General features: G+C 56.6%; 2 protein-coding genes and 1 non-coding gene across 7 annotated transcripts; all 3 read right to left on the reverse strand.

Moving 5' to 3' along the window:
* Positions 1–4,844: 4,844 nt before the first annotated feature.
* Positions 4,845–8,001, reverse strand: LOC122469580 (GTP-binding protein REM 1-like). Its single transcript, XM_043557070.1, has one exon. It carries the CDS (start codon positions 6,648–6,650, stop codon positions 5,460–5,462), a length of 1,191 nt encoding a protein of 396 aa, XP_043413005.1. The 5' UTR covers positions 6,651–8,001; the 3' UTR covers positions 4,845–5,459.
* Positions 8,002–29,387: 21,386 nt separating this feature from the next.
* On the reverse strand, positions 29,388–44,559 carry LOC122469581. Of its 5 annotated transcripts, none has more exons than XM_043557072.1 (12): positions 44,243–44,559; positions 41,544–42,105; positions 40,941–41,061; positions 38,669–38,761; positions 37,664–37,764; positions 35,887–35,979; positions 35,412–35,544; positions 33,769–33,882; positions 33,351–33,506; positions 32,793–32,917; positions 32,128–32,222; positions 29,388–30,055 (listed from the first exon to the last, which is right to left on the reverse strand). In XM_043557072.1, exons 1-11 carry the CDS (start codon positions 44,469–44,471, stop codon positions 32,147–32,149), a joined length of 1,803 nt encoding a protein of 600 aa, XP_043413007.1. In that variant the 5' UTR covers positions 44,472–44,559; the 3' UTR covers positions 29,388–30,055; positions 32,128–32,146. The 5 variants fall into 5 exon arrangements, 4 of the variants coding, with proteins under 4 accessions (XP_043413007.1, XP_043413006.1, XP_043413008.1 ...); XM_043557071.1 differs by having other exon boundaries at positions 40,941–41,064; XR_006293541.1 differs by lacking the exon at positions 32,793–32,917 and having other exon boundaries at positions 40,941–41,064.
* Positions 44,560–45,370: 811 nt separating this feature from the next.
* LOC122469711 lies at positions 45,371–45,475 on the reverse strand. Its single transcript, XR_006293605.1, has one exon. It is a non-coding gene; the product is annotated as a U6 spliceosomal RNA (small nuclear RNA).
* Positions 45,476–51,924: the final 6,449 nt, after the last annotated feature.

Raw genomic sequence — 51,924 nt, forward strand, 5'->3', positions numbered from 1 at the left:
GGCGTCTCTGTTATTAATATTTTCTGTAGATTCATTTGAAAAGACAGGATATAGGTCCCTAAAGAAATACAAACTGGGAAACTACATTAAGAAGAAAGTTTAAAACCTATAACCATTAAAGACATTGTATATTTTTTTTCAAAATAATACATTTTCAAGCAATATCTACCAAATGTCAAAAGAACAGATAATTCCAATCTTACACAGAACCTCCCAGAGAATATAAAAAGAAGGACTACTCCCCAACTAGATGTGTGTGTGTGTGTGTGTGCATGCGTGTGTGTGTATGTATGTGTTAGCCTATTGCTACCAAAGCAAACAAGGGAAGTATAAAAAAAAATGTATAGGCAAGTCTCATTCATGAACAAAGATGCAAAAATATGGAATAAAATCTTAGCAAAGTCAATTCATCAAATGTATAAACATTTATATCAAATAACAGCCAATTGGAGTTTATCTCAGGAATGCAAGGTTGGTTTAATATTATAAAATGGAGTAATATAATCTTCTATGTTTGATCACCTTAAATTTCACAGTCATGCCATCGAAATCAAGTCTAGGTGAGGACGAGGCTCCTCTAGGGCCATTCCTCAAACACAGTTTCTCTTGGTCTGTAGATCCAGGTTGGCTAGCTCACCCCTGCCACACACACCACAGCATACAGTGGTAGACTTGACATGGGGTAACTTCTCCCGACCCTCCTGCTCAGACAGGGGCCAGTGAGGAACACGAAGGAGTCACTGGTCATAGCAACTGTGAAACCCAGCCAAGAAATTCTTTGATTAGGTCTTTTTTTTTTTTAAGTTTATTCATTTATCTTGAAAAAGAGAGCGTACCGAGTGTGGGAGGGGCAGAGAAAGAGAATCCCAAGAAGTCTCCATGCCGTCAGCGCAGAGCCCGATGCAGGGCTCGATCCCGAGAACCACAGGATCATGACCTGAGCCGAAAACCAAGAGTCCAATGCTTAACCGACTGGCCCCCCCAGGTGCCCCAGATTAGGTCTTACGTCCTAGAAATAATCCTCCACTGCTTTGAGCTCTGTCCTCTGACCTCTTTATTCTGCCCTCTGAACATCCCCCCCCCCCCCCCCGCTTTTTTAAAGAAAGCACATGTTTGCAACCAGGTTTCTCAGCCTGCTTCCTTCCAGTAAAATTGTGCGGCCTGGGGGTGTGGGTGTCCAAAGTCTCTTTTCATTTTGAATGGCTCTGTCCTTTTTTAGTCCAAACAGGTCGTGTTTGGACTGATAAACTTTTTCCCAAAAACTTTGTGGATCTCCTGTGATTTGGGGTTAACTCTGTAATAGAAAAGATACGCGCACAAATCTGTTTGGGGCCTGGGCTCGCTCCTTTAGCGAGAAGGCGCACCCGCAAAGCTCTTTGAGATGAACCTGCTCTACGCTGGGCTCCTCCTGAGATGGCTGAGGGGCGCTGCTGAGGTTTCCCAGAGGCCCTGCCTTTGGGAGAGAGGATTTGTGGGGTACATCTTCATCTTTCTAACAGGCCCGTCATGTGACTGAACAGTACTCTGAGTTATCACCTTTGATCTTTCTGAGGTCTTGACAAAGGGCTTCACGTACTCACACTTTTGGCTTCATTTTTATTTAAAATATTTGTTTAATGTTTATTTTTGAGAGACAGAGACAGAGCGTGAGTGGGGGAGGGGCAGAGAGAGAGGGAGACACAGAATCTGAAGTGGGCTCCGGGCTCCGAGCTGTCAGCACAGAGCCCGACGTGGGGCTCGAACCCACGAACCGTGAGATCATGACCTGAACTGAAGTTGGACACCTAACCGACTGAGCCATCCAGGCGCCCCTGGCTTCATCTGAGACCAATTCTCCCGGATTTGATGTTCCCCGGGAAGTCGTTTCTTAATTTTAGCATCTTTTGTCCTTTGGAGAAACTGCGAATTTTGACAACTATCAGGTACCGGTTCCTTTTAGTTTCCCAAGTGCCTTCAGCCTGTCTCTCTGCTCAAATGAAACCATAAGGCACAGGAAGAGGCCAGGTGGCTTCTTCTGCACTCAGCCTGGAAATCTACCCATTGGCTCCTGGACTGCAGCGGGTACACTGCTCCCCACACAACTGCGGATGGCAAGGTGGCCACGCTTCTGCTGTTATGTCGCAAGACCCCTGTTCTCACTTCCTGTGCGCCCTCACTGGCAGCGTCCTCAAAGCCCAGCTTTCCATTAAAGGCCTGTCCAGGATGCCTCAGTGCTTACCTAACACTCCTCAGAATCCCACCTCGCTCTGTCCACGGCCTGGTTCAGATATTTGTACATCGGCACCCTAGTCCAGGCACCAAACAGCTGTAGTAGTTGTCCGTAGCTGCATGACAAATTACCTTAAAACTTACTGGCGTAAAACAATACACACTCACCATCTCACAGTGTCTGTGGGTCAGGAGCCTCTGCGGCTCAGCTGGGGCTCCACTCAGACTCCCTCACGGGCTGTGGGGAGGGCTTGGCGGGAGCTGCTCTCATCTCAGGGCTCATCTGGGAAAGGGTCCCCCCTCCCAAGCTCACTTAGGAGCTGTGGGTTGGTCTCAGGTCCTCAATAGCTGCCGGTTGGGACAGTAGTTCCTTGCCACATGGCTGTCTCCACCAGGCTAGTCCCAACACGGCAGCTTGCCTTTCCGGAACAAGGGCTCTGAAGGAGGCTGAGCAGGGCAGAGGTCAGTGGTTTGGAATTTAATCTCAGAAGTGACATTCCCATCACTGTTGTCCTGTTGTATTCCCAGAAGAGAGTCACTAGGTCCTGCCCCCCCTCAAGGGGAGGCAGTCACACAGGGCATGCGTACCAGGAGGTGGGGTCATTGGAGGCATCCCAGAGGCTGCCCACCCCAGAGACAGAGTAAAACCTCCAAGAACCAAGAAGAAATGGACAGATTACACAATTTTAAAAGCTGATGAAAAGAACAGGCATTTCACTGGAGAAGAAATCGAATGTCATTTGAAACCCTCCCAGAGAATTCTCAGCATCACCAGCAATCTGAACGAAACAGACGAACCCACAACACATGGGCCAGAAGGGAGGCTGCAGGTGCTCTGAGCTGCAGGGCATTTACGGGCATCAGACGACGGAGGGCATGGGAATGTCACAGCCACTTGGGAAACCAGTTTCACGTGCCCCAGTTATGCTACACGCACGTGGCCCCCAGCCCAGGGCCCAGCTGTGAATGACCTGAGATGGTAACACCATTTGCAGGCTGGTGAGTTAGGCTGCCCGTTTCAGGTACCTACCCCCCCCGCCCCGCCCCCACCAGGCAGTGCCTCCATGGACCATGGCACCCGGACCTGACAAGCAGTCATATCTGCTGCTTCAAGTTCACTCTAGTTAGGCTGCACTTGACTCCAGAGGGACTCCAGGCAACTGTGTGTGACATATGGAAGTTAGACACGTGAAATGGAGGAAGAGAAAGAAAATCGGGTGTGTAGGTCTTGAATTTTACATGTATTTGCGTGCGCGCTTGCGTGCGCAGAGAACGGCTTCAAACATATTCCTGAGGTCCTAGAAGCCGATCGTGTGGGCCTGAGTGTTTGTCATGTTCACCGGTCAGCAAGGAACACCCTGGGCTCTGAGCCAAAATGTAGATCTGAGTGGAAGGGTCTGAGGAGGTCCTAGGAATCTAAACGAAGAAATGGCTATTCGTGAATTTTTTCCTGGATTGAACGTATCTTCCAGAGGCACAGGGATCCAGGGACACAAGACCTCCCAGGAGGCCTCAGTGCAAGCAGGTGGTGAGTCAGAAAGACAGGGCTGGTGGGAAGCAGGGGCAGGCAGGCCCAGAGGGTCACTCAGCTTGCAGTCCTCGGGGGCCCTGCTTTCATGGCTGGGGACAGGACACTGTTCACGCCCTGCGTGCTTTCTCTGCACAGCCCAACATCCACTCCAGTAACAGTCTTGGGTTTTTGCCTCTGTTCGGGCAGAGGAAGGGGCAGCTTTGGACGAAGACACCTGAGACTAGGAAGGTATTCCCCCACCCTTCACCACTCTGCAGGACCCCTTCCCTTCCTCCCTGTGTTTGAAATGTCCTGGAGGGGGGTGTGGGTAACTCAGCCAGGAGGAATGACCCCAGAACACAGAGGGTCAGAGGAGAGAGTAAATAGGTTGGACTTCAAGGCTTCACAAGTAAGTGCCCAACACCTCCCTCCCCCGTGGCCCAGGGACAGAGGAAGAGATAGAAGACAGGTGTCACCCAGCCTAGCCCGTTCCCCTGGTGAACTGGCTCTCAGGCACTGACAGGCTCTAACATACTTACACTTTTTCTGTTAAAATAAAATCCATCCTTTTGTTCACCCAGCACATATAATATAAATAAAGCTCCCAGAGCCTGTATAACCATCACTGTATGGATAACTTCCCTGTAACAAAATGAACTTTTTCAGATCCCTGGCATAGTTTTGAGCATTCTTGTTTATTTAATTTTGTTTTTCTTGTTAACTTTCTTTTAGAAGGACGTTTAAGTGGTAAGGCTAGGTTCCTAAATTTGAAAAATGTGTTATCATGAAAATAAAGCACACGCAACTCACACCACAGGCAAATTCTTCAAACTACAAAACCATGATGTTTTTAAACGGGCGCAAGAAAACTTTTCTTGCCTCGTTATGTGAAAACTATACAAGAAGACTCAAACACGGCTTGCTTCTCCTGGAGTCCCCATGTCACTGTAAACCATGCAGAGACAAAAATACACCTACGCTGGCAACAAGAAACACATACCAGATGCGGCCATTTTCCCTCTGGTTCCTAACGTGCTTCCTGGGAAACAGCTTAGGAGCAGAGACCGTGCGTGCAAACTGTAGAAACTGTAGCTTTAAGTATTAGAGAGACAGATATTTACAACTATCACCTTTTAAAATCACTTTATTTTCACTCGGTGTACAGATTCAAAATCAACTAGATGTCAATTACAGAGCTGAAGGCAGGCTGAGCTGTGTGCGAGCAGTGCCGTGTTCCCCTCCCAGGGTATACAATATCCCTTTCAAACCAACGCTGTGTATGTCATAACTATATTTAGAAATACACAGAGAGGAAAATATTACTGCTGCAATGCAAGGCTGCGGATGAGAGGGAGACACGTGAAAACCTCACAGAATCCAAGGCTTAAAGTCTTTAGTTCATGTTTCCTCAATCAATTTCAAAGGTCTGGTGCATTGGAAGGCATTAATTATCAAAAGGGGGGGGGGGGAGAGAATCCTGTAACAAATCCCGTGTGAAGAAAGGCTGGGACTCTCCATCCAGGAAAACAATACGGATTTTGGGTTTCCTAGAGCCCTGTAAGAGCTAAACAAAGTGGCCACGTTTTCAGGCCAACAGTCCAAAGCGCTGGTTTGAGTTCCGACACAGAAGCCATCATCACTCGTCTTGGGCCGGAAAACTTTCTTTAAAAAGGCAGGGACGGAGAACTGAGCTTCAGAAATCAGAAACGCGCCGAACACACTAAAAAGTCACCTTTGCGCGTCAGCCAATGAATCTTTCCGAGGGCCACGTGTCCTGGGCATTGGTGGGGAGCGCCGGGGCCCGCTCCTCGGGCGGGGCCAGGGCCTCCACCTCGCGCACCACCTGCGTGAACACCTGGTCCACCATCAGTTTGCTCTTGGCCGTGACCTCCAGGAACGGGCACCGCCACTCGCGGGCCAGCGCGCGGCCCCGCGCCGTCAGCACCTGGCGCTCGGCGTCCAGGTCGGCCTTGGTGCCCACGAGCACGAGCGGCACGGCCTTGGGCCCCCGCAGCCGGCCCATGCGCTCCCGCAGCGGCCGCACCGCCTCGAACGAGGCCTCGCTGCACACGCTGTAGAGCACCACGAAGCCGTCGCTGTTCTTGATGTACAGGTCCTTGAGGGTGACCAGGTGCTCGGCGCCCACGGTGTCCACGATCTCCAGCAGGGCGGGCGCCGCGTTCACCTCGATCACCTTGCTGAAGAGCTCCTCCACCGACGGCTCGCACTGCTCCGGGAAGCTGCCGCAGGCGAACTGCGTGGCCAGCGCCGTCTTGCCCACGGCCACGCTCCCGAGCAGCACCACCCGGTAGCCCTTGGCGGGTCGCGGCCCCAGGCCTGCCATGGCCGAGACGCGGCTGGCGGGGCGCACGGCCGGAGGACGGCGAGGAATGGCGCGCGGAGGCGGGGGCGGGGAGAGGGGGCAGGGAAGGAGGGGAGAGGAGGGGCGGGAGGGGAGGAGGGGAGGGGCGGGGCGGGGGCCGGGGCGGGACGCGGAGGCGAGGAAGGGGCCCGGGGGGCGGGCGCGCGGAGGCCGGCTGCGGCCGGGCGGAGAAGAACTCCCCCAGCCCAGACGGGGGTCCCGGGAGTCCGGGCCCCGCGCGCCTCTCGCCCCGCTCCCTACCCCACTGTCTGGCCCGCCTCCGGCCCGGGCGATCCGGCGCCGCCCTACCCACCAGCTCCACGTCCCAAACCTCTCCTTCCCCTCCCCCCGCCCCCCCCCCCCCCTTCGACCTTGCTCACGGCGGGTCCCCAGGCTGCCAGGCCCTGCTCGGCCTCCCTCCCATTCCCCACCTGACGACGAGCTGGGGCCTCTCCGACAGTCCCTGCCCTCTGCTCCCCCTTTCCCAGAAGAGCCCCTTCTGTCCGCGGGACTAGAAGGTAACCTGATCCCTTCCATGTCTACCCGGGAAACGCAGGATTTCTCCACCATTTCAGAGCCAGCCCCGTGGCCGGAAGCCAGGCTGGCCTCGTTCTAGGTCAGGCCTGGCTGGGCTGCGCAGCTGGGGCCCCTCCCCAGACCAGGAGGACCCTAGGGAAGGGGAAACTTGCGAAGGAGCTTCAGACTGAAGGTCCCAAGTGACTCCTGCACCCCTCCTCCCTCCCCCGCCGACTTCTGTGCCCGGAGTACCGATTACCTCGCGCCCCTGCCTTTACTCTGGCCCCCTCCAGACCCCTTTGCCTTTGACCAAAGCCCAAATGAACTTTGTAAAATGTAACTCACATTTTACTCCCTCTCGCAAACCTTCCCTGGCTTTCCATCATGCCCTCCTGACCTAAGAGGGACCACATAACTCACCAGTCAAAACTGGCCACTTTTGAAAATGAAAGTGTGCACCCATCCACCCAGCCCCAAGCATCGACCGGCGGGGTCCTTGGCAACAGGGCTTTGCGGTCATCCTAGTTCTAGAGGGTCCTCCAGGTCGGACCCTGCTGCTGCCAGTCTCTCTCGGGCTTCTGCTCTACACCTGCACAGCGTTCTTGTCATTCCTTGATTCAGAGGGGACCCTGGGGGCTGGGTAGAAAGTCCTGGGGTCGTCCACCTGAGTAAACTCCACTCACCTTGTACTCGGGCACAAACAGATGCCTTAGGACTTGACGGGGACCCAGAGGCCTGGGCTGAAAGCGGAGATAGCTACGCTTTCCCTGTGTCGGGGTGCCACTGACCCCGGTCATTTTGATGTAGCCGTGGGGGGGGGGGACAGGGCCCCAGTTCTGACTGAGCTTGAATTTGCTCCCGGCAGCATAGGCTCAGAGATGACGTTTAAGTGACAACGGGATACATCTTTCACACTGGTGTTTGTGGTCACAGAACATGCTTTTCTATCAACGGTGCACAGAGCACCCTTGACCTGTGATATTAATTATATATGGAACACAACAGACAACTCGCTTTCTAAATAGAGAAGGCTTATGAGACATTCTCTGACTGCAAAGTAACAAAAGTAAAAATGCATCTTTAAAAAGGATAAGTGCAAATATTCACTGGAGGGAGGCAAGCTCAAGGCAGGCTTCAACAGCTTCCCACAGACAGCTTTTGAGGGAACGTAGGCAACTTGCTGCTGAAAAGTCACAAAACACACAGGGAAAAAAACACCGTGAATGAGAGCCGTTGGAAACACAGACAAGAAAACCACGTCTGGAAAACTGCAGACATTGGTGTTATCAGACAGATGAGATAATTATGTTTCATGTGTTTAAAGAAATAAAAAAAAAGAAGCTTAAAATTTTGAGCAAGGAACAAGAGGCTATGAAGTATGGTCAAGTAGGGGGTGTCTGGGTGGCTCAGTAGGTTAACGGTCTGATTTCGGCTCAGGTCATGATCTCACGGTTCGTGGGTTCGAGCCCCACGTCCGGCTCTGTGCTGACAGCTCGGAGCCTGGAGCCTGCTTGGGATTCTGTGTCTCCCGTGCCCTCTGCCCCTCCCCTGCTCGTGCTCTGTCTCTCTCAGAAATAAGTAAACATTTAAAAAAATTAAAGTATGGTCAAGTAATTTGAAAGAGACTCTCCAACAGACAATATGATAGAAATGGACAGTATGATAATTAGCTATTTTGATTAACATAAAACACCCTTGTTGGTCGGACTGGGGATTAAATACATGACTGAAGAGAGAAGTAACGACATCATGAGTTGCGGGGAATCCTGGACCTGGTTTTCATCCTAAAATGCCCTGTGCCTGCAGGCGATGAGGGGCCCTGATATTGCCAGGGGCGGCTGATTTTCGGAGAGTATCTTGAATCGATAGTGGGCTAATTTGAGCCTGTCCTTAGTGTTCGTTCAGGCTTTTAAGGCCATTAAGGAAAGCACGCTAACCCCACCCCTGCCACGCAGAACCACGCTCCACCTCCCCTGCACCACACCTTAATCCCCCTGAGTCACTGTCCCTGTGCCACAGGCCAAGGCTCATCACCAGCTCGCTCACCACCAGCAATACCGTCCTTCCAATGGGGTCTGAGGGTGTGATCTATCTTAGAATCTTACTCAGAAGGTCTGCTTCTTAGGGTCACTTCTCTTTAAAAAAAAAAAAATTAATGTTTTATTTATTTTTAAGACAGAGACAGAGCATGAGTGGGGAGGGACAGAGAGAGAGAATCCCAAGCAGGCTCCAGGCTCTGAGCTGTCAGCACAGAGCCCGACGCGGGGCTCGAACTCACGAACCGCGAGATCATGACCTGAGCCGGAGTCGGACGCTTCACCGACTGAGCCACCCAGGCGCCCCGGGTCACTTCTCTTAATTCGGGTTCTCTCCAAAAGCAGAAGCTATGACATGGGACGTGGTCTTGTGGGCCAATGGTTTATTTTTGGAGGTGACCTCGGAGATGAGGAATGGGGACCCTGGAAGGGGAAAACGGGGGAGCGGGGACATCTGATGCCAGAGAGCGTCCTTGACTTGCCACTGCTGCCCGAGTACCCTAGGGAGCGGTGTGCGTCCTACCCCGGCATCCTCCCCTGGTGCGCGGTAGCGAGGGGCACGCGCGCCCGCTGGTGCCCTTTCCTCGTCGTTCCGGGGCTGTCCGCAAAGTCCCTCCCTTTTCCAGGTTGCACATGTGCCAGCACCTGGGCTCCAGCAGCCCCTCGGACAGCCCCCAGGAGACGGCAGGGGGCGTGGCGGGCAGTGGAGGCCGGGGGCAGCCACGACGACGGCCAAAACGGTGGACTCCCGGCCTACGAGACCAGGGCGTAAAAGGTAGCTGACTCCATTCTAACAGTTTGAAAATGCCTCGTTCCGGGGGGCCGGGGGGACATACTATCTGCAAACAGTGGTGAGTACACAGTTCGCTTCCTTTTCTTGTTGCTTTAGCCAGACTCCAAAATATCGATGTTGAACCACAGAGCTCCGACTGACAGAAATGCCTTTACGACATACCATTGAAGGATGTATCCTTGGGGCGCCTGGGTGGCTCAGTCGTGAGTTCGAGCCCCGCGTCGGGCTCTGTGCTGACAGCTCGGAGCCTGGAGCCTGCTTCGAATTCTGGGTCTCTCCCTCTCTCTGCCCCTCTCCGGCTCATGCTCTGTCTCTCTCTCTCTCTCTCTCTCTGTCAAAAATAAAGAAACATTAAAAAAAATATATGATGTATCCTTTTGTCCTGTAATGGGTATCCTTCATCATAAAAGGAAAGTTCCGTCTATTTATACCTTAGAACTTGTATTGAGATTTATCATTGTTGTTGTTCCCTGATAAATGTATAGCTTTTTCTCCTTTAATTCTGTTAGTTTGATGACCCAGAGTTGACGGATTTCCCATCGCCGAATCGTTCTGCTTCTCGCTTCATCGCTCACCCCTCTTCTCCCTGCTTCCTCCAGACACAACAGCCTCCCTCCCACCACTCCTTCAGCGTGCCAGTCTGCGTTTCATCCCAGAATCTTATGTTTGCTGTTCCTTCCCCCCGGAATGCTGTTCCCTCAGATGTCTGCATGGCCCACTCCCTCATTTTACTTAGGTGTTTTGCTCAAATGTCACTTGCTTCTGGGAATACACAGAACGCACATTGGTACCAGTCATATTCATCGGTACCAGCCCTCCGTACCTCGGAGCGTGACCTCATTGGGAAACAGGGCCGTTGCAGGTGTGATCGGCTGAGGTCCCGCTGGACCACGGACAGCCCCTAATCCAATATAACCAGCGTCCTTCTGAAAGGGGCAACTTGGACACAGACGTGCACACAGGGAGATGCCACCGAAGATGAGGTGAGAGGTCGGGCTGGTGTTCTAGAAGCCAAAGAGGCTTGTAAATCATCGGAAGCTAAGGAAGAGGGGCCTGGAACAGATTCTCCACCCGCAGCCCACGGAAGGAACCACCCTGCCGACAGCTTGATCTGGGACTTCTGGCCTGGAGACTGGTGACACAGCAGGTTCCTGTCCAAAAGCCCCCAGGCAGTGCCACCTACCGCAGATCGTCACTTACTATCCTGCCGCCCCGGTCCACTTGGGCTGATAGAACGGTAGCAGATTGGGGGACGTAGCGAACATTTCTGACTCCGTTCTGAGGCTGGGAAGGCCAAGGCCAAGGCACTGGCAGATTCAGTGAGATTCCGTTTTCTGGTTCGCGGACAACTGTTATTTCACTGTGTCCTCACGGTGGGGGGCAAGGGAGCTTTCCGGGGTCTTTGTCACCTTATTATTCCCCGAAGGGCCCACCTAACGCCAGACTTTGGGGGTTAGTTTTCCACATACGAATGGAGGGGCCCCCATTACGCTCTTCGAATTCCTTCGCTTGTTGTGTCCCTCCCACGACCTAGCCCCCCGACACCGCTCACTGCTAGCCCCCTGGCACAGATATCAGTGCCTCCCATGTGGTTGGCACAATCCACGACTACGGTTCTGCTGTGACACAGGCTTTGGAAATGAGTTTTTCCAGCACGACTGAAGAATGCGGGAGCCAGGCCCGCATAGCGTGAATTTTGCATTTTGTGCGATTTTCTTTGCGAGGTAAACATGGAAAACGGCACCGGCTGGACCGAGGTATGTGGGAATACACAGAACACACGGACGCTCCCCTCACGCGTCCCCCAGATGCCTCGTGACTGCCGTGCCGTGAGCGCACCGCCCCCGCTGGGTGTTCCAGCTGTCCCGTCTCCCGGCCCGCAAGCTGCACCCTCCCCGTGTCCACTGCTCTTTGGGCCTTTGAGACAAAGGGCCATATTATTGTATTAATGTATTTAAAATAACAACTTAACGTATTCCACTGTGCTATCCTTTTTATTAGGTTCCTATCTGTTTGTTTCTTTTAACAATGTTTGGGGTTTTTTTAACGTTTATTTATTTTTGAGACAGAGAGAGAGACAGAGCATGAATGGGGGAGGGTCAGAGAGAGAGGGAGACACAGAATCCAAAACAGGCTCCAGGCTCTGAGCAGTCAGCACAGAGCCCGACTCGGGGCTCGAACTCACGGACCTCGAGATCATGACCTGAGCCGAAGTCGGACGCTTAACCGACTGAGCCACCCAGGCACCCCGGTTCCTATCTGTTTTTCATGTGTTGCTGATGAAATATTTTGAGTGTCCTGACCCGACTCTGCTTTCCCCTGGAGTGCGTGATTTTTACTGTGCGAGTTTGCATGGCACCCTGAATTTTATGAAACCATATGATGCATCCCAGCAAAACGGACCCCATTTGTTGAATAACTGAATAAATTCTTGCCTTTCTGAATTAGACCCTGATTATCCTGCTATATGACTTTTTCGCTACACAATTGCTCCTTGAGGCTGGCTGTGTCCAAAAGGCTGGGGAGCATGGCGGAGAATAATACGGGGCTTAATGTAGGGATGTGAAGGAGCCCAGTCAATGACACTTTCATTATTCCTGCCCAAGACCCAGAAACCTGAGAGAGAAGTCCAAGGGACTCAAGAAAACATAAATAAAATTATTACCTTATCACAGATGAGGTCTGAGTGGGAGCGGATGGCTTCGGAGGGCTGCGCTATGGACTGTCCTAATCCTACAGCCCACATTTGGACTCACCTGCCCAGTGGTAGGCAAACCGGTCAATCCATCATCTGTCTCCAGTGGGAGCCGAGGCCCCGACGTTTATGGGAGGGGCCTGCAGGAGCAAACTTCACACCATGTGCCCGGTGCGCCCCTTCCCCCGGTCTCCTGGCCTGTCTCCTGATCTCAGCCTATCATGCTAAGGAGTCTTAAACCCTCTGAGCCTTAGGCCCCGAGCCCACAGAGACTCTCTGACCTCCAGGTCTCTTCCCAGTTGGGAGGAACTGGGATCTTAGTACCTCCAGGCAGAGAGGAGAAACGGCATTCCCGGGGACAAAGCAGCGGCCGCGGCATCTGCAGAGAACAGCTGTGCAAACCTCCCCGGGTGGGGGACACACACGGAGCCCCCCGAGAGCTGCTGGATATATCGCAAACGCGCGTGGACGGCCTCCGCCAGCGAGTGCGAGAGCGTGGATGCACACGCATGCGCTCAGCCCGAAGCCCCGCGGTTCCTCCCTCTCTGCCCATAGAGTAGGGGAGATAACTGGGAACAACCTTCGAGACTAGAAATTCTGAATGCACTGTTACAAAACGCTTTCTTGCATAGCTGCGATGTTGGAAAAAGGGAAATGGCCCAAACAGAGAAGCCGCTGAAAACCAAAGTGGTAGCGGTAAGCAGCCGCCCTGGGGAATTCACAACCTCCGTCATCAAGGGTTTGGGGCGTCATGGAGACAGATGGCAAGATTTTCGGGCTATATAAGCTTCCCAGTTAGGAGCAGGACCCCCACACGAGCTGCACATCCTAGAAGGCCCATATCCTCAGTGAACGAGTGATTTTGAACGTTTTCCAACCATCCACAAAAGCAGAGGAGGAAAATTGTCCTGTCCGGTATTCTCTTTTTTCTTAATTTTTTAATGTTTTTCTTTATTTTCTTTATTTTTTTTTAATTTTTTTTTCAACGTTTATTTATTTTTGGGACAGAGAGAGACAGAGCATGAACGGGGGAGGGGCAGAGAGAGAGGGAGACACAGAATCGGAAACAGGCTCCAGGCTCCGAGCCATCAGCCCAGAGCCCGACGCGGGGCTCGAACTCACGGACCGCGAGATCGTGACCTGGCTGAAGTCGGAGGCTTAACCGACCGGGCCACCCAGGCGCCCCTGTTTTTCTTTATTTTTGAGAGAAAGAGAGACAGAGAGCTGGTAGGGGCAGGGCAGAGAGAGGGGGAGACCCAGAACCCGAAGCAGGCTCCAGCCTCTGAGCTGGCAGCACAGAGCCCCACGCGGGGCTCCGACTCGTGACGTGAAAGATGATGACCCCAGCTGAAATCAGACGCTCAACAGACTGAGCCGCCCAGGCGCCTCTTCCCGTCCAGTATTCTTTCGAGGACAAAGTAAAAGATTTTCCCTAAGATTTGTAACAAGGGTCTGGTCCTCACAGAGGTTTGGGTTTAAACTGAACCTCCCTTAGAAGTCCTGGAAACAGCAAGCTGAACAATGAACATCAAGTGAGCCCAGGCGGGTAGGTCCTTAAGGACGCCAGCAGCAGTCAGTGCCGGCTTCTCTGGAGGGATGCTCCTTTACGGGGCTTCCTGTCATCCGCTCAGATGACCCTCGTGGTCCAAAGAGGTGCTCAACAGACTAGGGCCAGGCCACCACAAGCAGAGCCACAGGCATTCTATTTCCAGGCAGCCGGATTAGTAGATGAAAGACATGAGAGAGGGGCACCTGGGTGGCTCAGTCGGTTGAGCGGCCAACTTCGGCTCAGGTCACGGTCTTGCAGTTCACGAGTTCGAGCCCCATATCGGGCTCTGTGCTGACCGCTTGGAGCCTGCTTGGGATTCTGTGTCTCCCTCTCTCTCTGCCCCTAACGCACTCGCATCCTGTCTCTGCCTCTCTCAAAAATAAATGAACGTTAAAGAAATTTTTTTAATAAAATAAAAAGACATAGAGAAATGACATTACACACAAAAGATGAAGGATGTGGAAAGCACACATGATACTAAATACAAATACTGGCTTTTGCAGAGTCCTGGAGTCACCAGGGTCAGGGCGACAGACTGGTGGGGATTTCAGTCTGTATTTAGATTTCGGTCTGTCCTGCTGGCCACGCAGGGGGTGAGGCCACTGGAGAAGGTCCCCCCCATGACAAGCTGCCCCACAGACATCAGGCACAGGACCACACCTGGACACTCCCCACACGTGTCCCCCATGGCCATCTCCCTGACTTCCGCCTCTGTGACAAGAGGCCCAGAGAAGGGCTGTCCCTCCAGGGAGCCCCCTGGCACCAGGGGTGTTTCCTGTGGTATTTCTTCCTGATGCTGGGCTCTCCGTCCAGGGTCACTGCCTGGGAGCCGGGCATTGGTGACAAGGTCAGGTGGAGAAGCGGTCACCCTTGCTTCCTACTGGGAGCATCTCAAGGGGTCCAACACCCAGTGTCTGACCACGTGTGCGCTTCCGGAACGACCAGTGGGGGAGAAGCAAAGAGGCGGCCGGATGGCCCCGGGGCTTCTCTCCGCACACCCGCTGGGCGAAACGTCTCATTCGGTTCGGTTCGTGGCCGCGGTGACCCCTCCGCCAGCTGCTCACCGAGGGGCAGGGGGCCTTCGCCGTGGAGCCCGTGGGCCCTGCTTCGAAAGGGGGGGAGCCTGCGAGGAGCGCCCCCTCGGGGCCAGGCCGCCCACGGGGCACTCGGCCCTCCGGCCGCTCCCGGACGTGCAGGCTGGAGTGGGGAGGGGACCAGAGTCGCGGCCCCCTCCCCGCCCCCGGACACCGTGCTCCCCAGGCCGACCCTCCGCCTCCCGGCTCCTCCTGCGCCGCCACGCTTCCCGCGCCCCAGCCGCGCAGGGCTGAGGACCCCGGGACGGATCGGCCTCGCCAGGCCCGGGGACCCAGGGCGGGGCGCAGCCGGGGCGGAGGCGGCCCCGGGTCTCCGGATCAGCGCCCCCGTCGTCCGACCCGGTGGCGCGTGTCCCCGCCCGGCCCCGGAAGGGTGGCGCCGCCACGTCCCCCGCGGGTCCCGCCCCAGTCCTGGCGCGGCGGCCGGAGGTGGCGCGGCCAGCGGGTCGCTGAGCGCGCCCCTGGGCCCTCGGGGCCCCGGGTCCCCATGTCCCGGGTCCCCCGTGTTCCCGTGTCCCCGCGTCCCCGCGTCCCCGCATCCCCGCTGGGGCGTCTCAGGACCGGCCTCGATGGCCTCGGGGCAGAGCACCGCCAGCCCAGAGGCTTCCAGATCCGGGACCGCGAGCAGGGCGCCGGCCCAGGTCCCCCCTGCGCTGTCGCAGCTGCCCAAGCTCGCCAGGACGGCTGCGCGCAGGACCTTCTCCAGAACCGGGTCCTTACCTGTGTCCTGGCTTGTGTCGGTCACGCACGCTCAGCGTCCCCACTGCGCCCAAGGCCTTCACGGAAAGATTTCACGCAGAACACGTGGGGATCTGAAAGGAGGGTGCCTGTGAAGCCTATGGAGGGCGTCCCTGGGGCCCCCGACCTGACTTGTTACGGGAGGCGGGAGGCGGGGCTGAAGGACCACGATCACGTGTCCCCACGTTCCCCCAGGAGGGGACACCGCTGTTCCCTCACATGCGCGGTGCCATGGGCTTTGTCTGGAGGTTTGGGAATCTCAGATCGTAGGCACTTGGACCCAATAGTTGGGCCGCCGACCCCTTGAGTTGTGCCTGGAGCTCAACCTCCTTTACAGCGTAAATTCCGACCCGGAGACTTGACTTTCTGCGTTTGTACCCAGACGTTTGACCTGAGCCCAGCCCGGGCGAGGGGGTTGCGTGGTATTTCCGCACAGGAAAATGGGGGGCAAACGGTTTTCATTTACTGTTCCGAATATTTGTCCTTGTGGGAATTATTCCAGCGCGGCTCCCCGTTTCCTCGCGACGCTGCCCTTGCCTCCTGGCTCTTTCCCGGGAAGCACATTCCCAGGGGACACAGAGTCAGGTGGGGGCAGTTTCTGCAACGCGCCCTTTGACGAGGGTTGGCTTTGTCTTCTCCAGGGGAGCATTTCTCTGGAAGGAAACCCTTCGCCGCTGTGATGCCGCCCAGGCGAGGAAACCAAGAGAAACCATATAAAGAGCAGATCGGCCTACTGTCTGGTGGCGGGAGAGAATTTCTGGGAAAAACTTCCAATACATTGAAAGTCTTGCTGACTTTGGGTTGGGGTTTTCTTGGGCCTGTTTTACCCGCGGAAAGCCCTTCCCCGCAGGTCACTACTTACAGCGACTCGGGTGGCTGTCGCTCAAGGGCGGTCGTTGGAAAACGCCTCCGGTGCATAACCGAAACAACTCACCAGGGGAGAGTTGAACGTTCATCGCTACGTCACTTTGTTAAAGGCACATGCGAGTAACGGTTGTCAACGTGTGGCCGGTTCTGTCCTCATAGGACGGTCGCCCCCCTCCTAACGTGGAAACAAACTCAATCCCCACAGGTAAGCACATCAGGAACCTTGTTACTGACGCCCTAGGAGACCTCAGTTCCCAGCCCAGGCGGGGGCTGGCCCTGGCCTTCAGGCCCTTCCCTCTCTCTTCACAGGACAGGGGACCAAGAGTCCCTCCCTGGCCCCCGATGAGCCCCGAACCTCCCATTTTCAGGGAGCTCCCTGGACAGTGTCACCCCCACCCTGAGGCAGATCCCATCCCCCTTACTGGAGAGAAAGTCTTAATCACCTGTAGGGGCACAGGCTGAGCTGACCATAGTTCTCCTGGTGGGCAGTGGGGCCTCGGTGGGGAATCTCCTTCTGGAAGCCTCAGTCCGCCCCGACAGCAGAGCCCAGCCTGTGTCTGCGGTGGGCAGGGCACAGCACAGGGCTAGGTCCCCAGGCACAGACGACAAACAGTCCTGGCCCCATCCGTGCCCGGGCCTCGGCCGAGGACACAGCTGGACTCTGAGCCGCATGGGAGGCCTCAGGCAGGACCCCTCCATGCCCCAGTGTGCCATTGGGCAGGTAAAACATGGGTCCCTCCCTGCCTGCAGGATGTGGGGCCAGAGCACGGGTACTGGGGAGTCTGCGGTCCTGGGGCCACGGTCAGAAAGGGTCCCTGCCCAGGCACCCCCTCCAGCTTGACCACCGGGTCCCAGTCCAGAATGGCTCCGGCCTAGGGACACAGGCCCTGCAGGGTCCTCTGCCCTTCTCTGCAGCCATGGGCTGGGGCCCTGGACACAGGACCAGGTCTCTCTGTCTCCACCTGCTGGGCTGCTACTGCCTCTGCCTTGCCTCCCCGTCAGCCTGGAGATCTTGGGGCAAGTCTCCTGTGAGCCAGCTCTTTGTCCCCAGGTGAGCACAGACCAGGCAGAGCTGGCTGGTGCTGGGAGAGCCTCCCTCCCTGGCCTCTGCCCAAACCCCACCCCACCCCCACCCAGGGCCCCTCGGGCAGTCCCCGGCTTCCCCCACCTTCCAAGGGAGGCCCTTCTGTCTGTGGCACACAAGTGAGGGGGTGTCTTCAAGAAATGTCCCAGGAAATGCAGGGATTCCTTGGCCATTCCCGATCCACTCTGGTGCTGGAACCGGGCCGGCCTTGCTCAGGGTCAGGGCTGCCTGGGCAGTGCACTTGGAGCCTGCTCCCACTAGCCTCCTGGGGCTGGCGGTGGGGGGGGGGGGGGGGGTGGAGACCCAAAATTCAAGGGCAGATGAAGCGGGGAGCCTGCCAGGGAGCCTCAGACTGCGTCCCATGTCTCTCGTGCCCCCTCCTGTGCCTGGGACCCCTGCACCCCTGCCTCCGCTCCGAACCCCTCCAGACCCCTTTCCTCTTGGGAGGTTTTCCACCTGGGAATCATGACATATCACTACTCCCTTTGTCCTTTGATAAACTTTTGTCACCGGGACCTGAGGGAAGGCCCTTCTGTGTCCAACGCCCCTTCCCCTTTCTGCCCACGGCCCCTGCCAGGCACCACCCTCAGCAGCCCCACTCGGCCCAGCATCTGTCCCAGGAACCAACCCAGCCCCTGACACACCCCCTGGGGCCCTGGCCCCAGCCTCCCACAGGCCTGGGAGGGGCCCACTCTGTGGTCTTCAGGCCCTTGGCTCCTGGGTCTCCCAGACTCGGTTCAAGCCTCACGGAAGCCTCTACCCTCCCCTGCGCCTGAGCCCCTCCCCACGGCTGCTCACAGGGAAGTCAGAAAGCAGCTCAAGCCCAGCGAAAAGGACAACGCAGCAGAGTGGGGTGTGAGGGGTGCGGGGAAAGCAGGGCCGAGGGGGTGCTGTGCAGTGAGCGCCGCGTGAAAACACGGGAGCCAGGCCGCCGGCGGACCTGACTTCAGGAGCGAGAAGTACAGCCCGGGTTCAGGGTCAGGAGAAGGGAGGAGGTCCACACGGAGGATGGAAAAATAGGGGAAAACCGGGACGTGGAACCTACAGTTGGCTCCTTGAAAGAGCAGCACACTTGACAGACGCTTGACTAGATGCACTCAGAAAAACGGACTCAAATTAGAAAAGGAGGCATGGGAGTGGGGGCATCAGCACCGACCCCACAGAAACAAGGGGCCGTGGGAGGTCCGGGAGGAGCACGCGTAGGCCGACGAGGACGACCCTCGCGGGAAGGACAGAGGCGCAGCCGGTGCAGGAAGCCGTCCTGAGAGGTTTTCTTAGAGTTTCCACCAGTGGGAGCAGTTACACCACCGATGGGACGTGAAGGGAGAGAGAGGTGACAGGATGCTGGCAACTGGAGCCGGCACTCGGTCCCAGCGAGGTGACGGCCTGGGAGCCGCGCAGGGTGTCTCTGGACTAGACGGAGCACGTGTGTTCCTGACGGCGAGGCTCCCGAGCCACAGCAAGGCTCTCAGAGCAGGCAAGTGTCACGTGGACTCGGGGCCACGTGGAGGACCTCAGCCCCACTCCCCTCCCCCAGAAGGCAGGCCCTCAGGGCTGGGGTCTCTGTTCAGGAGGCCTCTGGGGGGGTCTCGTCTGCCCCACCCCCCTACCCCGGCTTGGCCCAGCCAGCACTCCACAGCGGGCCCCTGGCGTCCATGCAGCCTGGAAGGGTGTACTCCAGGCGGGGTTCGGAAGGTGCTAAGAGCTGGGGGGGTGGGGGGGGGTGGACCTGCTGCTGAGCCCCCGGGTGTCAGCACCACTGCCCACTGGGGTGTGCACTAGGGAAGTCTGGGACGAAGAGCCCCAACTGCTGCCACACCCCTGCCTGCCTTGATGTGGCTTCTGCAGGGAAGGGTGGGGCCGCCGGGGCCGCAGCCTCAGAGCCCTGCACGCAGGAAGGAGCAGCACCCGACCGGGGAGGGACCCAGAATGGCCCAGCGAGAGGCACACGTGCTGAGCACCAGGAACAGGGGAGGCTGTGGGGGTGCTTGTTCAGGCGTAGAGAGGCCAGTGCGGGTGGGAGGGAGAGGCAAACCGAGGGCTTCCTGGAAGAGGTGGTGTCATCCCAGCCAGGCCTGAGGGGCCGAGGCAGCCAGAGTGGCAGGGACGTGTCCAAGAGGGAAGGAGCCACGGGCAGGTTCCGGGACCCGCAGAGCTGCTTTGCTCTGAAGAGAGGGGCCACGGGCTGGCCAGGACACCAGGCCACGTGGGTGGGCAGTCAGGGAGAACCAGGAATGGACAGGCAAGAGGCGAGGCCTGAACTAGGGCAGGGCCCCAGAGGTGGTTGGGGAGGAGGTTGCAAACAGCCCGGAGGTGGTGGTGGCCAGCTGGGACAGTGACCAGCACCCAGTCTCGGGAGCCACCTTCCCTCTGCAAGCCCAGGTCCCAGAGTCTGGCCAGGAGCCACCCCCACAGTATGTTTAGACCAAACTCCCAGCCCAACGGGGACTCCCCAGCACGAGAGTGAGAAGGGGGACAGGCCAGGTCACTTCCCGAGTCTCCCAGGCCAAGCCTGCCTGGGTCCAGGCAAGTGGCTTCTGTGCCCCCGGACCTAGGCAGTGGGCCAACAGGGAGGGGGGAGTCCATCCAGTGTTGGCATAGCAGGTGTTCCTTCTGAGCCCTCCAAACACCCAAGAAAAGCAGGCCCAGGGTGGATGTGGTGGAGGTGGGGAACTGAGGTGGCAGCAATGTCCTAGGATGGGACGGACAGGACACCAGTGTCCCCATCTGGGCCTCAGTGTCCCCGTCTTGGGTCAGGAAGGGCCATGTGGCCCTTGGGTGGAGCCTGAGTGGACCTGCTGGGCGAGCTCTGTCACCAACCCATTCTCCTCCCTATGTGAAGGGAGTCCTCCCCTGGGGTGGTCCACAACCTCCGGGACCCATGTCTGAATGCCTCGTGGGGCCCCGTAGCTCATCCGCCATGGTGGCTGGACCCCAGTCCTGCCTCCATGAAAGTACCTGGGCCCTCAGCGGGGCACAGCCCTGGCCTCTCACTCCTCCTCACAGGCCAGGCCTGGGCAAAGGTGTTCAAAGGCTGGACCCCAGGATACTCCCCAGAAGATTCTAGGTGGAACCCTAGTCTCCAAACTCTGGAGGGGTCACGGGCATCCCCACACCCTCCTGTCCCCAGCACCTGGCAGGAGATGCTAGATCAGGCCCCAAGGTCAGGTCTCAGTTGCCAGAGTCAGGGGTACCCCTGGGACTGAGCAAGTCACTGAGGTAGGGAAACCATACCACCTACCCCCAGGTCACCCCCACTATGCCTCACCACCCCACCAGTCAGAACCTACAACCCCTACCTCAGGCTCGCCTGAAGGATCCAGAAGCCCTGGAAGGGGGGTCTGGGGCCTCCAGGGAGGCAGGAGAGGCTCAGGTGAGTACTTAGAGTAGCCATCAGAGGCCAAGTACCCAAAGTTTTGGGAGGAAGGGACAGGCTGGGCCTACAGGAAGGGAAGGCGAGGCTGGGGCTTCTGCAGGACGCAGGGGTGGGGGACGGCTCGGCCCCACGGGCCCCTGGGACACAGGACCTAGGAGTGCTGCCTTCAGTGAACTACAGGCCGAGAGCCCAGGATGGTCCTGGCCCAGTAGGTGCTGCTTGTGTTTCTTCCTGGAGCAGTCAGGGTGGAGAGGGCTGGAGACCCTCCTCGGGGAGGGTGGAGGCCTCTTCAAGCTTGAGGGGAGTGTCGCAGAGTAAAACCCTACCCCGCAGAGAGGACATGGGACAGGTCATGGAGCAGGGGTGGGTGAGCCAGGGGCACCAGGGCACAGGCAGGTCAGCAAGGGGAGGCAGAGCCTGGCCCTGGTCTGACCCCACCACGGGGGATCCTGCAGCTACTCCTGGGAGAGGAGAGCCCACCCTGTGACTTCACATGAGGAAACTGAGGCTCAGAGAGGGGCAGGTGGTTGCTGAGGGTCACAGACACAAGGAAGAGGCAGGAGCCACACAAGACATGGCAAGGAAGGGTGGGGAGACCTCATAGCTCAAAGGAGCCCCCCAAGAACCACGCTGCCATTGCAGCTTGGAGCCCCCACCCTCAGAGCCCCCTGCCACCTGGGCCCGCCTAGTCACAGCCATCCTGTCCCCAGGACAGAGAGGTGCCCACAGCCAGCAGGGACCAGGTTGGGGTGGGCGTAAGTGGGCAGGTGCTGGGCTGGGACTGCAGTCCACCAGGTGACTGGATTCATGAGACCCTCGTTAGAGTCCCCATAGGGTGAGACACCTTACAGGACTGGTCTCTGGAGGGTGCGTCCAGGATAGAAGCATCGAGGGTCCCAGGCATGGAGCACAGAGTCTCAGGGCAGACATCGGGGTGAGGAATCTTGAGGGGTGCCCCGGAGCAGAGCCCGGGAGGGGCGGGGAGCAGACAGGAGGAGGGTAGGGACAAGTGAGGACAGCATTCGGAGGCAGGACCAGCAGCGACCACACAGAGGCTGCAGACAAGAGCCCCTGAGACCAGTGGACATCCTTGCCAAAGTGCCAGAGACCAAGAGGCAGGAGGAATCCCCAGATGGGAGGGCACGGCTTCAGCCCAGCCAGTGACCAGCCTGGCCGTGATGACAGAGGCAGGGCCCCTGCAGGGCCAAACCCCCTGCGAATGAACACAGCCCATGTACAGGAACACACACTGTCCCAGACATTATAGCCGAACCCCAAAACACAGGGGTCAAGCAGGAAACGACCCAGTCCGAATGCCACCCATTCAGGCTCAGGAAAGTAAGTGGAGAGAACCAGGCAGCTGTGGGTGTGACCCAGAATGGACTGTTGGCACCTTGGACCCGGGGGAAGGGGAAGAGGAGGAGCACCCCCCCCCAGGAACAGCCCCCCAGGGACCCACCACTGCCCACAGGAGTAAAGCAGGACTCCTGGGCCTGGACCCCTCGAGACCTTCATTGGAGGACCTGGAGTCCTCAACCACAGAAATCCCCAATTCATTGGCTCAGGCCAAAGCAGACAGAAGCTGTTCTTCCAGAGCTGCCCAGGTGATTGTAATGTGTGGCCAGCGTGGGGGTCCGGAGGTCCGCAGGATCCCAGCAGAAGGAAGGGCAAGCAGCGGTGGGGGGCGTGCCCCAGCACCAAGACCGGAAGTGCACCCCAGCAAGGGCACCTGCACGGTGACAGAAAGGACCGGCCCTGGAAAGTCAGCTCAACTCACCTGTTGAGCCGGTTGCAGAACACGGAGACACGAAATTCACAGTAGGTTCTAGGTCAAACCCACCAGGCCCTCCCCAGCCCCCACAGCAAGTGGGGGGCATCTAAGATGTCAGAGAGCCTGCCCCCCCGGGCCAGTGGGTACTTTCCCTCCTAGCCAGGGGCACATCCTGCCCTTAGGTCAGCCGCCTTCCCCCTCTGCCTGTGCTGCAGCGCGCCCAGCACCAGGCCCTGCCCGATAGGGAGTCAGCTCCTGAGCTCGCTCAGTACCCTGCTCTGCCCTCCGGCCGGGCCTGGTCCACGCGCCTGGGGTGGGGGGCCCAGGGACGGGAGAGAGCAGGGCCAGGCTCAGGGGACTTCCCACCCGAGCTGCATCGTGGCTTTTCTCCAGAACAAGGACAGAGACCCATGGGACGCACAGGGAGAGTCAGAAATGGAGCTGGCCCACCAGGTCTCCGGGTGGGGATGGGGCCCCAGACACCATGCTCTGGAAGCTGAAGCCCAGGCTTCTAGAAATGGAAGTGAAGACACCACAGGAGGAGACTCCTGGGACAGACCAGAGCTGGGCCCACCGGGTCGGGGAGCCCTGAGCCCCCACACTGAGCTCCTTACCTCTCCCTCCCCGGGCCAGGATTGGGCCCCGACGGGGATGGGGCTCACCACCAGTGAGGGAGTGCAGCTGTGAGGCCCATGGAAGCCGGCCTGGGGGAGGTGGCTGGACTCGGACACCAGGGCCCTCTGTGTCAGGCCCGGTGCAAGGAGCAGGTGGCCCCCACCCACCTTCACAGGTGCCACAGGTGCTATCCTGGGACAGGCCGGCAGCAGGTGCCTCCCTCCAGCCCCCTGCCAGCCTGACCAGGACCTCGGTGGCTTTGTGCCAGGGGCCCTGCTGACCAGCTGTCTGCCTGCAGCTGCCTCCCTCCCCTCTCCCAGACTCAGACTGGGTGAGGGGCTCTCTCTGACCTGCCCTCCAGCTCCTGCCCCTTCCTGCCTCTGTGGACCTTAAGGTCCTTCCAGGGAGGGCTCTGTCCTTGCCCTCCAAGTGTTCCGTGCTCTCCAGCGAGACCCATGTGGTGCCTCGTGTACAAGCCCCCGGTGATGCGGGCGCCCATGGCTCTGGGTCACAGCCTGAGGGTCGTTGAGGCTCCACACCCTCAGGGTGAGGCTTGTGACCCAGGCTCTGTCGTGCCAAATCCTTCTCTATCATGCAGTCCAGTAGAGATGTCTCAGATGAACCGCCGGAATCCCTCCTTCCTCTCGAGACAGCAGATCCTTAACCCCAGGCCTCCCTCGCTCCTATTCGTGTCTCTGCGTCCAGGTGTGTTTGAGAAATGAAGTGACATTCGTGAGCGACATGGTGTTCGGCATGGCGGCAGATCGTTCCCCCTCAGAAACCTCTTCCAGCTTTGGGCGTGACTGGAGCTTCGGGGCTTCCGAATTGCCTGGAGACCCTGTCGCCCCACCCACGTGCCCTCCCAGCCAGGGGACCAGCTCCGAGTCAGATGGGGAGTCCCCCTACGTTGTTTAACAAATTCTACATCTAGTGGTTTCCAATGAGTTTTTTGCTTTTTAGCAGTTTGAAATCACCATTTTGTGTCCCCCCCCCCCCCGGTCCCCGAGCCTCCTGCTACTAATTACTTCCCTCACCAAGTTCCTGGCTGGAGTCACCCTGCTTTCCGTAGATGGTCACATGGGCCCCAGAAAGGTGGCTCTGATGGGTCCTTCGCAGCTGCCCGTTGCCGTAACTCTGACGGGCCGTCCCTGATCTTTGTCTCCTAAATGCTTTGAGGACGCCCCATGTCTCTCTGTTCTTTTGCTCGTTGGCTGTCCCAGGAAGAGACAAACAGGTGTCGTGAAAGAGAATTGCTAAGCGACAACTCGCAGTGTAGACCCAGGATGATGGCCACCTTGTTTGCCAGAGCTTTGCTCAGGAAGCCGTGCCGAGTAGGTTGTTAGGTGCTGAGGGGGCAGCTGACCCCAGGGAGGGAAAGCGGGGGCCGGGGGGGCGTTTAGAAAGAGAAGCCGGTGCCAGCCTGGCTTGGCTGTTACTTCCCCCGATGGCAGCCACGAGCACATCTCGTGAGTGCATCTCACCGTCAGGGCCTCACTCCCTCTCAGCTGTGCCATAGGTCACAAGATCAAAGCTGGATGGCGTGGCTGTGGTCTAGGCCCTGACAACATCCGGGGACAGCATCTGGGGATGGGGCAATTTCTACATGGAGCCGTTCCATAAAACTGTGTGAGTCAAATTTTGAAAGTGAAGTGTAACGTAGTTGAAGAAATATGTACAGACTGTAAGTGCACAGAGCGAGCACTTATGTGTCAGCCCCCCGAGAAGCCCACTGGGTAATCCCTCTCCTGTCCTCCCCATGGGTAAGCTCCGTGATGTCCTCTAACACCACAATGAGTGTCACCTGTCTCGGCCATCATCCGCAGGGATGTGCACGGATTTTTTGTGTCTGGCATCTTTCAGAATTCAGCTGGTGGGATTCCACAGGGGGCTGTGCACAGCTGTCGTCCATCCATTCCCTTTGCTGAACCATATGCCTTTGTTTGGGTCTAGCAGACTTCTTGTCCAATCTACTGATGATGGCCGTGAGGTTGAGGGTGCTGCTGGGGACGTCCCTGGCCCCGGCTTTGGTGAACAGGTGCACACATTCTGTTTCCCTGACTCGGCGTAGATGCACAGGGGCGGGGAAGACTCACCCTGGACTAAATGCTGCTTGGGTCCTTAACTTAAACACACGTCCCCAACTGATCTCATTGTTTCCAGGTAAGTTAACTGCCTCCCAGAACAACAATCAAGAAAATTTACAGAATATAAAAATAACCAGCACCAAAAAGATAAGCTTCCTGTCATCTGATTTCCCAGTATCAGGCATTCAACAAATAGGAAAAAAGAACCCATAAGAATAAGAGGAAGCAACCAGTTAAAACAGACCAATAATAACACAGATGAAAGAGGCGATAAGGACATGATCACAGAAACACAAATGGTCTAAACTCCCTGGTGAAATGGCAGAAATCGTCAGATTTGGTTAAAAAAACAACAACTCTATGCTATCTATAAGAAGCCCACTTTAAATATGAAGATAATATAGCGAAAGCAATAGGATGGAAAACGATACGCCATGTCAAACCAAAGGAAAGCCATATGGCTCTTAAAACATCAGATAAAATAGATGTCAGAAAAAGGACTATTATCAGAGATAAAAAGAGCAGAGGTCTATTAATCAAGAGAACATAACATAACAGATGCGGTTTATGCATCTGTAAGAGCTTCAACATACTTGAAGGAAAACTGAGCCACAAGGACAAATAGACAAATCCCCTCTCACTCATTTCTACCTGGCTCACGGCAGTCCCCACCTCACGCTGCCCTGGTGGTTTCAAGCTGCGTCCGCAGGCCCCTTCTGCAGTCAGCCAGCGGCTTGGCTTTCAACCGGGTGCCTCAACCCTTTGGCAAGGAAGCAGTTCCCAGCCCCCCAGCCCAGAGCAGGGACTGCATTTCCTGCTGGGCTCTATTCAATCCTGTTTATCAGCTGGGACGTAACAAGGCAGGGCCTCAACGGACCTAGAGACCCAGCGACGCCTTGCAAGTTACCAGCCTCAGGTGAAGGCTCCGTAGACTGTCGGGGACAGGGGTGGCCCCCTCGATTCTGCGGCAGGCTCACAGGAATCCGGGGTTGATGATTCTCAGGCCCATCCTTCCAAACATCTCCATCTGTGCCTACAGGTCATTCTGTTCCTGTCAGAGCCCCATCCTTGGTGTAAAAGACCTGTCGCATTTTCAGCTCTGCCACCCTTAAAATCAGATCCTAGGCTGACCTCCAGCATCCGTTCAAAGTATACCGGTGAGTGGGTTCCCACTCATTGGCAATTAGGGCTCATCCCATTGGGAACCCTGGGAAGTACCATGTGGAATGTTCCAGAGAAACTAGGCTGCTCGCCACCAGACTCTCCTTGCCTATTTGTTGAGGGAAGCCTTGGGAGTGACTGTAAAAGCCTGGGCACTTCCAGGGTGCCGTGGCCGTGGAGCAAGCACGTTCCGTGGCACCTGAGAAGGTCCTCAGGTGGTGAAGCAGAGACCGGCCAGCTGAGTCTCAAGCTGCCGCGATGCAGGGGTGATGCCCCCACAGCTGGGGGTGGACTCGGCTGGCCCGAGGGGAACGTCCGCGAAGGGGGTGAACACAGACGTGGCGCTGGAGGTCTTAACATCTTGGTGGCAGCTTTGCCTTAAACATTTCTTCCCTCTGGCCGCAGCGGACTGGGCGGAGAGCTCCGGGCCGTGTGTTCTGCCACGGAACCACGAGGAAGATGCGTTGTCTTCACGTCCACATCGGGGCCCACATCGGGGCACCTGGGGTCTGGCACGGGGATGTCTGGGGGGTGGCTCTGAGAACTTGAACCCTGCCACTGGCAGATACGAGCCCCTGCCTCCGGCAGCGGTCTCAGAAGATCACACCCATTCTCTCCAACCCTCATGTCTTCAGACTAACAACCAGGGTCGGGACAAAGCGGGATCGTTGGTCTTGACTCGAGGGGACTAGCTTATCCGAGGAAGGAATTGCAGTGTCTGGCAAACGTGTGTCCGCAGGGACTGGGCAAAGTCAGGTAGGACTGGACCCGCGCGCTGGGACCAAGGGCTGGGGCAAAGCGTAAAGTGGGTATGGGGCCTCCGCTGACATGGGAGCATCCCCTTGTGACCGTGTGACCAGCGTCCTGGCAAGGGCACCTGAGACCGGTCCTAATGCATTTCTGGAGGCTGCATCAGGGTCCTGCTGTACATGAGGCAGACAGCTATGAACTTCCTCTGCAACATGCGGAAGGCTCAGGAAAGGGGAAATGTTAGGACAGGGTTTTCTCGTGACACCGGTGACTCTGCTCCCCAAGAGGTCCCAAAGGAGCCTCCCTAAGGCCACAAGGAATCCCCAGTGAGGGGGAGTCAGCATCTGCCCTATAGATATTTCCAAGCTTGTATTTATTTCTTCCGGCACGATTAGTCTGCGCTCCACAGTCCGTGCCTGATACACGGGGTGGCCGAGAGCCAGGTCTTTGCCAGCCCGCCCGCTGTCCACTGTTCCTGCTGGGTCTCACCATGTGCTTGCTGATTTTTGCATGGAGTTCATTGTCCTCCCAAAACTCCTTGTAGGGGCCCCTGGGGGAGCTCAGTCAGTTAAGGGTTCGACTCTTGATTTCGGCTCAGGTCATGAACCCCTGGGTCGTGGGTTCTAGCCCCACATCAGGCTCTGCTCTGAGTGTGGAGCCTGCTTAAGATTCTCTCTCTCTCTCTCTCTCTCTCTCTCTCTCCCCCCCCCCATCTGCCTCTCCCCACCTGTGTCGGAGTACTTTGACACCCAGCCAGAATGAAGACACTGTTCTTAGGAGACGATCAGTGTTTGCTGCTACCCAGCACCAGTCTGGGCCGGTTTCAAATAACACGTATGGCTTCAACTTTTTATTCTGTTTTGTTCTTAGACTGCTTACTTACGTAATGTGATTGGCACAGTGCCCAGCACCCTCTCCCCGTGGTCCAGCCCTGGGTCCAAAGGGGTGGAAAGTGTGGCTGGTCCGTTGGCTGTCCCCGGGGCTCTGCTTCCTAGACCAAGCACGTCAGGGCTTCCCGATCCTTCCCAGCCATGGTCCTGCCCTGCCCGCTCAGAAACAACCCCAGGGACACAGTCCTGGGCCCGAGTCAGAGAAAAGAGGGCTCTCCGGGTGGAGAGAGGAAGAGGAGGGACCGAGACCCACAGCGGTGGAAGATCAGGAAGGAGGCGGCCTGGCCGTTGTCTTCAGCAGGTGGCAGCACTGGGCAGGAGGGCCGGAGGACAGAGAGGACCAGGGACGAACAAGCCAGTTCTTTCTTCAGACACAAGGAACGTGAGGTCCTCCTCCTTTTGGACTCCAGGCTGAAAACTGTGCACAGTTTTGGACTCTGCACAACCACAAAATCCTGCTGGTCTAGAGACCAGGAGACAAAAGAAAGGGAGAAAGACTTCCCACCCCAGCTCATGAAGGGACAGCCCCCTTCCCCAGGCTCACCTTGACCTGCGGGACCTGAGCGGGGGCCGCTGAGAACTCAAAGGACTCGGGATGGGCCAGGGTTGGAAAAAAGGCAGTGGGAGGTGGCTATGTTCCTGATTGTTTGGGCCTCCCCACCAAGCTGAGGGTCCTCCCGGGGCAAGGACTCTGACCTGAGCAGTGTCCCAGGGAGGGGCCAGGCTGTGGCCTGTGGACAAGGCCTGCTGGGGTCGAGGACGGGGATGATCAGGGCTACAGGCTGAATAAGTCCCAAGAAATAGAAATCATATAGGCAGCATTCTACGGTATCATGCAACGAAACCAGGTCTTAAAAATGAAAAGACCCTTCCACCGGGAAATTTTAATTGAAAACTCTTCAACATCTCTAGAGACAAAAAGGAGATACAGACCCAGGGGTGCCTGGGTGGCTCGGTTGCTTAAGCATCTGACTCTTGGTTTCACCACAGATCATGATCTCAGGGTTCATGGGTTTGAGCCCCACATCGGGCTCCCTGCTGACAGCATGGAGCCTGCTTGGGATTCTCTCTCTCCCTCTCTCTCTCTCTCTGCCCCTCCCCTGCTTGTGCGTGCTCTCTCTCTCTCAAAATAAATAAATAAAATTTAAAACAAGGAACTACAGACCCAAATTGCACAGTTCTTTTACAATATATATAAAAATACTACCTATCTGAGCCCAGGGGATCCGCTAAACACGGTGTTTAAATTCCTATGCAAGGTCGAGGTCACAGACCACAAACACAGATGTACAGGAGCTACTCTTTAATTTTCCAGAAAGGAGAATGAGGACAAGGCGGACAAAAAAAAGGAAAAAGAGAAATGACCGCTTCCAACTCTAGAGTTAACCAGAGGCCTGTCGGCTGCGATTTATTCACGTAGCCCAGAGGCAGCGGTACCTGAACGTCCACCCAAGACATTTCCTGCGACTGCTCTTCTGACACCAGGTGTGGGGGTCTCCACACCAGGCAAGTGTCCAGGTGTGCAGACACAAGTTAATTCTGATAATACATCAGACGGCAGCTGGGGCTGCAGGAATCTTGAAGCTCTCCTCACTCGAACATCTGGGGTTCACGTCCATAGCCCTGGCTGGGTCCTCAGTAGAGTCGCTGGCTGGGACACCTGCACGTGGCCTCCCACAAGGCCTGGCCTACCTTATAGCTTGGTGGCTGGGTTCCAGGGTAAATGCCCCAGGCATTCCTTCTGATAGAAGAGTCCAGACTTCGGAAGGATTGGCTTCCTCCTGAATATCAGGCTGTCATTTATGAAGTGGCCACTGGGTGGGCACTGGGATCAGGGGCACCCAGATCCTTTGCCTTAGGTAGCTGCTGGAGTCACACAACTTCCACAGCCCGAGGTTCCCTGAAGCTACTGCTCACCTCCACCTCTGTTCAGGGCAGTCAGGGTTCTGCCAGACCCTGGGGGGACAAAGACAAATGTGGTTGGTCCTCTGCCATCAAGCCACTTGCCAATGAACAGACAAGACAGCTCTTGGCCAGAGGAAGACTGTGATGTGCATCTTGGGAAAGAAAATGAGCAACAGACTTGGCGGCCTGAAAGGAGAAGAATTTCGACAGATGGGAAGGACACTCCAGGTAGGTGGAACAGAACATACAAAGATGTAGAGACAATCTGACCAAATATCAACAATTTCATGTGAGTCAACCAACAGCAGGCACATGGGCAGGAGAAGAGCCCAGTGCAGCTAGATCAGTGGTTCTCAAAATATATTCAGTGGAATCCCAGGGACCTGAGATCCTTCAGGTGACCTGTGAGGTCAAAACTTTTCATATGCCCCTTTCGCTGAGTGGACATTTACACCAATGGCCCAAAAGCCATGGCGGATAAAGTTGCTAGAACCTTGGCCCACACCAAAGCAGTGGCACCAAATTCTACTAGTGTCCTTCACCACCATGTACCCACAGGAAAAAAAAAAATCCAGTTTCACTTTAAAAAGTGCTGATAAAAGAGTAAAAATACTTACTCTTGTTAAATCTCAATTTGTGATTTACACAAAATTTGTGATGCATAAATTTTTAAGATCCCACATGAAGAATACACAGTTCATACCCGGCCCTTGTATTGCACAGTGAAAGACAATGGCCGCCCTGAGGAAAAGCACTTGTGCAATTGACATTTGAGTTACAAGCTGAACTAGCTACTTGTTTCATGGAACACCACTTTTACTTGAAAGAATGACCCATGGACAGACTGTTCAGTTGTTGATGGCATGTTCTTGGAAATGAATAATGTGAGCTGGCCACTTCAAGGTAGACAACTGATGGTGTTTGTTGCCAATGATAAAATTTTGAGCTCTCGAGCAAAAATTAGGATTTTGGAAAACTTGTGTCTTCCACTGTGAGCCTGGGATTCCCAACAGCTATAGACTTTCCTGATGAAACTGATAGCTATGTTAACAAAGGTGCTTTATAGACAAGGTCTGATAAAACATGCTGACATCTAGATCCACATCACTGTGTGAACCTGTGTTTGCCAGGTGACAAACACTCTATGCTACAAAATCACATATGGGTAGAAGAGCCATTTCAAAGCGCAAAGTAGACCGAGGGGTTTTACTACAACAGAGCATGCAAATTTCATAAAATTCATCAAGCTGGTTTCAGAATCTACGTCCTAATCTTTAATAAACTACCACCTGTCCAGGAAAGGTGTGATATCAAAGCAGACTGGCCATAATTTCCTAAAAGAGGCATTAAAATACCCTCTCTTTCCCCAATAGTAACTGGTCTATGAGAGGCTGGACCTTCCTTATATACTCCAGCCAAAACATGTCACAACACATTGAACACAGCAGCCAATAAATGAGGATCTACCTGTCTCCTAGTAAGCCAGACAAAGATTTTGCAAAAATATAAAACAATGACACCCATGTTGTTAAGTTTGTTGTTATTATTGCAGAAAATACTTAATTTCTCCATTTAAAAATCTTTATTTGCCATAATGTTAACATGTTATGGGTTTATTTTTTTAAATAAATTCATATACCTAAATTAGTGTTATTCTATATAAATGTTAATTTATTTTCAAATCTATATATTCACATATAAATAATATATTGTCATTTACTTTGTTTCTAGTGATTTAATAAATACTAATTTTCCATTTTGGTGAATTACTATTTTAACCAATATTGTAGATGAATTACTAAATATTTTATTGGCTTTAATTTCTAATATGGTAACTCTTAGATTTTACCACGTAAGCTACAGCACTTAAGTTCAGTGACTGTTCAGAGTAAAGGGGTCCTGAGATCAAGACGTTTGAGAACTGTCCTCGAGAGCACAAGGTGCGGGACCCAGGCTGGCCATGCCACGTCTGCTACGGCAACTGGACCTTGATCCGGCTGTGCCCTTTGACCTGGTTCCCTCCACATCTCCAGAGCCACGGCCCTGGCCACCCTGCCCAGGGCTGGACCCTGCCCTATTGCCTCCCCTGGAGGGATGCTCTGGAGACTTGCACCCTCAGTCACCTGGTGCAGAGCTGGGGGATCAGCAGCAGCAGCAGCAGGATCTTCCCTTGACCTCAACCTCCGAGTCCACAGAGCTGCATGGCTGGTCCTGCATGCTAGGGAGTGAGGAGAGAGCTTCTGTGCACCTGTGAGCCTCTGGGTCTGTGCACCTGTGACCATGGGGTCCGCGTACCCAGGAGTGCCCACCAATGAAGTCTAGAGCAGTATCTTCCAGGGCGGCTGGGACACTAGCACATTCCCCAAGTCTCCACCTGCCCTTCCCTCCGGGGACCCCTAGGCGACCTACCAGGGAGCCCTGGGAACTCTAGGAAGGGGTCAGGATGGGAGCACTCTGAGGGTGGCAGGGAGACCAGCCTCCCTTAAGACCCCAGGTGAGTGATGGTCCTGCACTGCCTGCCATGTTTTGCTGGGGACTCTGGGCAAGTCCTTGCCCAGACCCTTGCTCTCAGGCCTCAGTTTCCCTATCTGGGAATAGGGGTCAATGAGCTGTGAGACTCCAGCTTAGGGTTCTCAGTCTCTGGCAGCTACTGACCCTCCATACCCAGGGGCCCATGCTTTGGTGCGGCCTTGCCCCCACTGGGGCCCCTGGCAGCACCCCACCTCCGCAGGCTCACCCGTCCCCCTCTCTACCAACCCCCTCCCCAGCCCCTTATTCTCCTTCGTACCTCAGATAACCTGGGAATCTGTCCCTGAAGGAGGCCAGCCAATCATCCACAGTCTCCCTGCCCTTGTTCTCACTGAGCTGGAAGATCCCCAGGATGGGTTCCTCTGGGATGGCCAAGCCGGGACCCTGCCGGGAGCAGCTGGTACGTGAGCATGGGCCCTGTGTTCCCGGCTTCCTGTCTCTCCGGAGGACCCATTCCCCTTACCCACCTGCAGGCCCAGAGCCCAGGTCTATCCCTCAGGCCCCAGGGTGGGCGCTGCTGGTCAGAGCTGCCTGGTCCCGCCAAAGTTACCTCCTGAGCTCCCCACACCTGTCCTGGGAGGGCTTGCCTCCCCCCAGCTTGCGACATCCCAACCCTATCTCACAGTGTCGCCGTGGAAGCAGGTGGCCCCAGCCTTGTGTGTGGGATTTGAGGCCCAGTGCCAGCAGGTCTGAGTGTGGTTTGGGTGAGGACAGCACACCCGGCCCAGGCAGGGGGCCGGGAGAGACGAGAACCGGAAAGGGAGGACAAAGCGACTCCCTCCCAGCACCTGGCCTACCCAAGGGGTCCACGGCTCACCCCGTGCTTCCTGAAGATGTTGTCCAACTTCCAGATGTCCATCTCCACCTGAATCCTCAGGCTCCCCCACTTCCTGGGCGCCAGCATCCTGAGGTGGGTGGCCAGGGCCTGGACGTACTCCCCAAAGACCACCATGTGCAAACTTTGCATGATGCTCTGCTCTCCACAAGACAAGATGGAGAGGCCCGAGTGAAAGCTGTCCCAGGACACTGTCTGGCTGGCCTTAGCGGTGCACCCTCGGGGATGGGGGGGCGGGCAGGGAGGCGGATGCTACTCAAACTCCTCCAGCACGGGTCTGTGGAGGGCCTGTCCCCACCACCAACCACATCGAACCCCTAACCACCGGGTTCCAGGGGTGCCTGCTTCAGCTCCTCAGGGTGACCGCCAGCAAGTCAGTCCCCCCGAATCGGCTGCCTACCTCATACACTGGAGTGGAGTGCAGGCTGGGACAGCCCTCCAGGGCCTGCCACAGGGACTGCAGAGCATTGACCAGATCCTTCTCCTTCCTCCCGAAGTGGCCCCTCAGCAGATTCTGAGGACAGGAGGGTCGGATGTCACGGGGGCCCGCGGTGCCCAGGCCGGCCGTGCTCCCTCCCGCCCTTGCCGGTCTCCTCCAGCCTCTGGGCCCCCGCCTCGCCCCACTGAGGGCACAGTCCTGGGCCAGAAGCTCACCCACTGTCTGTCCCAAAGTTCTGTCTACCCTCCTCCTGCCGATCTCTGAGAGCACCCCAGATTCAGACTGCAGCCCCTGACCCGAGCTCTTCCCTGGAGCCCTCCTGAGTCCCCCCGCATCTCTCCCCTTTGTCCCCACAGGACTGGCCTGGCACCAGACCTCGATGATGCTTTCCCTCCAGATCAGACTCCCAAGACACGGGACTGGGGCCTGCTCAGTTCTCAGTGGACACCACAGAGGATGGGCAGAGGGACAAAGCCAGCCTCCTCGGTGTTACCAGGGTACCTGAGCAAGTCCCGTCCCCGCTACACCCCAGCCCTCCGGCGCCCCGTCTGCAGACGCAGCCTCATCGGCACCATCTGTAAAAGACGGTGCCAACGTCCAATCCATGAGGTCCGCCTGCCTGGAGCTCTGTGTGGAGAAAGACCCCGGGGCTCCAATCGGGCCAGAGCAGAACGGAATGCTGGGATTGAAGCCATGTCTGCCACAGCCCAGGGAGAGGCAAGGACAGGCTGCTGGTCACCCTGGGAGGACCAGACCTCCCCAGGGCTTGCCAGGTGCTCAACTCTGCAGAAAACCCAATGGCCGTTGTCTCAGGAGCCGGTCCCCAGGGGGAAAATGAACCACTGGCTAGAACTGCAGGAGTGGAGACCGACCACCAGTACCTCCCATCTTCCACCCAGGAGGCCCCCATGAGGACAGGGCCCTGAACCCCTAATCTGAATGGAAAATTCCTTCCTATGGTTTCCACATCCTGGGAGGCCACCTCGCCCTCTCAGGGCTTCGGCTCCAGGGTCAGCCTCTGGGCATCCTCAGGGACCTCATCCTCTGGTGCGGCAGCCACAGCTCAGGGGGAGACAAAGTTGTCACAGAGGCAGGCACAGCGGCTCTGGGCCACAGTGAAGGGACTTCACCTGCCTGGGAATGCAGCCCGGTCAGAGCCGGGGTGGGGAGAGGGGAGCCAATGTCAGGCCTCAACTGGCCTGGCAGGAGAGCAATCACACAGGTGGAGAAAGGAAGAGGCAGGTCTGGCCAGAGGGGACAGAGGGAGGTACCCTCCATGAGGAGGGGGCCAGGCCTCATAAAGTGGCAGGGAGGCTAAGCTAAGCCCACTCATCGGACAGGACCCCTACCTCGGGTCAGACAGGAAGCTGGCCCTGCCCCTCTGCTGCAGACAGAGAAGGCAAGCTGGGGAAGGCGCGGGGGGGGGGGGGGGGGGGGCTGACCAGGAACATCTCTAGCCCATTCTGTCATCGCTGCCATGTCCCTCCCCAGCAAAGACTCTGCTGGGCTGGGCAGAAGTCCAGGGAGACACGGGCAGGCACCTTCTGCCTAGGTTTTCTAGGAGAAGAGACCCCACGCCAGTGCTGGGGCGGGGATGGCATCACCTGGCACAGGGCTCTGACTCTAAGCAGGAGGTGGTCCCGGCTGTGGCCCTCAATGGCGTGGATGGCACCCTGTACCGCGGTCACCAGGTCTGCAGGTGGAAAGCATGCCTGACTCAGCTCCTGCCACGTTTTCCTGTTGGGGTAACCAAAGGGGGTCCTTGGGGCCTGGCCCAGAGCCCTGCCACAGCCCCAAAGCTGCAGCACACCGGCCACACCCCTGCGCCTCTGTGCACCCTGGGACAGATGGGAGGCTGACGCTCCCTCATTTCTGCTGCCGTTGCTGTCTATCCCATCCCACTGTTTTTTCTCTCTGTACTTATAGACTGTTGTATCCACGTGCCTTAAAATGCAAAAGGTACAGTGGAAAACTCCTCTCCCCACTTTTTTCACAAAGGACAGCAAATCCGGATCGTCCACTGCCTAGCCTGCCGGGGCCCACCGGCCCCGCCCACACCCGGGTCACGCCCCCACGGACCTGAGGATGCAGCAGTTTCCCAGCACGTGCACCTCGGGGAAGGCCTCCGCAGTGGCGTTCTGCTGCAGGAAGTGGACAGCCTTGTCCTGGTACCTGCGGGGTGAAGCGGGAGATGCAGTCCCTCCCACCAGCCGCAGGCCCCGCCCACCAGCCCCAGCCCGACAGGCCGGGTCCCTTCTCTGCTTTAACGGCCGCCTCGTTCACAGAACCACAAACGTGGGTTGCAGGGACCGAGATGTTGACAAGGCAGCCGGGGTTTACTTGGGCTGGCTCCGTGCCAGACCCGGCAGCCAGATGCTTCCTAAAGACATTTTCACCGAATGCCCTGGAGGACCGCTGGTGGCAGATGCTTGAGGACAGGATGGGGGTGGCTTTTCCCGTGGACTTGGAGCTGCGTCAGTGCTGTATCTGAGAAGCCCTCCCTCCCCGGCGGGTGAAGGGGAAGGCCGGCAGACGAGGCCGTGCCCTCCAAGCCCTGGGAGCGTCGGCTGAGGCCTGGGCGTGCTCTCAAGAAGGGGAGGCCGGCACCCCACGCCCGGGCTGGGCCACTGAAGCTGCTCCAAAGCAGAGAGTAGGGGGAGGCTCCGGGACAGCACACACCCCTGCTCCCCAACAGCAGGACAGAAGGGGCGCCCTCACGAGTCTGAGTCCCTAGACCACAGATCAAACTGGCGGCCCAGCAACATTTTCTTAAACATTTAAAACCTGGCTGATTTCACCTAACAATCCATATCCCTGGCCTCTCTTAAGTAACCTGCCTCACAGCCGCCCTTTATGGAGCCTGGCCCAGGTGAACACAGCCACTTCTGAAGTCTCCGGAGAAAGGGGCCTCGTGATGTGGTCTACACCGCGCTGTGCCCAAGGCATGCTTCTTAATCACAGGGGCCCAAGGACCCTGCCACACTGAGCCCAGCCCCAGCCCGTCGGGAAAGAGGCAGAGTCCCCACCCGAATCCTTAGCCTGGGACAGAGCTGGGTGTGTGGCTCAGGACTCTGACAGTGAAAAGCAGAGGAAATGGGGACACGGGCAGTCTTCCAGGTCCCTGGCCAAGGTTAGTAACCAAGATCATTTGTTATTGGTTATTTATTGGGGGGGAGGGGCAGAGAGAGAGAGAGAGGGAAGGAGAGAGAGAGAATCCCAAGCAGGCTCCAGGCTCAGTGCGGAGCCCAACATGGGGCTCGATCCCACGAAATATGAGATCATGACCTGAGCCAAGATCAAGAGTGAGACACTCAACCGACTGAGCCACCCAGGTGCCCCAAGATAATATTTTGATGAAACATTTTAAAAAATCAAAACCGATCCAAAACATCCAGAATGAGCAAAACATGAAGTTTTAGATAAAGACAGAATTCCACTTTGCATGCTCATGACTGCCCTGCTGGGCTCTCCCTTCCTCCCAGTCCTGCTGTCCAGTACGGGAGCCCCAGCCCCAGGTGGTGTTTAAAGGTCAATTAACTAAAATTAAGTAAAAGTTAACTGCAGTCCCTCCATGGAACTAGCTTGACAGCCACGGGAGGCTGGAGACGCCATGTCAGAAGGTGCCACCATGGGACGTCTCCACAGTCACCCAGGGGCTGCCTCCAGAGCCAGGCGGGAGGTGGAGCAGGCCAGACTGGGGACACCCAAAGCCAGTGCCCACCCCTTGCCCTGCTTCGGGAACTGGCCAAGCACCCGGTGGCCCGTGGGTGGAGGCTCGGCTAGCACTCTAACGGGGCTTCTGTAGACCCAGACACCCGTACCTCCTTCTCTAGGCAACGACCACCTTTTCACTTACCTGTTCAGAAACTTTGAAAATATTTCCAGAACCATGGCTTGAACTTGGCTAGTGACCGATGGTCCAGTGGGTCTTGCTGCAATTATGGCTTCTTCCAGCAGCTGCCAGTCAAAGCATGTGGCCTCTCAGGGGGGAACCCAGGGACCAATGACACAGCCGGCGGACCCTGGGAGACCGTGTCCCCCCCAACTCTGTTATAGGAAGGGCTGACGCGCGGGAGCTGCACCCACACCCCTCCGCCGCTCTCCCTGCTGCCGGTGGCACAGAGCAGATGCCTCCCGCCAGGCCCTCACTACCCCTCCCGGCCCCACCTGTGTTGCAGGCCTCTCTCCCTCGAACCCTCCAGTCAGCCTGCAATCAGACAGCCTGAACGACCTCCTCATCCCCACGCATGGCTAGGCTTTTCCTGTCTGGCCCAGAGGCTGCCGCCACCCCCCACCCCCCACCCCCCACGAAGCTGCCAGCTCCCCACCTGACACTCTGAACAGGGCTTCTTGGCATAAAGGCCTTGAGGATGCATAAAATGTTTTCTCCCTCCAACTCTGAGCAGTCAAGAGAAGCAACAGAAACTCCCAGCACAGATCCTCTTTAAAAAAACAAAACAAAAAAAACCCTCCCCCTCCCCACACACGGGGTGGCCTCTCCTCCAAGGCCAAACATCCCACGCCCCCATGGCTGCTTGACCCTCTCGTCGAGGCATCCCCAGACACTGGTCTCTCTGCAGATCCTACCTGAGGCCCCGGGCAGTCTCGTGAGCTGAGACATTCCAGGAGGAGGCCTGTCTCCTGAAGATGCGCCCTGCAGCCCAGCACTGGGACCCCATCTGTTGTGCCTGCCGCCCTCAGTCACTGACACCGTCCTTGCTGCACATGCGCACGGCCACCCCTCAGTCATCCCCCCCCAGCACCCCATCCTTCCAGGCACCCCCCCACACACCAGGCGGGGCACTCAGGAAGGGGCCAGGAACCCACGTGGTGGGCTGGAAAGACTCTGACTGGCGAATACCTGGAAGATTTCAAGGAACGTTGGGTGGGAGAACGGGGCCCACTTTTTCTGATCGCAGATCAGGACATTTTCTAGAGTCTCCTCCAGCCTTTCCTGCCCAGAAAACAGTAAAAGCAACTTTGATCCCCAGGCTTCTCTCCGGGGCTCCGCCCCAACTGAGGACAGGAGAGCGAGTAAGAACCAGAGCCCGCCCAGGAACTCCCCCCTTGACCAGCAGCCTGAAATCCGCCCACCGCCGAGGGACCCAGTTCTGAGTAAACCCTCCCCTTCACAGCCCCCGGCCCTCTGTGCATCAGCGTCTAGATACACCCTCCTCCTCGTTCCTGGCCAGGCCATCGCTCCCATCCCCGTCTGCTCATCTGCCTGGGGGTGATGGGCAGCTCCCACTCGCGGACAGCAGAGCCCATCAGCGGGCGTGGGCTGAGAGCTGAGAGGGCCGCCAGGGTCCAGAGACACACAGTCTGGGGACACAGGGACCACGGACCACTGGGGACCAGGTTGCACCAGGGAGACCCAGGGCCCTGGAGACCAGCTCCTGGCCAGAAGAAACCTGAGTGTGACCTCTCAGGCCCGACCCCAGGCAGTGACAGAGGCTGTCCCTAGCAGGTCCCCCCAGGGGAAGCTGTCCTCCTCACCCGGCTGGCCACACGGCCAACACAGTGCGGCCGGGGGAGGGGGGCGTCCTCAGGTTGGCTGCCCAGACTCCCACTTGGGTCTCCTTCCTAGCCCAGGTACCTCCATCTGAAGGCCCCTGGCGGGCCGTGGCCTTCCTATCTGCGGAAAGGGGCAGCCTGGAAGCTGATTGTCTCCACCAGCTCAGCCCTCGGTACTTTTTCCCTCCTAGCCCTGCCAGAAGCTGATGTCTGGCTGCCTGCCCGACGCCACTGACAGCGGCTGCTAGCCCTCACCCGACACGGGTGCCCGGCATCGCGCCTCTCGCGGGCATCGCCGCGCCACCACCCGGAAGGCGGCACCGTTGCTTGCGCTCTGGCTGCCTGTCTGAATTGCCCACCGGACACTGCAGCGCAGCCCTTGACGGCTGGAGCGTGGAACATCGAGGAGTGAGAAGCCCCGTCTTCCCTGATCCGGCCCAAACTGCAACGCCACGGTTTTGGGGAGAGCCGTGAAGGACAAAGGGCCTCAAAACTCAGAGCCCTGGGGCGCCTGGGTGGCGCAGTCGGTTAAGTGTCCGACTTCAGCCAGGTCATGATCTCACGGTCCGTGAGTTCGAGCCCCACGTCGGGCTCTGGGCTGATGGCTCAGAGCCTGGAGCCTGTTTCCGGTTCTGTGTCTCCCTCTCTCTCTGCCCCTCCCCTGTTCATGCTCTGTCTCTCTCTGTCCCAAAAATAAATAAAAAACATTGAAAAAAAAAAAACACAAAGGTTAAAAACTCAGAGCCCTGAGTTTGCCGGCGAGGAAAAGGCTGGGCACTTACGCACCAGCTACTGGAAAATTCCCGTTAAGCCGATACCGATTCTCTACCTCACGGTCGTAAAGCTTAGTTTCTCGGTCTGTTAGCTGAGATAGGCAGAAAGCTTCCCTGCATCCCAAAACATCTCTTCCGCCGGTTCCCGTGACACTAGACGTGTCTGTGCCACGGCCAGGGATGCCGTTATGGGAGGTCACGTCTGTTAAAAGCGATCATAGGGGCGCCTGGGCGGCTCAGTTGGTTGCACGTCTGACTTCAGCTCAGGTCATGCTCTCAAGGTTTGTGAGTTCGAGCCCCGCATCAGGCTCTCTGCTGTTAGCACAGAGCCCTCTTAGATCCTCTGTCTCCTTCTTTCTCTGCACCTCCCCCACCTACACTCTCTCTCACAAATGGATAAACATTAAAACAAAAAAAAAGACCATAGTAGGAAATTGCGACGTCCCCTTAAGTCCTCTCCGTCTGCCAAGGATTAACCGTATGCACCCACCTTGGGGCAGCTGGCTTTCCACCCGAGCCTCGCCGGCCCTGCTCTGTAGCCACCGGTGTGGAAGTGGCCAGACTGTGCTCACTGGTCAGGACAGCGACCTCTGGTCTGGCGCGCTCTCTCTGGGCCCGCGATACGCCTCACACCTCAGACCCACGGCACGTGGTTACTTCCCACGTGACAGTGCTCAAGGGCCAGAATGGGCACGGCATCACCCCTGCAGCCCTAGGAGTGGACGGGGGCTCTGGCTCCAGCCCACCATCCGGGGCCCGCCCTGGCCCATCCCCTTCCCTGTTGTCCCCCAGCCAGATGTGGGACAAGGAGACCTCTGGGTGGTGGAGACTCCTGGACCCATTTACCTGGATCAGCGCCACCAGCTTCTTCTGCACTTGGGACATCCAGGTCACAAACATCATGGAGTCCAAGAGGTACCCGGGCGTGGGCTTCTGGGAGGTGGCAGGTGCATTCGGAAGCGTCTCCCTGCCGGGTTGGAAGGAACCACGAGGGGCACAGAGCTGAGCTGGGGTTGGGGGAGGGACTGGGCTGCGGAGGACAGCTCAGCGCTAAGGACAGTGGACTCCAGGCCGGGCCTCGCCCCCTCCCCAGCCTGTGCTGCCCGCCCCTCGCCCCTGCACCAGGCCCAGTGACTAGAGAGGGCAGCTGGGGTTGAGAAACCAGAGCCAGAGGCTCTGTTGGCGTAGACCAGTCTCTGGTCACACACAAAGGTGGACCGTGAGCCCCCCCCCCACACACACACACAAAAACACACCCTAACATACTAACGCACCGGCACATATACACGACAAGCACACTGACACGCATGTGTCCCCGAGGCTGGGGCTGCATCTGCCTTCTCCAGCCACCAGCCCCGCCCAGGTGGCCCCTCGAAAGGCTCTGTGTCGACCGCAGCCCTGGCCTGGGGGCCCTCACCCAGGACCCCAAGCTCCTCCAGGAGGACTCACCCCAGCTGCCCAAACAAGGTCGTCCTGCCCCAGGCATACAGCACACGGCAGCTGTTCCAGCTGGCGCCGCAGGAGTGCTTGAGCTCCAAGAGGCGGCTGAGGAGGACCTCCTGGAAGCAGGTGCTGTAGATCGTCCAGAGGCGGGCTCCCAGCTGGCTCGCCCTCAGCGACCCCAGGCCCTGTCTCACAGCCTCCTCCAGCTTCTCCAGGAAAGGGCCCAGCTTGTCCCTGGGGTCCCAGGTGGGCACTCGGGCCTCAGCGTCATTTCTCAGCAGCCTCTCCAGCTGACTGCCCCAGGTGGCGACTATGCCATCCTCGAGGGTACCGGCCTCCGGGCTCGGGGGCTTGTCCTGTGTGTACTCCACAGTGTCCAGCACCGCCTGGAGCTTCAGCTCCAGCTCCTGGCCGAGCCTGACGCCCTCCAGAGCCTGCTGGACCACCTGCCACATGCTCTGGGCCAGAGCCTGGTACTGGGGGCCGCAGTCCTGCCCTTCCCATGCTGACGCGGAGACGCTCAGGTAGGCTTCCAGAAACTTCCCCTCCTGCACCAACTGTTGGAAGCCTGGAAGAAAAGAACCCAAAAGGATGGCTCAGCGGAGGGACTCGGAAGAATGGGGGAAACCGGGCAGGGGGAGGGACGCCCGCCCAGGATTCTTCCCCAGAGTAGGGTGGGTGTGGGCTGAGCTGGTGTCAGGGGAACCACGCACGAAGATGAGGCAGTGGCTTGAAGAGCCTTTGGGGACGGGGCTCCTTGCGGCCAGTCAGGATCAGCAGGGCACGAGTTTGTACGAGGGTCACAGAAGACTGGTACGCTTTCCACCGTGTCCCCCTTGCAGCAGGAAAGCTTAACACGAGCGGTTCCTTCCCATGAGCCTCTAAGCGCCCAGGGCGATGCACGGTCTGCGCTTTCATCAGCGGCGCATTGTCAACCCGACATCGAGGCAGCAAAGGCGCTTTCCCGACCAGAGGCACGGACAGGGGGGTCCAACAGAGGTAGTAGGAAATAGTGTCAAAAGGAATGCCCATCAGGACCACGTGGAGGGCTCACTGAAGCCCAGGTTGGAATGTGCATCTGGGACAGGTTCCCAGGGGGTGCCAACAGTGCTGGTCCTCTGCCAGGAGGGAGGGATGCGAAGGGAAGAATTCCGCCTCGGGTCCCAGAGGAGCCTCAGCAAGACACTGCAGCCTGTAGCTGCAGGAGGCGGGCTCTGATGAGACTCAGATGGGAGAGAGGAATTGGGAGACAGGGCTGTCCAAAGCACTTGAACACTTGGACACTGATTCTTATGGACTTCAACTTGGAGGGGCAGTTTTGAACTTTAAATCCTCCCTGGAAACTTCAGAACGAGAAGGCAGGTATATTTCAAGTTGGGGCGCAGAATGCCTTCCTGTCGTCAAGGGCGAACGCATGCCCCTCCCCCCATTTCCTATTCTTCCTTTCCCGTAGCAAGAATGAACGTGTGATGCCAGGAGCTGGGCAGCCGTCTTGGGCCACGAGACAGGAACCCCATGGGGAGGATGGTGGAGGGGTCCGATGGAGGGGTCTGGGTCCCTGATCGCGGAGGAGCCCTGGACCACCTACCCAAATCTTCCATGAGAGAAGCACGTTTTATCTTGTTTTATCTTAAGCCACGGTTTGTTGGGCGTCTCAGTGAAAGCAGCTGAACTTATAACAATACGAAGGGTTGAGGAGGAGTGGAATGTGGGATGGAAATTATTTTGCCCCAAGCAAGACAGCCTTTGACAGCCTTAAACTATTCTGAAGGTGGAGATTCCCTGTCTACTTCTCATAGATGGCTCCCTGTGGACAGGCATTAATTAGATTAGATGTGGAAATAGGAACCGTGACCCCTGGAATCTCTGTGCTGTCACCAGGTGCAGGGGCTACCTGGACATCATTCCCCTTCCTTCCAGAGCTGTGCCGTCCAGCACGGCAGCCCCGAGCCACCCGTGGTTACTGAGCACTGAAAACGTCAAACCTGAGCTGTGCTGTCGGCATAAAAACACACACCAGACTTCCAAGACTTAGCAGGGGGGAAGAAAAAGAATGTAGCATACCTTAATTTTAATACCGATTGAACGTTGAAACATGTTGAAATACTACCTCAGCTCTATTGGGCTGAAGAAAAGATATTACTGAAGTTCATTTCACCCGTTTCTTTTTCAATGCTTCCTGTGACTCCTGAGAACTTGAAATCACCGCCCGGCTCACACTCCATCTCCTCAGACAGCACTAGCCTAGAATATACTTGCCCCTCTCCCTCCAACATGGGATTCCGGTTTATCCCACACCAACCCGGCTCTTTTCTGGGCAGGGGGCCACGATCCGCCCCCCCCCACCCCCCCCTCCCAAAACAGAAGACCTGCCCTTACAACGTCCTGAGGTCTCGACCGCGTTGCTATTTCTTAGCAAGAATATTGGTGGGGTCGGGCCGGGCCGGTTCGCTCTGTTCTGGGGCCTTCTCTCACTCCCCAGCACGCGTCAGAGCCCCCCCTGCGCTTAGCAGCCCGGCCCCGTGACGGCTGTCGTGTGGCGGGGGGTGATGGTGAGCAAGCCGGCCCCCCTCCCCTCGTGGGGCCCTCCAGGCCCTCCGAGTGACAGCCAGGAGGGCGGCACGCCGCACGTATTGAAAGAAAGGCCCGAGTGAGCAAGCAAAAGATGGGGAAAAGGTACAAAGATGCGAAGACGACGCCCATACCTTGGCAGGTTTCGTCCAGAGGAATGACACTCTGGGGCCCTTTGTTTGCGTGCAGTCCTTTCAGAAACCCGGTAATCCTCCTTGGGTTCAAAGGATGGCCTCTGGGCTGTTGTCTCGGGTGCCCCTGAGGCTCAGCGAGCAGGATTTGTCCATACTCGCTCCCAGCTTCTTCCCCTCCGAGCCTGGATTTCCTCCTGCCCCAGAAGACCTTCCTGTGGACTAGATTCATCCCACTGCTCTTGTCCCTGGCAGCGGCTCGGCCCCACCGACACCTGGCACAGCCTCTGAGTCACGGGGCGTGTTTCTCTCTCTGCGAAACGAAAGAAATAGGAGGAAGTGGGTGACTGCCAGAGAAATTTCCTCTTGTGTTTAAAAAGATGGCTGTTAATGCTTTTGAGAAGTCCCCAAATCTCACTGCCCAGGGCAAAGAGGTGGTAGTCTCACTGTTTAGTGCAGGAATGTTTCCCTGGCATCTTGAGCCAACCCCAGGTCGGAGCAAAGGCCGGGAAGTTGGGGCAGAGCACGTGAAGCCTGTGGTCACAGTGGACCCCCATCACCACCACCACCACACTCCCACCCCACCGTTGCTGTCGAAAAGTGCGAACGAACTATTGTTTGGATTTTTGAATGTTTATTTATTTTGAGAGAGAGCGCGCGAGCAAGTGGGGGAGAGGCAGAGAGAGAGGGAGACAGAGAATCCCCAGCAAGCTCCATGCTGTCGGCCTGACGTGGGGCTCGAACCCACAAACTGTGAGATCGTGACCTGAGCTGAGATCAAGAGTCGGATGCTTAACTGACTGAGCCGCCCAGGCGCCCACTTGTTCAGATTTTTTAAAAGTCTGTCATTCGGGGCGCCTGGGTGGCTCAGTCAGCTGAACATCGGACTCTTGGTTTCGGCTCAGGTCATGATTTCACTGTGAGTTCAAGCCCCGCTTCAGGGTCTGTGCTGACAGTGTGAGCCTGCTTGGGATTCTCTCTCTCCCTCTCTCTCTCTGTGCCCCTCCCCCACTTGTGTTTTCTCTCTCTCTCTCTCTCTCTCTCTCTCTCTCAAAATAAATAAACTTGAAAAAAAAGTCTGTCATTAACAAAGAAATTACTCATAGCTGTTTTTTTTTTAAAACAGGCTTTAAAAATACGGAACACTTCCCAAATTTGTGTCATCCCTGCACAGGGGCCCTGCTCATCTTCTCGGTGTCATTCCAATTTTAACGCATGTACAGCTGAAGTGAGAGCTCTTTCTCTCATTATTATTACAGCAAAGCACAGACAACATAAACTTTACCATTCGAACCATCTGTAAGTGTACAAGTCAGGGGTATTGAGCAACACCCTTCCAGTAAGGTCTGCAAACATCACCACCGTCCATCCCCAGGACTTTTTTTGTCATTCCAAATGAAAACTGCCCCCGTTAAATGTGAACTTCTGTTCCCCCTGCCCCGGCTCCTGGAGACCACCCTACCTGCTGTGTCTGTGATTCTGGCCACTCTAGGGACCTCACATAGGTGGAACCATGCAGTGTTTATCCCTCTGTGACTAGCCTAATGTCCTCAAGTTTCATCCTTGACGCAGCAGGTGTCAGAATAATGCTCCATCGTATGGATAGACCCGCTTTGTTTGTCCACATATCTGTCCGTGGACCCTTGGGTGGCTTTTGGCTACTGTGAATGATGGTGTTCTGGACACACGTGTGCACGTGTCTGTTCAAGTCCCTGCTCTCAGTTTGTAGCTCTGGTTTCTTTTTCACCGACAGAGGAAGTATCACAGCTGTGGTTCCGAAAGCCTCACGTACCTTGGACGTGCTCGCTGCCCGAGTAGGTGGGTGGCATCCTCGAGAAGCCACCGCTCGCCTCCCAGGAGGCTTCACGGGGACACTGCCGCCAGCAGCATCGCCCAAACCCTGGAGCGGCTTCTGTCCAGTGTGGTGTGAGGTAGGGATCCGGTGCCGTCTTTCTCCGTGGGGAGAACCTGCTTTCCAGTGGTGGTTACCAAACAGTGTCCCCTCCCCCGTGCCCTGATTTGACAGGCCAGCTCTGTCTCCTGCATCCAACATGGAAACTTGGATCTGCAGCAACCCAGATGGCAGCTTTAACCACTAGCCAGAGAGCTCTGAGGATACATTCAGAGTCCCCGACCTGGACCCCATGTATCCCATGGGAGTTTCCTGTTGCTACTGTAACAAATTACCACCAGCTTAGCGACCTAAACCATGCAAGTTGCAAGTTTTCTTTGCTGCTGTTCCAGAGGTCAGAGACCCAGCTGGGCGTCTCTGGAGTGTGTTCCTTCCTCCCGCAGCCCTGGGAGGGAAACTATTTCCTGCTTTACCACCCTCCTGATGCTGCCCGTGCTCTTAGGCTCACAGGCCTTTCCTCCAGTCTGCAGATGCAGCAGTGGCTGGCTCGATTCTGGTCTCAGCTCTGCCTCACTCTCCCCCTGGTAGGGACCCTGGGATGACATCAGGCCACGAGACAGGCCAGGGTGGGCTCCTCTGTGAGGTCAGCTCATCAGCAACCTTATTTCTGTCGCATCCTCCGCTCCCCCTTTGCGGTGGAAGGGGGAGCCGTCAGGCGGGCATCGCTGGGGGGCGCTATTCTGCCTACAGCACACCCCCTTGGGAACAGCCTCCCCTCTCTCCTCAGCTTCACGGGGTGACTTCCCAAAGCACTCAGCATCTCCACGTTCTAGTGGCCAAGGGCAGGCCGCCAAAATGGCGTGTTGATTATTTTACATTGAAGCTGCTTGGGAAGCTTCCGGTATAAGGTCACTGAGACCCTCCCCTGTCCCCAGAAAGCAGGATGTAAACCTCCCACATGAAACGTGTCCCGTCAGTACTGAGAAGCAAAACAACACCCTTATCACCAGAGACAGAAAATCTAGAGCCAAGAAGGCCGTAGCGACAACCATGTTATGTTCTACTGATCTCGTACCTCGGTCCAAATTCCACTTAGAATTCTTTACTAGTCAAAGCTCCCAGACACTGAAAGAGGGACCCTCTCACACCACTGGTGAGAATGCAAACTGGGGCAGCCACACTGGAAAACAGAGCGGAGGTTCCTCAAAAAAATTACAAATAGATCTACCTTACGACCCAGCAATTGCACTACGAGGTATTTATCCACGGGATGCAGGTGTGCTGTTTCGAAGGGACACAGGCACCCCCATGTTTATAGCAGCCCTGTCGACAATAGCCAAAGTCTGGAAAGAGCCCACATGTCCATCAATAGATGGATAAAGAAGATATGGTATATATACACAATGGAGTATTATTCGGCAATCAAAAAGAATGAAATCTTGCCATTTGTAACTATGTGGATGGAACTAGAGGGTATGATGCTAAGCGAAATTAATCCGAGAAAGACAAATATCATATGAGTTCACTCATATGAGGACTTTAAGACACAGAACAGATGAACATAAGGGAAGGGAAGCAAAAATAATATAAAAACCGGGAGGGGGACAAAACAGAAGAGACTCTTAAATATAGAGAACTGAGGGTTGCTGGAGGGGAGGTAGGTGGGGGCATGGGCTAAATGGACAAGGGGCATTGAGGACACTTGTGGGGTTGAGCACGGGGTGTTATATGTAGGGGTTGGATCACTGGAATCTACTCCTGAAGTCATTGTTACACTAGATGTTAACTAACTTGGATGGATGTAAATTTAAACAAACAAACAAATAAACAAATCTCCCGAACACCTGTTTTCTTTATCCTGCCAATTTCTCAAAATTTAGTGCTTCTCTGTCTAAAAGTACAGAAAGTCTAAAAGAGACCCGTCTGGGTCTCTTCCTTAGGTCTCAGTTTTATATTAGGCCCCCGTGCACACAGAACACAACTTTGGGTTTTTTGTCCCGTTGACCCATCTCGCGTTAGCTTAGTCTTGAGTCCAGCTGGAAGATCCCCGAGGTAGAGAAGACTTCTTTCTTCCCTGCGACACGATCGCCCTCGCCCCTTCAGATCCCCTCCCCCACCCAGTCGGACGGGTCCCATGTTTCTCTGAACCCGGTTCCACAGCACCCACGAGCCTCGTCCTTAGGGACTCAATTCAACACTCTAGAAGAGTCCTCCATTTCTAGGACAGCGCCTTGGTTTCCGAGGACCATCTGGCTCATTTGCCATTCCCTGTGTTCCTACTTCCCGCTCACAGAGACGGAAACACACGCATATCCACACTGAACTAAGGGACACAGAGCTCACAGAACACAGCGAGCGTGCGGAGATGTTGGCATTGCCCTAAACACACACCACAACATCCCCCTCCCCACGTGTTGCAAAACAGGGCCCCTGTCCGGTGCCATGAGGCAGGTGCTACTTTATAGATATGCAGTGAGACAGGGAGATGGCCTGAGGCCCTGCAGCTGGAAGAATCCCAAAGTTTCACTTTCTGTTTTGCTTTTCCTGTTTTTCTGGAGTTTCTCAGAAACCATTTGGAAGTTCCCTTCGTCTCCCCCACCCCCTCAAATCACATCCTGGTAGATGAGTTCATGCGAGGCAACAAACGCCCTCTTCATGGGGTTTCCAGCCTCTTACGAGACTACCCAGGGTCCCAGCACAGCTGCCCACCCGAGTGGAATGTCCCCTCCCTCTTCTCTAGTTCAAGGGGCGCCTGGCAGGTTACACAGGCCCCTGCTGGACTCCAGCTCACACTGGCACCCCCGGGAGGGAGAGGCAGGCTTTCTCTAAATGCCCCCTCGCCTCCGCGCTGCTGGGCACCACCCCGAAGGGGTCCCAGGAAAGCCCCAGCCTGAGCCAGCTGCTCAGAACCCCACCGGCGTGGCCACAGCTCAGGGGAGCTCAGGACAGAGTGCGGCAGCCGCTGCAAAATCTCCAGCTGGGCGCCGTCCCCACGAGCCTGACGGCTTCCCCCTAACCCTCCGGGGCCTGTTCTCTCCCTTTACCAACTAGCTTCACCGGACAGATCGGAGCGATGCGCCCCTCCTTTTCTAGAACCAGGTGGTGGAGCTTAGAACCCCGCCGTCCACGCGTGCTTCCCATGCAGGGGGGCGAGGGGGATGTGCCAGACCCATGAAGGTGTTAAATGCACGCACCCTCAGCCCTGGCAATTCCACTACGAAAACTTCAATATCCTGACAGATCCAGACTCCCCCCCACAATCCGGACCTCAGCGCCTTTATAAAAGCTGAAGCCACGTACAGGCTGGAACGCACCTGGAAGGAACCAGCCTAATAAACTGTCTACAGCAGTCAGGCCAGTTGGAACTCCCACAGCCACTGACGGCGGTGAGGCTCACCTCGAGACGCACAACTCAAGGAAAAGAGCCGAGGGCAGCGCACACACAGCTTTTGGAGGTCACCTTGGCGGCCTGCTCGCGGCCCACCTTCCTCTGTCTTCAAGGCCGGAAGGATCGCATCCCTAACCTGTCATCACCTCTCTCCCTCCGACCACAGGTGGGGAAGGCTGTCCACCTTGAAGGACTCATGATGCCACTGGACACCCTTAACCACCCCTGCACCGTCCCTTTCTCCATGTCGCGCATTCACGTCCCAAGAATTAGGGCGAGAATATCTTTACGCCTTGACCGTTATTACTCTGCCAACCAAAACAGTGCATCCTAAAGGCTGCTTGTGGTCATCTACAGGGAGAGTCCCCATTCCTTTTCGTGGGTGCATCCTCTTTAGCCCTCCAAGGACGGACCACAGCCTACTCAACCGTTCCCTTCTGTGAGGAAATAAATGGAATTTTCTCTTCAATCCACTTTACAATAAGCCCAGTGGAATCCCAAACACACCCTTGAACATTTACCAGCTACTGATTATACAGCTGAAACAAATATTTTTAGTAAGCAGCAAATTCTACACTGGCTCCCTGACGCACAGAATAAAGGTTTCCGGATAGAAAAGACTTCACTAGAGGACGAAACAAGTGCTGAAGGGAATCCTAGAGATGAGGGTGTCGTCAAAGACAGAAACACAGTCCCATCTGACTCTGGACAGAGATATCCTGCCGGCCAGCCCCCAGTGCTGCTAATCACACCCCTTGATACAAATCCTCTCTCCCGGGGCACCTGGGTGGCTCAGTCGGTTAGGCATCCGACTCTTGATTTCTGCTCAGGTCTTGATCTAATGGTTGATGAGTTCAAGTCCTGCCTCAGGCTCCAAGCTGTCAGTGCAGAGTCTGCTTGAGATTCTCTCTCTCTCTCTCTCTCTCTGCCCCTCCCCGGCTCATTCTCTCCCTCCCCCCCCCTCAACCCATCTCTCAAAATAAATAAATACAACTTAAAAAAATCCTCCCTCCCAAAGCGTATGAAATCTGCTTGCTTGCCTCTGTTCCTGCCACTGCCCCATCCAAGCATCCTAACTGCAGATCCGTGACAGCAGGCAGGCTCTCTCCTGCTCCCTTCCAGGGCCGGTCTTGGTGTTCAAATGCAGATCTGGTCAACTCACCCCTACTCAGCCAGCTTCCTGTCGCCCAAGGACTCAGTCACATTTATTAGAGGACTGAAGTCTTGAAGACCTTTCGGCCCATCCCACCTCCCTGCCTACCTGCCCCCCCTCGGCGCTGCAGCCACACAGCTCCTGCCCACCCCCTTCCCTCACTCTCCCCCTCCTCCTCCAGGAGGCCCCCAAGACAAGAGCGCAAGAGCCAGATGTGTGCCTCGTGGCCCCTGACCTCTACCTCTACCCGTTCAGCGTCCCTCTTCCCAAAGACTCGTCAGCTGCGTGAGATCGGGCCTGGGTTGGCCCCTGAGTCCTGGTGCCCGGCAGGGCCTCGTGCATTCAGGGTTCAGCAGAGACTGGCTGAATGAATGAATGAATGAACATGTGGATCAAAGAGTCTCCGAGGCCCCTCTTAAGGTGTGTGCCTTCCCACAGCACCTCTCCTGCTGGAGTGGGGGCCGGGCCGGGGCCCCTCAAGCCCTTCTGCCTCTGGGGCTGGGCGACTCCCCAGGCTTAGCCCCCTCTCTGGAGCAGTGGGCCTGACCAGCGGTGTCCGCCTCTGCCCCGTGAGCAATCATAGTTCCACGAAAAAAAAAAAAAAAAACGAAGCTTCGTGGTGGGTCGCTCCCACAGGTGTTGCCTAAGCGGGGCTGGGGCCAGGAGAGAAGGGTCTTCCCTCCCTCAGGTGCCCCTCGGAGCCCCACTGTCTGCAGAAGCAGAATGACGCTGGGATAATCTCTCCCACATCCTAAATTCCCAGGAAGCCGGCAAAATCGTGCAACGCGTCCCCTTTGTAACATCCTCCTATTCCTCGAGATGCCCGCTTGCCCTTTCAGAACCTGCCCCTGTGTCTGTCCCCCCTCCCTCCCCTCCAGGGGTGTGCTGACTGAGGTGGGCCGGCCACTTGCCACGCGAGGGGGCCACGCGTGAGCAGCTGGCTGGGGGGAGAGGAGGCCATGTGCATGTGGGAACACAGGAAGTAACCCCACAGAGCCCAGGATCAGTCTGTCCAACCTGGAGTAAGAAAGCTCTCCCTCGACCGTTCTGACTCCGACGGATCCGGCTCAGGCCCTGCGGCCGGAGGCTACGGCAACGCCTGGTCTCTCTCCTAGAACCCTAAAGAAACAGAGCGTGGGGCCCAGAGGATGGGGACAGACGCTGCGGTCCTCACCCACCCTCCTTCCCGGAGGAAGAGCTCGCTGTGCATGCTGTGGAGCCCCCAAGAGGGCCGGTGTGGGCGCAGGCTGTGGCCTCCCTGGGGCGCAGTGTCCACCCCCGGTCCCCAGCAG

This window comes from Prionailurus bengalensis, chromosome B3, assembly GCF_016509475.1.
Source record: "Prionailurus bengalensis isolate Pbe53 chromosome B3, Fcat_Pben_1.1_paternal_pri, whole genome shotgun sequence".
In the NCBI taxonomy this organism is placed as follows: domain Eukaryota; kingdom Metazoa; phylum Chordata; class Mammalia; order Carnivora; family Felidae; genus Prionailurus; species Prionailurus bengalensis.

Coding starts and splice junctions, on each gene's coding strand:
- LOC122469580 (XM_043557070.1), bottom strand. CDS start 6,650: ATGGTGGAGAAATCCTGCGTTTCCCGGGTAGACATGGAAGGGATCAGG.
- LOC122469581 (XM_043557071.1), bottom strand. CDS start 44,471: ATGAATCTAGTCCACAGGAAGGTCTTCTGGGGCAGGAGGAAATCCAGG. Junction 42,106..44,242: donor TCTGGACGAAACCTGCCAAG/GTATGGGCGTCG, acceptor CTTTTCTTCCAG/GCTTCCAACAGTTGGTGCAG. Junction 35,980..37,663: donor TTTTCAAAGTTTCTGAACAG/GTAAGTGAAAAG, acceptor TTCACCCCGCAG/GTACCAGGACAAGGCTGTCC.